The sequence below is a fragment of the Sorex fumeus genome, unplaced genomic scaffold (genome assembly GCF_029834395.1).
Source record: "Sorex fumeus unplaced genomic scaffold, SorFum_2.1 ptg000063l, whole genome shotgun sequence".
Classification (NCBI taxonomy): domain Eukaryota; kingdom Metazoa; phylum Chordata; class Mammalia; order Eulipotyphla; family Soricidae; genus Sorex; species Sorex fumeus.
Genome location: NW_026606120.1, coordinates 73,900,891 through 73,969,871, shown reverse-complemented (window position 1 = coordinate 73,969,871; position 68,981 = coordinate 73,900,891). Strand labels below are relative to the sequence as shown.

Below are 68,981 nucleotides of genomic sequence, written 5' to 3'. Positions count from 1 at the left end.
GGTGGAGAGTGTGAGAGAGACTGCTGCAGCCTGAACACAATTGCAGAAACCATGTTTATTTTTAGGCAGCTGTAAGGTATGCTAGCACAGTACTACCCCGCCACAGCTTTCCTGACATCTGAAGGAATATGTTTTAACTCTTTAGGGGCTCTTCATTCCCGCTGCAGGAAAAAGCCTAGAAGAGTCACGCTCCTCAGAAGTGAAGGAACAGAAGCCTTCTCCACTACCTTAAAGACACCGACACAGGGATTTGCTGGGCAGGAGGGTCGACTCATTACACTTTCACAAACTTAACTTTCCCTGCCGCCTTAAAATATCTTCCAGCCCCACGCCACCGCGCTTCCACGAGGGTCAGTGGGTCATGTTTTACAACCCAGATACCAATCAAGAACTGCCCGACATCAAAGGCAGTCAGGCTCCCGGGGTGTTTTCAGACACCTGAACTAGGGCTGCGCGGTGAAATCACCGCTACCTGGCGACAATGGAAGGATCTGACTGAGCCCGCCGGTCGAGATGCTCCCGCCGGGCCGCAGCAACAGCTGCTCCGTGCAGGACGCCTTCCTACCGGCACCCCGAACCTCTCCCACCGGGCCACCACCCGCGTGGGGCCGCCTTTCCCGGCCCACCCCGCACCCGGGCAGTCTTTTCCCCAGGCCAAACGTCTTTCCCACCATTCCGGGGCTGTCATTTTAAATTAACTCTTTCGCGCCCGAAACCACCCCCCCCACCACTCCACCCCACGCCCGTGCTCGGCTGCCCTTTAACCCTTCTCTCCGTCCCAACGTGTCCGGGGACCTGGCTGGCCCAGTCCTCACCGCCCTGGGCGACACTCAGGGCGGGTGGGCCACCACCTTACCCCTAACCCCGGGAGCCCTTAACCTCCCCGAGCCCCCCTTTCCCGCGAGCATGCGCACACGGCGCTCCGGGGCCCCGAACGCCCATTAACCCCTGGCGTACCGTGTCCCGCTCTGACTTCAGCTCCTCGATCTCCTTCTCCTTGGCCTGCAGTTGCTGCTGCTGCTGCTCGATGAGGTCCAGTTGCAGCAGGAGGATCTGCTTGAGGCAGGCGGCCTGGCTGGAGGCCCCCGAGCCGCCGCCGCCCCCGAGCGGGCTCTTCCTCATACTCTTCCATCGGCCCTCGCTGCCGGCCAGGCTGCCGGCGGTGGCGGTGGGCGCGAGGGGGGGCGGCCCGGGCAGAGGTAGTGGGGGGGGGTCCCGTCGGGTCCGAGGCGGTGGCCGCCGGGGGAGCCGCCCCACCCTTGTCCCCCACCCAGGGCGTCGGCTCTTTGGCCGCCGCCACGAGCGAGCCCGTCTGAATGGGCAGCACCGCCTGATACTTGGGCCGGGGGCTGCAGCCGGCGCCGGCGGCCGCGGGCTCTCCCCCCACGCCGGCCTGCTTGGTGGCGGGGGGCGGGCAGGGCAAGGGCACCGAGCCCCCCCAGCTTTCTTCCTGCTGCCCGGGGGCCGCCCCGGCCGGCAGCAACAAGCCCCGGCCTTTGGCGCCGCAGCCGGCCGGGGCGGGCGCGGGGCTCCCGCCCTGGGACGAGGCCAGCGGGGGCCCCGGCTCCTTGAGCTTACGGTGCCGGGGGAGGAAGTGGGCTTCGGCCGCCCCGGGCTCGTCCTCGGGCCCGCCCAGCGCCGCCGCCCGCTCGTAGTCCAGTCGCTGCTCAGGGTTGCCGCCGGCAGGGGCCGCGGCCGCCTTGAACACTGCGGATCTCATGGTCATAGTGGTCCGGAGCGGCGCCGGGCACCGCGACGGAGGAGGGGGCGGGGAGGGGGCGCGGAGCGGGGGGGTCGAGGACGGCGGGGGGGAGGGGAGTTTGGCGGGCTCGGCTCAGCAGCGCGGCCGGCGGCCTCGGCTAGAGCGGCTCCGCCGGGGCCCGGGCGCCATCCCGCCGGCGTGCGCTGTCGGGGAGGCCGCGGCGGAGGCCCGTCGCCGGCCCATGGGGGCCTCGCCGCCGCCTCTGCTGCAGCCGCCGCCGCCTTCGCCTCACAGGCAGGAGCTCGCACCCAGCCGCCCCCGAGCTCATCCCCGGAGCTCGCCTCGGCCCCCCCCCCACCGGCCCGGCCGGGCCCGCCTCGTCTCCCCACCCCACAGCCCCCCCTTCCCCGCCCCGGCCCCCCGCCCCGGAGCTCGCCTCAGCCGCCCCGAGCCTCCATTTCCCCCCACCCCTCCGGCTCCGGAGGGGGTGGGAGGGCTGGATCCGCCCCCAAGCCCTCCTCCTCCGGGAAGCGGGTGGCGGGGGTCGGCCGCCTCCCCCCACCCCTTCCCGAGGGTCTCCGCGGCTCGGGGGACCCCCTCCCCCACAGTCACCCCCGGCGCCTCAGCGTTCCCCTTTAAAAAAACGGAGCCGCACGGAGCCGCCGCCGCCGCCGCCGCCGCCCGCAGAGCGCATGCGCGGGACGGACGGCGGGCGGGCAGGCGGGCGGGCGCGCACCGGGAGCCGCGCGCGGGGAGGCGGGCCGCGCTATTGTGAAAGGGGCCGCCGCCCCCTCGAGGGGCGGGGAGGTGGCGGCGGGGGGCCCGCACGGACGAGCCCTCGGACGAGCGGGGTGAAGGTGGGCTTGCCGGGGGAGGGGCGAGCCCGGGAGGGAAGAAAGGGCGAGGGCGGCGGCCGGGAGCGGGAGAATGCCGAGGCTCGGCGGGAGCCGCGGGCCGCGTGCCGCAGGGCCCCCGGCAGGGTGCGAGCGCGCCGCGGGGCCGGGCGGCCCTGGGCCCGGGGGCCTTGGCAACGAGGCCCCGGAGTCCCCCGCGGCCCCCCGCCCCCGGGGCCCGGCGGGGGGTGAGGGGGCGTTCCAGGGGGGTCGGATTGTCGAGTGCGTGTCCTTCCCCCCCCCCCGCGCTCGCCCGTCCCCTCCTGCACCCCGACACTGGCATGACAGAGAATGAGGTTCTTTGTCCCTCAGGGATCCGGAGCGGACGCGGCGGGCCCGCGGGGGCCCCGAGGAAGGGCGGGCCCTGCTGCCGCCGCCGCCGCCTGCCGGAGCCGCGTCCCCACGAGGGCGCTTCCCGCGGCGCCGGAGGGATCCCTGCCTGTCCCGGGAGCAGAACGGCGGGAGAGGATCCCTCCGGCTCCCGGTTCCGGGTGTCTGCGCGCGCGCGCGTGTTTGCGTGTGTGCGCGTGTGTGTATATATGTGTGTGGCGCGCGCGTGTGGGTGTGTGGGTGTGGGTTTTCATCTGCGGGCAACTTGAGTCAACCAATCCACGGAATTCCTCGTGGAAAAAGTTTGGAATCGTTTTGATTGTTTTCCTTTTCTTTCGAGGTGGTTTGGTTTTGTTTTTTTTCTCTCTCCTTTTGCTTTTCCACCCATCCGGAGATAGAGATGACTAAGATTCTTTGGCCTAGTGTGAAAACCTCTCATTAAAATTGTGTCTCTGCTTGTGGAGTCAAAGCATGAAGCACTGGAAATTTTAAACAAATGGGTGTGAGTATGTTGGGGAGCCAAAAGAGAGCCCCAGCCCCTCCCATCTGCAAGGAAAGTATCGGGGTTACCAGAGAAAGGAGATGTGGGTGGGAGGCAGAGAGAATGTGGTGATCTCTTTCAGTGTCATGACTTTCAGTATCATCTCGAGGCCCAGAACTCCCAAGTTTCTTTCTTCTTCCTGGACTCAGTCCCTAGTTCTGAGTTCATGTTGCCAACTTCTTAGGACACACACTGCACTTGCACGTTTAGTAGGTATTTCTAACTCACTAAAAAAAAAAGTCTGAATTTTCTCCACCCAAATCCTATCTTTCTCACCCCATAGCCAATCTGTTTTCAATGCCATGGTTTTCAAAATACCTAACCAGAATAACACACCTTTTTTTGTTTATTTTTGGACCACACCCGGCTCTGCTCAGGGCTTGCTCCTGGCTCTGCACTCAGGGATCACTCCTGGCAGGCTCAGGGGACCATATGGAGTGCCAAGGGTTCAACCCTACTAGGCCACATGCAAAGCAAACACCCTACCCTCTGTGCTGTCTCTGGCCCCCAGAATAACACTTTTGCAGCACTTCCACTTGCCACTACTTCTACTTTGGTCTACGCCAAATGGGAGTTGTATGGCTTCTGTGGGCCCCCAAGACACTCCTAGGGTGCCACAGTAAAGAACTAAGGGTCCAATCTATGGGGGAGGGGCAGTATACAGAAAGAAAAAAAAGACCAGGGGCTGGATCCATCCTTCAGTGAGTAGCGTGTCTTGCCTTTCCATGTAGCCAACCCAGGTTGCATCCCATGCACCCCGTATGGTTCCTGAGCACTGCCAGGAGTGATCCCTGAGTACAGTGCCAGGAGAAAGTCCTGAGCACTGCCAGGTGTGTCCCCCCCCCAAAAAAAAAACAAGGGGGGGCCAGAGCAGTAATATAGCAGGTGAGGCGTTTGCAAGCTGCTGACTTGGGTTTGATCCCTGACATCCCATATGGTCTCCCGAGTACCTCCAGGAGTAACCTCTGAGCATCACAGGATGTGACCCAAAAAAGCCAAAAAAAAAACCCAAAAAGAGTGGAGAAGCACCACTCTAAGTGATAATTTCTCTGGTTTTTTTTGGGGGGTGTGTGGGGGTTGGTTGGGAGGAGGGGTGAGGGAGCATATGCTGCAGTGGCAAAGGAGCCCCTCTCAACCCTGCTCAGGGGAGCCATACAGTGCTGGGGATCCAGTCCCAGGTTCCCACATGTAAAGCATGTGCTCGGGCCTTCTGAGCTATCTCAGTGGTGGCCTCTCAGTTTTTTTTTTTTATTGCAGTAACTTGTTAATTAGTCTCTCCCTTTAGACCTTTGCCTTCATTTAAGTGTTCTCCATACAGTCGCCTTAGTGATCCTGATAAGACTAAAAGTGAGATCACCTTCATAAAAAAACTAACGTGCCTTCCCGTGTATTTGGAATCAAAATAAAATCACTGGGTCAGAGAGAACAGGGTGTAAGGTGCTTGGCTTGCCTTGCTTGCCACTGACCCAGGTTCCAGTCCCCAGCAATACGTATGATTTCCTGGTTGCCTGGCTCTGCCCTCTGTGGCCCCCAAACATACATACACACACACACACACACACACACACACACACACACAGAGTCACTATTTTGGTTTAACAGGATCTGTGTCCCCTACCTCTATCAATCCCTCTCTCCGCAACGCCATCTGACGCTTTTTGCTGTCCTTCAAACACCTCCTCATATCCTCTCATTTGCTGTTCCTGCACCTGGACCACTCTTCATTCAGGTATCATATGGCTGCTTCCTTCAGTTCCTTCAGCTCTTCATTAAAAGTCTTTTTATAAGACTTTCTTGGTCTACTCCAAGTAGAACAATCCCCTCCAAACTCATCCCCTTCACTGCCTCATTTTTCTTCACTGTACTTACGAGCACCTAATATCACCATCTGCATTTTGACCTTATCATTCCTTCAGGTAGAAGAGTAGCATCAGGTTTTGTTCATTGCTAAATTCTCAACAGGGGACCATACCTAGTACAAAGGACTTTTCATTTATTTATTTATTTTGCATTTTTTGGTCACACCCTGCGATGTACAGGGGTTACTCCCGGCTTGTGCACTCAGGAATTACTCCTGGTGGTGTTGGGGGACCATATGGGATCCTGGGAATTGAACCTGGGTCAGCTGCGTGCAAGGCAAATGCCCTACCCGCTGTGCTATCGCTCCAACCCCCAGGACTTTATTGAGTAAATTACTTAGCATATTAAGTGAAAGTATTCACACTTGACCTTTATTTTTAATTTTCTTTCATTTTCCCAATTTATTAATTTTGTTGAGCTCTTTTTGGGGGTGGGGTCATATCCAGCAATGCCTGGAAGCTACTTATTTTAAAATTTTATTTATTTATTTATTTTTTTGGGTCACACCTGGCGATTCCCAGGGGTTACTCCTAGCTCTGCACTCAGGAATCACTCCTGGCGGTGCTCAAGGGACCATATGGGATGCTGGGAATTGAACCAGGGTCGGCCGCATGCAGGGCAAACGCCCTACCCGCTGTGCTGTTGTCCAGCCCCTGGAAGTTACTTCTGACTGCAGTTAAAATTACTCCTGGCAGTGATTGGGGACCATATGGGATGTGAGGGATTAAACCTAGGTGAGCTGCGTGTAAGGCAAATGCCCTACCCACTGTACTATCGCTCTGGCCCATCAACCTTTATTTTTTATGCCCCCACCCTTGACTTTTAGCTTGGTTGATATACAATTATATATAATATAATGTAATAAAATTACAGTAGCAGTAATGCAAAAAGTTGTGTAATTGGGACTAGAAACATGGAACAGGATTAAGGCACTTTGTAGCACACAGCTGACCTGGATTTGATCCATAGTACCACATAAGGTCTTCTGAGTATTGCCAGGAGTAAGTGATTTCTGAACTCAGCCCAAAAACAAACAAAAAAAAAAATTGAGATTATGGTGCCAGAGTCCTAGTATTGCTTTGCACATAGCCAACCTGGGTTCAATCCACGGCACCCCATACGGTCCCCTGAGCACTTCCAGGAGAAATTCCTGAGTGCAAAGAAGTAAGCCCTGAGCATTGCTGGTGTGCCCCCACCCTCCCCCCCAAAAAAATTGAGGTCACAGGGCCAGAGAGACTGCTCAACAGTGCACGCTTTCCATGTGAAAGGCACACGTTCCATCCCCAGCACCTGAGCACTGGTCCCTTGAGCATTACCAAGAGAGACCTCAGACAGAGCCAAAGGATAACCTTGATCACTGACTGACAAATGTCGCCAAAAAAACAAGCAAAACTTACTGCGGCCATAGGAAGATGTTTCAGAGGTGAGAACATTGCAAAGGCAGGGGACAAAAGGATATATTGGAGTAACTGGGAGAAAGTGGCTAGAGTTTAGCTTGGGTAACGTAAATGTAAGGCAGGTAAAGTGGGCTGGGACAAGAAGGTCTAAAGGTGCCATTATGGAATATATAATTCATCAGCCATAGTGAACTCTTAAAGGATTTTTAGCAATATATGGATTAATCTATTGCATTTTGGTTTGGGGGCTGTACCTCATGGTACTTAAGTGCTACTCCATGCTCAGCTCAGAGGACCATCCAGTTCCACTCCCTCGATATACCAAGCATGCTTTACAGCTCATTGAGCTATCTCTCAAGCCTGAGCTTCACTATTTGTCTCTTTGTACTGAGGGCAGGAGGCCAGATTGAAGGTTATTAGTTGAGGTGTAAGATAAGCAGTTAATTTCAGGTTCTAGGGCCAAAGAGAGAGTTCAACAGGTTGAGCAGTGCCTGCTTTGGGGAGGATATTTGAACCCCAATACCACGTGGTCCCCCTCAGCCCTGAGCACTGAGCCAGGAGGAGCCCTGAATACCAGTGGATGCCACTTACAAACAATTTCAGAACCTAGTAGTATTGGGGTGAGCTGGAGTGATAGCACAGTGGGTACAGCGTTTGCCTTGCACGCCGCCGACCCAGGTTCAATTCCTCCGCCCCTCTCGGAGAGCCCGGCAAGCTCTGAGAGTATCGCTCCCGCATGGCAAAGCCTGGCAAGCTACCCGTGATGTATTCGATATGCCAAAAACAGTAACAGCAAGTCTCACAATGGAGATGTTACTAGGCCCGCTCAAGCAAATAGATGAACTATGGGAGAACAGTGCTACTGTGCTACAGTAGTATGGGGTTAGAGGACATACAGAGGGAAAACTCATGGTTAAGGGCAAAGGCTCTGGCCCAGGGGTGTGGCTCAGTGGGAGGCCATATGTGCCTTGAACATGTGAAGTCCTGGATTCAGTGACACCATAAATAAGCAGAAAGGGGACTAGAGCGATAGTATGGCAGGAAAGGCACTTGCTTGCATGCGGCCCACCTGGATTCACTCCTCAGCACCCCACAGGGTTACCTAAACCCCACCAGGAGTGTGACCTCCAAGTGCAGAACCAGGAGTAGGCACTGAGCACATCTGGGTATGGCCCAAAACAGACAAAAAGCAAAAAAGAAAGGATTTGGAGTGAGACTACAAAAAGTAACTGTAGTTCCATCACTACAAAAAAAAAAAAAGTTTTCGGTTTTGTGAGTTTTTTTTACTTTTTGGGTCACACCTGGCTAGACTCAGGGGTTACTCCTGGCTCTTCACTAAGGAATCACTCCTGGTGGTGATCTCGGGATCATATGGGATGCCAAGGATTGAACCTGGGCTGGCCGCATGCAAGGTAAACGCCCTACCCGCTCTGGCCCCCAAAAAGCAATTGTACTTCCACCACTATTCTCAATTCTTTCTGTTTCAACATCTGCAAAATGACCTTACCTTGGGCCAGAGAGATAGCTCAATAGGCTAGGGTGTATACTATACATGTAAGAAGCCTGGTCTGAGGGGTCAGAGAAATAGTACAGAGAACAGGGTGTTTGCCTTACATCCACATTTGATCCACAGCAGCCCATATGGTCCCCTGCATATTGCTAGGAGTGATCCCTGAGCACACAGCCAGGGTGTGTCCCAAAAACAAATCCAGTTTGATTATTGGCACAGCATGGTCCCCAGGCCAGGAATACCTCCTGAACATCTCTGAGTAGGGCCCAAAATACACAAAGCAAAATATACAAAAAATATAGTGCCAGAACACAGTACAGCAGGTAGGGCGTTTGCTTTGCACACAGCCAAACTGGGTTCAATCCCCAACATCCTATATTGCCCACAGACCACAGCCAAGAGTAACTCCTGAGTGCAGAGTCAGGAGTAACCCCTGACCATCACTGGTTCCCTCACTAGAGCGAAGGAATTAGAAATTCTTTTTTTTTTTTCTTTTAGGAATTAGAAATTCTAAAACCCAAGTCAGTAGTCAGTATTCTATGGCTTAAGGTGATTTTAATTTTAACGTACCTCTAGTTTAAAATAACTAGTTTGAGTTCTATACCAGGCAGTAGCTGATCTATCCTTAAAGGGCCAAGTAGCAAATATTTTAGGCTTTCATAGCCGCACAGTCTCTTTGCTGTTTCACAGTGCTGTTCTGGTGCAAAAGAAAATGTTGAGGCGCCAAAGAGACAGTACAGCCAGCCAGCAAGGCACATACCTTGCTTTCAGCCTACTCCTCTTTATTCTCAGCACAATATACTTTTTCCCTTATCCCTAGCACCACGGCTATGGGTCACACCTAAGCACAGAGCCAGAAATAACCCCTGAGCACCACAAGAGTGTGGCCTAATAAAAAAAGACAATGCGTAGGGGTAAAGAGAGCTCAAAGGCCTAGAGCACATGCTTTGCATTACTGGAGGCTCAGGGTTCATCCCCAGCATCACATGATCCGAAGATGGGAGTAACCACTGACTACCATCTGCTGGGGCCCCGAACAAAACCCCAAACCAGGCTGGCGTAATAGTACATAGTACCCCCCAAAAAATAAAAAATCAAACTCCTGAACACAACCAGGAGTAAGATCCCTGAGCATTGCCGGTGTGCCCCTCACCCCACACCAAAAAACCCAAACCAGAAAATATTATGCAAATGAAGGTGGGGCTGCGGATGAACTATTATATGGGGATAAAGGGGGAATCTTCGGGTGAGAGACTCAATGGCTAAGAGCAAAGTCTGGTGTGAAGTTTGCAAGCAACAATCACAGTTCTGCCATTTTAGAAAACTATTCAGGGACACTGAAATTTGAATTTCATATAATTTCACGTGTCATGAAAAACTATTTTAGGTTTTCCAACTATTTAAAGACTCAGCTTATACTTAGCTCATGGCACATATGAAAAGGCATTGGGCTGGACTTGGCACTTGGCTGTAGATTGTAAAGATCAATCAACCAAACCAGAACCAACCTACCAAAAAAAAATTTAATTTAAAAAAGGGGACACCACATTGTACCCCTTTAAAGCAATGCAGATTCATTTTGAGATTGCGTACTTCCTATTTTGTGTGTTAAAATGTAGTTTTGTAGGCTGGAGAGACAGACTAGACTTGCCTTAAACAATTGACCTGGGTTCGCTCTCCAGCACCCTGTAGGGTCCCCTGAGCCCCACCAGGAGTGATTCCTGAGAACAGAGCCAGAAGTTATCTCTAATCACTGCTGACTGTGGTTTCAAGACCCCCAAAAATGCCTTTGTGAAATACCAGTGATAATAAGTTAGTGGTAATAGTTTCTTCTTGTATTTTTATTTTGGGGGAAGAGGTGAATACAGCCACACCCACAATGCTCAGGGCTACTCCTGGTTCTGTGCTTGGGTATTACTCCTGGTAGTGCTCAAAGGACAAGAGAAAAACCAGGGTCAGTCACACACAAGGCAAGTGTCTTAACCCCTGAACTATCTCTCCAGTCCTTTCTTCTCTTCCTTCTTTTGTTTTTGGGCTACGCCAGGCAGTTCTCAGGACTCACTCCTGGAGGTGCTCAGGTGCTCATGTGGGGTGTCAGGGAAGGAATTGGGGTCTTCTATGTACAAGGCAAGTGCCCTACCCACTGTACTATTTCTCCAGCCCTTGTATTTTTAGAGATCACGGTGAAGGGGACACTAGTATTTCACTGGTGGATATAATGTACCACGTTATTTTCCTGAAATACTATTATAGGGATTAGAGCAGCAGGTAGGGCAATTGTCTTGCATGTGTTAAATCTGGTCTGGATCCCTGACACACTCCCCAGGAGTGATCCCTGAGTGCAGAGACAGGAGTAAGCCCTGAGCACTGCTAGGTGTGGCAAAAACAAAAAAATTATAAACCAGGGCAATAAATTTTTTAATTAAAAAATAACTTCTACGCCTTAAATAGGTAGAAAGGTTAAATCAAAGTTCCCCTTTCCCTTTGTTACTATTGTGGTAACTGGTGTTCACACACATTTCGTCGTTTGGTCACGGTGCTTCCTAGAGGGTCGCCTTCTGGAGGCTCACACACATTCTGGTTGTAGTGCTCGCCAGGGGTCGCTGTGGTGCTCACACATTTGTCAGTCTGAGGGTGCACATGAGGTCACAATGCTTGTGCATCCTTTTCAGTTGTAGGTCTCAGGAAAGTGAACCTTTCTTTCAAGAGCTGGGGGGACCAACCTCTGCAGTTTTGGGGGCTAATCCCAGCTCGATGCTCAGGGATTGCTCCTGGTGGAACTTTGGGGACCTGCATTGATGGGAGCAAACCTGGGACTCCTACATGCAAAGCATGCACACTAGTATGCATTTGAGCTCTGTCCCTACTTGCCTATTTGCAGTTTGTGTGTGTGTGTGTGTGTGTGTGTGTGTGTGTGTTTGTGGGGGGGGAGGCGCAGAAAAGGGGAACACCCAGTGATTCTCAGGAGTTACTCCTGACTCTGCACTTAGAAATTACTCCTGGTGGTGCTTTGCGGGACCATGTGGGATGTTGGACATCAGACGCAGGTCAGGCTCCTGCAGCACAGACGCCTCCCAGTTGTGCTATGGCTCCAGCTCCCACTCGCATACTTTAGATGTAGCTTGCACATACCTAGCTACGTGCCAAAGACCACACACTTTTGCATTGCTGGGGATCCCAGACAGCAGAACCTGACACCCTGCTTGGTGCACGTGGAGTTCTAGAGAACAAACTCATGATCTCATTTGTGTGCAAAGCTGAGTGTTTTATTTATTTGTTCGTTTATTTCTTGGCTCTTTGGGTCACACCTGGCGATGCTCAGGGTTTATTTCGGGCTCTATACTCAGGAATACACTCCTGGCGGTGCTTGGGGGAACCATATGAGATGTTGGGGATCGAATTCGAGTCAGTCATGTGCAAGGCAAATGTCTTACCCACTGTATTATTGCTCTAGACCCCTGGTACTTCTAATCATCAGTCCATCCCTGGTCCCCGTGCTAATTTTTTTAGATGTCCTTACTTTGCAAAATAAAAAAACTAGCAGTCTGGAGCTGAAGAGATAGTGTAGCACGTAGGGGCTTGCCTGGCACATTGCTGACCCAGGTTTAATTCCCCCAAATCCCAAAAATGGTCCCCTGAGCACTGCCAGGAGTAACCCCTAAACACCACTAGTGGCCCAGAAAACAAAACCCAAAAAAAGTAGCAATCTTCTTTCAATCAGTCCCTGTAATCCTACAGCTATAGAGTCCAAAATTAGGGCTGAAGATCTACAGCAGCTGAGGCAGATGCTTTTCACACAACCAACCCAAGTTTCAACCTGGCACTCCATATGGTCTCCCAAGCCCTGTCAGGAGTGATCCCTGAGCATGACAAAAAAAAAAGAAAAGTCAAACAAATAAATCTAAGTTAATGTTCCAGCAGCATGGGCTGGGCTATGGTTCAGAGCAGAGTACATGCCCTGCATGTTTGAGCCTCTTGGTTCAGCACCAGCACTGCACCCCTGTAGAAAAAAAAATAATAAAGATGGGACAAGAGAGGTATTGCAAGGGTTAAAACTTTTGTCTTAGGCCAGAGAGATAGTGCATCAGGTAAGGCGCTTGCCTTGCATGTGACTAACTGGGGTTCAATCCCTGGCATCCTTTATGGTCCCCCAAGCAGTGCCAGCAGTGTTCCCTGAGTGCAGAGCCAGGAATAAATCCTGAGCATTGCTGGGGACTTGGCTTTCACGCAAAAAATAAAACAAAAAAGACTTGCATGTGACCATCCCAGATTCCTAGTCCACTGCTCAGGTATAACCCAAACCTCTTCTTCTCATGTTCCACCTCCAAAACTATGAATACTATAGTCCAATGTGGTACTCTGGTGGGCACTGCAACTAAAATGTGTTACAAGAGCTGGGGAGATAGTTCAAAGGGCTGGACTGCATGTGCTTTAAAAGGAAAAACTCCCAGCATCATATGGTTTCCTAGTGCTGGGTTAGCCCCAGCACCATCTATGCAGTCTCCAACCAAAATGTGCCCTAGAACCATAGCTACAACAGTACAAGCTCTGCCAAGATCACTGTGTAAGCATAGTGTATGTGTGTGAGTGTGTGTTACTGGGGGAACCATATGGGATGCTGGGGGTCCAACCCACGGAGATCAAGTACAAGGCAAGTGCCCTGCCTCTTTATATAATTTATGACCTGAGGAAGTGGCTCAGTGATGAGTACTACCTGCCTTGCTGGTGTGAGGGGACCCTATCAGCACTGCAGTTGGGGTCTGTAGTTTACTCCACCATCCTCTAAAAAAGGAAGCCCGGGCGCTGTAAACTGGTGTATAGCAACACTTGCTTTGCAGGAGGTAGACCTGGGTTGGATCCCTGACAGCAGGGCCAGGAGTTAGCCCTGAGCACCGCCACTGAATGTGTCCTCATAAATAAGATACCCTCCCCACCCACCCACCATTAAAAAAAAAAAAAAAAGGAAATCCAAGGCTGAGAAGTCACTCAAAAGGTAATGGGGAATAGCCTAAAAACAGATAAAGAGCTCTGAGGAATCCTACAAAAGTAGGACCTTGATAAGTCCCTAAACAATTCTCTGGATTTTACTAATCCAGGGTTACAGGCCATTCCTCTTGCTATGAGCATGACCCCCACGCTTGCTGCGGGGCTCCGTTTCTAGGACCTTGGTTCTCTGGAGTGGATGCCCATGCTGTGCCATGGGCATGCAGCATGCCTTTTAAACGGCCCGAAGCCCAAAGGAAAATGGAAATAATCATCTTCAGGACCCCCCTTCTGGCTTCAAAGGCTCCATGCTGTTCGGTCTTCCTGCAAACCTTGGGGCAGAACTAGTTAGTAAAAAGAGACTTGTTTGGGCCCCTCCCCAGGGAGAGAGGAATCCTCTGGGCCGCTTCCCGAGGCTCTTGGAAAAGTAAATAAAGACCGGGATTGCATGGCTGGCGATGGCCCAGCCCTACCCGGCACTTACGTGGTACCAAGGGGTGAGGGCGGCACCTTCCCCTAGGAGCTGGGGAACCAGCACGGAGCCACGGAGGCTTCCGGCGGCCAAGCCTCACCCGGCCCCGGGGCTCCTCCTGGCAGAAACCCCCCAAGAACCTCACGCCCAGCAGCAGGGGCCTCTCCGAGGGCAGCACACACCCTCTCCGCCGCAGCTCTTTTAAAAATAAATAAATAAAAGCACAACTCAAACTTGGGTCGCCCTCTCCCTGGCCTGCCCCGCCAAAACTTTCAGCGAGGCCCGCCCACTCCACGTGGACCTCCCTTCCCCGTCCCAGCAGCCCCTGCGAAGCCCCCACCCCCACCACGTGATCGATTGTTGTGCTTCCTTCCTGGGGCTCCCTCTCTGCTGGCACCAACCAGCGACTGATCAAAAGCTCCCCCTTCAGGGTGGATGTGGGGCAGCAGCGTGGAACAGACCGGAAAGTTGATGGAAGAGCACCAGAGGGGCGTGTGTGTGTGTGTGTGTGTGTGTGTGTGTGTGTGTGTGTGTGTGTGTGTCCGCCTCTGCTAAAAATGACTTCATCTGCAAGAGCTCCCTGGACACTCTTAAGGATCCCATTCAAGACAAGGAGTATCATCAAGGAAAAACCACTGTAGGGGTGGCACTGGGTCAAGTTGTAATCCCCGGCGACAGATTGGTTTCCTCTGCTCCAACCCTATTTCCTTTACAATTCTTTATGGTGTTGGCAAAGATCTGAGACCCAATGGCAGAGCAGACAAGAGCCAAGAATCCCGCTAATTACGGACTGGGTAATGGGACCGCAACCTCCCGTAGAACCAGTGTTGTGCTGGCCGACTCCCCGGTCACCTCCCCTTCCCCCCAACAACATGGAAATAATTTCCCCCACCCCCGGAAGGGCTCAGATTCCAATTAATTAATTTCCAAAATGGAGTCTCCTCGTCTCACCCTCGGGAACGTTTGTCCTGGGTGGAGAAGGGCCCCAGCCGGTTACGTTGGAAGAAGGGGAAGTGGAATGCAGCAAAAATGAGTCTGATGGTAAGGCTCAGTGCACTGAACAAAGGGATGAGCCAGGAAAAGCTAGGAAACGGGTTGCAATGAAGCCAGAGGAAGAACGGTTATCCCAGGAGAAAATTCTCTCCTGGGCTTCTGACCCCTCCTGAGCTGCGGGGTGGGATTGAGGGACCGGGTAGGAACTGCAGTAATGGGAGGTACACGCGGCTGGGCACTGGCTGAGTGCAAGAGGACGTCAGGCAGCGCTCAAAGAAGGACGGGTAAATTTAACATCAGAATATCACGGGGCCATTCGTCCCTCCAAAATCACAGAGGTCACAAGCAGTAAATAGCCCAACGGTATAGTTACCCGTCTTGGACCCCAAGGCAGGGACCTGGGTGTAGCATGAAGCAAGTGTCACCTGGGCGTGTACGTGAAAGGGAAGGCGTCCTCGGCCACCTATTTTCAAGGAAAACGGCCCCAGAGCCCTGGAGCTACAGCGTCAAGGGCTAGGAACACTTGCTCTCCTATAACTCAGCATCTGTCAGCGCTCCTATTACCAGGTGCTATTTCCAGAGTCCTGGCCCTGGGGATGAACGGGAGGGGCCCTGGGAGAGGGAGACCCGATAGGTTCCTCCCCCAGCCCAGCTGCAGTTTCGTAATTCAGCCACTAGGGGGCTCCCGAGCTCAACCACAGCCCCAGCAAAAGGGGGTGGGGGTGGAGGGAATGTAGTGGGGGAGAGGAAGGGAGAGAACCTCTGAGGGACAGTCTGGGATGACCCTGAAGAGAGAAGTGACCTAGGGGTCATCTGCCATCTGCTCTGAAGCTACAGATCCTTTGCATGGCCGTGGGGAAGGCACGCAGCTCACCCTTGCTCTTTTCAAAGGGACTTGTGGCACTGGGAACTGGCCCCCTCACCTCTCAGCCTCTCCCTCTCCCCTCTCTGCGGTCATTTCCTCCCCGGTTCGTTTCCTTCCCCTCCCCCACGGTGGTGGTGGGAACGCCGCCCTCCCGCGCTGGTCGGGAGTCTGGAGGAATGCTCTCACCCTGGCTAGGGGCCAGGCTCTGCGCTTCCTGGGCTTTGGGGTGGGGCTTGGCTGAAGGGAAGCCCTTTGGACCCGAGTCACCCTGACTCCAAGGTCTGCTAGCTAGCCTGCTTGCTCGCTCTGCTAAGCACAGCGCTCATCTGTCATTCTCTGTCACCACCGGCTAATTTCCTCCTCCCTTAATAGGATTTCCTTACCAGGGCAAAACATCCACAGTGAGGCAGTGAGCATCCTCAGCACTGTGGTTTGCAGCCGGAGAGAAAGTGCCGCCTTCCCTGTTCCATTCGGCCTGGAGCTGGAAGGAGGGGGTGCTGGCATCAGGGGTTCATATATGGTCTGCAGTTCTACTCTGCTCCAGGGAGCCCTTAGATCAAGAAACGATAGGGGGCCAGAGAGGCAGTACAGAGAGCAGGGTGCTCGCCTTTCCCACAGTGAATCCGAATTCAATCCCCAGCACCCTATATGGTCCCCAGAGCATTCCGCCAAGAGCGATCCTTGAGTTCAGAGCCAGGAGTAAGCTCTGAGCACTGCCAAGTGTGGCCACAGAATAAAACACAACAGATGATGTGAGTGTCTAAATGGCCAAACCTGAGGGTGGCTTTCTGCTTATCTGACCACCTCTGCTCAGCCTTCGAGTTCCTAGAAGAAATCAGTTGAACTCTGAACTCACTGACCTATATCAAGATCAAGGAAATTTTTCCAGATAGTTGCACCTGGCTGGAGTGTGTTCAGTGAGAGTGGGACAAAACCCAGTCTCAGGGCTGGAGAGATAGCCCAGTGGGTAAGGCACTTGCCTTGCATGCAGTCAAACAGGTTCCATCTGCAGCATCACACAGGGTCCTACAAGCAAAGCCAGGAATAAGTCCAGAGTACCACCGGCTGTTGCCCAGAAGGGGGAAAAAGGAGGGGGGGAATAAATACTAGGGTTGTAGATGCTTTGGATGCATCCGATCCCAGCATCCTGTATGATCGATCGGTCTCCTGAGTCTAAGAGTGACCCCTGCGCACAAAGTCAGGAGTAAATTCTGAGCACTGCCAGGTGTGGTCCCCAAACAAAGCTAGTTCCAAAGCTCATGGAGTAACCAGGTGTATCAGACTCCTCAGGCACCTATCCAAAGGGACCAGTACTCAGAAATGTGTTTACATTGAGGGTTTGGAGAACCTTATCATCTTCCCAGCAACCAAAGGCGCACTCAGTCCTATGGGATGCCTGGGTGTCACTTCTGTAGACCCCTGCCAGACTCCCAAGGTCCTACTGGACCTCTCTTGAAACTTATGGCGCTGGGACACTGTTGTTCAGTGGTAGAGCACTTGCCTTGCAGGTGCAAGATCCTGGGTTGGATCCCCAGCACTGTGAAAGGACAGAGGGAAAAGAAACCCCAGTCGCCAACATCCAGGCCCTCTGGGAGAGTTGATGTAGGTCACAGCAGCTGAGCCTTTCAGGGGCTGCCTGCTCTTTGAGCCCAAGGCCTTCCCCACAGAGAGAAACAAGGAGAAAGGCCCCATGACTGCCAGAATAAAGTATATTCCTCCAAACAGGAAGCTGGGTGAGGAGGCTGGGGGTGGGGAGCTAGCTCAAAGGCAGAGCATCTGCTGGCAAGCCTGAGGCTGCCAGTTCAATCCCCAGCACAGTTCCACGTGCCTCAATTCCAGCCCCCTTGGCTTTGTTGTTTGGAGTCCCTGGTGCCACAACTGAGCAAGCAGTCTGTGTCCCACTGCAAGCAAGTGTGCAAACACCTCCACCAGCGCTGTGTCATAGCAACAGCAACAGATGGGATGAACAGGGAAAATAAAAATTGGGGAGCTGGAGCTAGAGGGATAATACAGCAGGTAGGCCTCCTTTCTCGAATGTGGCTGACCTGAGCTCGATAACCAGACTCTCGTATGGTCCCCCTGAGCACTGCTAGGAGGCTAGGAGGGATTCCTGAGTGCAGAACCAGAAGCAATCCCTGAGTATCACTGGGTGTGTCTCCCAAACAAACAAAAAATGGAGGAACATCTCATGACCCACTCTGAGGTCACTCCCAGAAATTCTTGGCAAAGAGGGCCAGATCATCCAATGTGAGGGCTCAAGAACATGACCAGAGGGGATGGAGTAATAGCCCAGCGGGTAGGGCATTTGCCTTGCATACGCCGGACCCAGGTTCGATTCCCAGCATCCCATATGGTCCCCCGAGCACCGCCAGGAATAATTCCTAAGTGCAGAGCCAGGAGTAACCCCTGTGCATCGCCAGGTGTGACCCAAAAAGCAAAAGACAAAGAACGTGACCAGGGATTCCCCAGGTCCCCAGCAGTGCTTTCTGTAGTACTGAGGAACAAATTGGGGTTAGGTACATGCAAGGTATGTTCCATAACTCCTGTGCTTTTTTTTTTCCCCTTGGGTCACACCTAGCGATGGGCAGGGGTTACTCCTGGCTTTGCACTCAGGAATTACTCCTGGCGGTGCTCGAGGGACTATATGGGATGCTGGGAATCGAACCCAGGTCAGCCACATGCAAGGCAAATGCCCTACCCGCTGGGCTATCACTCCAGCCCCTCTGGTCATGTTCTTGAACCCTCACATTGGATGATCTCCAGCCCCACTCCTGTGCTTTTTCTCTTGCGTCCCCCAAGGTTTTTGCTTTGTTTTGTTTTTGGAGGGACAAACATGGGATGGGACTGGGGCTGGAGCCAGAAGTAATCCCTGTGCATCGCCAGGTGTGACCCAAAAAGCCAAAAACAAAAAAAAAAAAACAAAACCAAAAAACATGGTGGGACTCAGGGATTATTCCTGTCTCTGTGCTCAGGGATCCCTCCCGGCAGAGACCATATAGGGTACTAGGGATGGGACCTGGACCAACCCACAGGCAAGGGAAGTACCTATATCTCTGGGCACTCCCCCTAATTTTTTTTTGGGGGGGACACACCTGACGGAGCTCAGGACTTACTCCTGGCTCTGTGCTCAGAAATCATTCCCAGTGGGCTTGAGGATTCATATGGGATGCCAGGGATCAAACCCGGGTAGGCCATGTGCAAGGAAAATGCCCTACTTGCTGTACTGTCACTCTGGGTCCAACTCCCCCAATTTTTAAGGGGGGAAAAAAGTGCCAGACCCCAGGGATGTGACTCAGTGCTAGAGACCATGCCTTGCCTCTGTGAGACCCTGGGTAAAATGCTAAGGGGTAGGGAGATAGTACAGAGGTTGAGGTGCTTGCTTAGCATGAAACTGAAGGTAACCCTGTTTAGAACCTGAGCTCCAGGAGCAACTAACCAATCTCAGAGCTAGGAGTAATTCCCTACACTAGTGCATGCGGCCCAAAACTTCCCCAAAAGAATAAAAATTAAAATGTAAAAAGGAAGAAGAGCCGGAGTGTTCGTACAGGAGCCTTCCATGTGACCCTGTTGGCCGTGACTCTGGTTAAAATCCACAGCACCACATATGGTCCCCCAGAGCACTGTACCAGGAGCAGTCCCTGAGAACAACTGAGTGTGACACCCCCAAAATAAGAGACAGAAGGGGAAAGCTAGGAGTCAACTGGTCACCCTTGAGACTCTTCTGAGAGGCTGAGAAGCTGTGTGTGATGGAAGGGGTAAGTCCCGAGAAAGGGGCCCAGGCTAGGCTTTCCCCCATGCCCCTCCCCACCCCCCAGTGTGCCTGTCCCTCACTTTCCAGTCCTGTTGCTTTTCACGCTCAGTTTTCATTCTCTGGAGCCTTTGTGATTTGCCTTAGAGACCCTGGGCTTCCTCTGGCCAGAGTTTCTGGGTCTCAGGAAACTGGAGTAGGCCAGGATAGTCCCCGCCCTCCCCCATTGAAAGTCTTTTCCGCTTGTTATCTGTTAAATTCATTTTGCACAGGGTACTTCCAGCTCCCCCAAGGCCTTTTCCCCTTGGCTCTCCCTACCCCAAGGAGCCAGTGTTTGTGTTCAGGGCTGGTGGGGTGCTGATTCCTTTAGGTCTGCTGGGGGAGGGAGGGCCTATGGCTGTCGCTAGTCTGGGGTCCCTATGACCAACGTTCACCGAAACGGGACCAATTTCTGTCTCACAACAATTGAAATCACACTAATAGGAGCATCAGGCTCAGAAGAAAATTAAGTGAGGAGGAGAAAAGAGAAGCGACCACCGGCCTCTTCTTCCCCTCCCCCTTTCAGAGCTCAGTCATTTGCCAACGTTTCCAGACCTTGCTCATGGTGGGCAAGCAACAAATACTTCCGTAGTTTAATTGTGTTTGGGTTTGGGGATCACATCCCCTAGTGCTCAGGGACTATTCCTGGCTCTGTGCTCAGCAGTGACCTCTGGCATTGCCCCAGGGACCATATGTGGTTCTGGAACAGAACCAAGTGCTTTACTATTTCTGTGGCCCTCAATAAATGCGTTTTACCCTGAGTCAGATTGAATCTGGCCTCAGTCCCTGGCTAACTTTACAGATGGAGAAGCCCGGAGCTGGGCAGATGGACATCCCCCACTCGCAGGGCAAGTTTCTCTTCAGGAAGCTGGGTAAAGCTCAGCGAGCATGCTGGGGTCCTCCACCCCAACTCGGTTTATTTCACTGGGAGGCCATGGATGATATACCCTTCGTGCTAGGGAGGCTCCAGGTAGCAGAGATGGAACCTAGCGTCCCCTGCATGCCATAAGTTGCACCAACGCTTTGAGCTATGTCCTGGCCCCGGGGTTCTGCTTCACAACGCCAGGAGTACGGCCTGGGAACGTGCATTTCCACCAAGTTTCCAGGGTGCAGATCTGGCCAAGAACCTTCGGTGCGTGTAAAGAACTCCAGCCTCCATCACCCCCTGCCCGCCTCCCACCTCTACCCCTCCCAGGATCACCCTGGGGACCCAGTGGGTTCCAATTTGACATCATCTAGGAGGAAAGCACAGGTGACAATTGTGGGCACGTGGGCCCTGCCAAGGCTAACCCGGCCAAAGGTGTAAAAAAGAAAGAAAGGAAAGGGCAGGCACCGCGGTCTCAGGCCGATTCTCTGCTTTATCTCTTTTCAAAAAGCCCGTGGACTCCAGGACCTCATTGAAAGCCACTTCCCCAAACATGTTTTGCAGTCGCCGCCGCCGAGCGCTTGGAATTTCCTGGCGAGGCGGCGCTAGCGCGGGGCGGGGCGCGGGGAGCGGGGCGCGGGGCGCGGGGCGGCGCCTTCCCTGGCTCGGCCCCGGCCACGTGCCCCACCCCCTCGCCTGCACATGTCGCCGCTGCTGCCGCAGCCCGGCTGTTTATGAGCGAGTTGTTGTGGTGGAAATGGAGCAGGCTGCACATGCCCGGGCCATGTGACCCCAGCAGCCCGCGTGAGCCGGCTCCCGCACCAGCCCGGAGGCTGGCGCCCGGCCCCCCGCGCCCCTCCCGGGCTCCCGGCCCCTGCTGCTGGTGGCTCTGAGCCGCCCACCCTGGGCTACCAACTCCCTGCAGAGGCACTGTTCTCGGGCCTGTGCTCCCAGGGCACCCCGTGGCATCTCCGCCTCCCAGAGCCTGGAGGGCAGGAGGCCCAAGTGTTTCTGCGCGCATGCCACCCGCAGCCTGAGCTGCCCGCGTCCGGCTGCCTGGTCCCCACACAGGTGCAGCCAGTGCCCGTTCCAGGGCTGAACAGGAACCCGTAGGCTCTGTGGTCGCTGGACTTGGTGCAATACTCCTACAGCAGTGACCTCTAGGGGCTAGGGGCAGGAAAGGACAACTCTCCAATTGAGAATGGTGGTGGTGGATGGGGGGGCTGGAACGACCTCCCAGTAGCCCCCAGCGGGGACAAAAGCAGGTGCCAAAGACCAACCATCTCACCCCACCCCTCAGGAAAGTGTCCGCTCCCACCTTCCCACAGCCCTCTAGCCTCAGATCCCACTTCAGCGTCTGCCCCCCTGCCCGGGGCCCCCTTTCGAAACTCGGGTGCCTCTAGCTGGGCCACAAGACTGCTGGCGTCAGGCGGACAGTAGGTTAGCAGGAACAAGCCCATGAAAGCTGCACGACCCACATTTTCTGTAGCCACCAAACCGCACGGAACCCGCATTGCAGAGCTGGTGCTTTCTTTCTTTTTCTTTCTTTTTTTTTCTTTTTTTGTTCAATCTCGGCTGGGCCGCTACACACGTCTGCATTTTTGCAACCAGCACAGATTTTTTTTCCAGGGTGCAAACTGCGCATTCTAATGAGCCAAAGCTCCTTCCTGCGGCATTGAAAATTTCTGGCAAATTGCTCTCTCCTCTCCCCCCACCCCCCCCTCTTACCCGCAATTTAGAAGAAAAGGAGAGCTCCCAAATTTGTAAAGTTGCAGACAGCATCCTCTCTCTCCTTCCCTGCCTCCCCTCCAGCCCAGCTCCCCCCTCTCCCCCCCCCCCAAGATACTGCAGTCTTTCCAGCCCAACAGCTGCAAACCCGGGGAGGAGGATGGGAGGAGGGAAGTGAGTTTTGCTGCTTCTTTCCAGGCAGGCTGAGCTGGCAAGATGGGGGTTGTTTTTTCATCCCTGCCCATCGCACCCCCTTTCCCTTCCCATCCCTGTGTTTATGTAAGCCTCCCAGAGGCTCCCTGGCTTCTCCTCAGGTCTAGGCACCCCTAAGCTCCATCCCACTCCCGAGGACTGACCTGAGTCAGTCCCCTTCCCCCTGGCAGCTGCCTGGACCCAGCAGAAGCTCCCAGAATGGGGTGACACTGGACAAAACTCAGATTTGAGAGCTTAGGGGACAGGGTGGAGATAGGACGGGAGGCAGGCACACGGCACCCTGCTGCTGCCCGCACTCCCTGGCATCTGGGTCCTTCAGAGGCTTCATGGACCTCCAAGAGCAGGTGGACCCTGGATACTTCCAGCCCAAGATGTTCTGGTGGCAGCAGGGCCAAGATGGAGGAAGATGGCGCCAGCAGACACATACTGGATGCCACTGCCCCATCCCAAGACTAGCAGAAGGAGCCCTGTGCCGGGAAAAGGGCCATCTCCATGATAAGGACAGCCCCGGCCACTTCCTGGGATGTGGGTCCAGCACCTGGGCGAGTGTTCTTCAGGTTCCCAGAACATCTGTTGCAGTCTTGGTTCAGGCTCGGTTTTTTGTTTCCTTGCTTGTTTGGGGGCCACACCTCGCGGTACCCAGGGCATACTCCTGGCTCTGCACTCAGGAATCACTCTGGCATTGCTTAGGAGACCATACGGGATGTCCAGGCCCTGGGGGCCAGCCACATGCAAGGCAAGCACCTTACCCACTATCCTATCTCTCCAACCCCTGGTGGGGACTTCTGAAGTGCTATTGATTTATGTTACGTTTTCGTTTTGTTTTGGGGCTATCCCCAGTGCCATTCCTGGCTTATTTATGGTTCTGAAGTCAGGAATTACTCCTGGCAGGACCCGGGGCACCCTAAGGGGTGCAGGAGTAGAGGTAGACCACATGCATGGCGAGTGCCTCACCTGCTGTACTTAAGGGCTGTTTTTTTTTTAATTATTTTTTGTAATCCTTTTTTAAAAATTGGGTTTTTGGACTACATCTGGCAAAGCTTCTGAGCTACTCCCAACTCAGTGCTCTGGGGACCAGGTAGTCCCAGGTTGGGATCAAACCCAGACCTCACGCATGCAGAGCATGCACTCTAGTCCACTGAGCAATCTCTTCAGCTGCAAAGATCTGTTTCGTTTTCTGTCCTTTCCAATGACTACACCTTTGGAACAGCACATGGCTTGTGCCAGGAAATGGAAACATGGATGTTTCTTTAAGGGTCATGCCAGGGTGCTGGGGAGTGCGGTTCCCGTCGGATGTTTAGCAGGCCATGTGGTACAGAGATCCAAATTCAGGGAGCATATGGGAGATCTGTACTGTATCACTCGAGCTGACTCCTGGCCTGTCTCTGTCCTTGGTCTCTTCCACACCCTTCCTGAACCCTGAAAAGAAGCACCAAGATGCCATAAAGGGTCTTGGCCCGCCCTCTCCCCCCTGCAGAGCATAAGTCAGGGGCTTGGAGAGAGGGGTACATTCTGGTGCTGGCTGTTTTTTTGGGACACATTCAGTGATGCTCAGGGCTCACTCCTGGCTGGGCTCCGGAGATCACATGATGTGCTGGCAATAGAACCTGGGTCATGGCTTGTTCTAGCCCCTGCTTTAGCCATTTCTATAGCACCTTATGTGGAAGTTTCCTTTATTTAATTTGGGCTAGGGATGCAGCTCAAGACTGAAGGGCACACTTTGCATGTGGGAGGCCCAGGTTTGAGCCTCTGTACCACATGGCATGGTCCCTTGAATACCATTGGGAATAACTCCCTTTCAGCACTGACTCAGTAGTAGTCCCCAAGCAGCACCACCAAATGTGGCCCCAAAATTGTATAATATATGTATACGTACATATAATTTTGTTTTGCTTTGTTTTTGGGTCACACCCAGTGGTGCTCAGGACTTATGCCTGGCTCTGTGCTCAAGGATCACTCCTGACAGTCCTTGGGAGGCCGTATGTGGTGTCGGGGATCGAACCCGGGTCAGCGGCCTGCAAAGCAATACCCTACCTGCTGTGCTATCCCTCTGTTTGTCTTTTGGGTGGCCACACCTATGGTGTTCAGAGCCTACTCCCAGCTCAGTGCTGGAACAATGTGGAACCAGGAGTCACACCTGGGCCTTTTACATTCAAAGTATGTGCTCAGTCCATTGAGCCACCTCTCCTGCCCAGTTGAAAACCATTTCCCTTTCCCTTCCCTTTGCTGCTGTTTCTGTGACAACCGACAGGAATCACACATTGTGCTCCAACCAAATTTTCATGTTCATCCCCCTCCCCCCTCCCACATTGGGCTATACTGGCCCCCTTCTCCCTTTACAACCAGAGGAGAAGAATGTAAGAGGGTAAATTTAAGAAGAAATGTCGGGATGGAACCGAAGCGATAGCACAGCGGGTAGGGGGCACTGGCCTTGCATGCGGACCACCTGGGTTCAATCCCTGCATCCCATATGGTCCCTGAGCACTGCTGCGTATGACCCAGAACACAAAAACAAAAGAAATGTTGGAGTGAAAAAAAGTGTCTGGGAAGTTGAGGCACATGGAAGGAAAAGGAGGAGCCCCAGGTCTCTGCAGACACCCATGCTCCACCAGAGCCACCACAGAGCCACACCCCCAGCCCCAGGCTTCCCTCCTGGTACCAAGGTATACCTCAGCACCAGGCACCACCATGGCTCAATGTGCCAGGGAGGAGGGCGGAGTGGGCATTTCCCCGAGTATCATCCTCTCCTCAAAAGCCTGCTTGGGGGCTGGAGCGATAGCACAGCAGATAGGGAGTTTGCCTTGCATGTTGCCGACCTGGGTTCTATTCCCAACATCCCATATGGTCCCCCGAGCTCCGCCAGGAGTAATATTCTTGTGTAACCCCTGTGCACCACCAGGTGTGACAAAGTCCTGCTAGGAGGTCTTCATCCTCAAGCCTGGTGTTGAATTTCTAATGTTGCCATTTTCATGTGTCATTTTTTGGGGGAGGGCAGTTTTAGAGGATTGACCACAGTCTGGGGTACCCAGGGCTAATGCTGGCTCTGTGCTCAGGAGTAACATCTGTCCCTTCTTGGGGGACCACATGCGGTACCTGGGATTGGTACCATCAACCAGGATGGATTGGCTTGGAGAACCGTATGTGGTTGTTATGGGGATTTGAACCAGAGTTAGCCACACGTAAGGCAGTACCTAAGCCCCTATAGTATCTCTTTGGCACTCCCACTCTCCCCCAACAACCATGTACCATTTAAAATATATAAAGTTGGGGGCTACACCTGGGAGTGCTGGGGTGGAGCATCCTGGCAGTGTGTGGGGAACAAAAGAAACGAGGGACCAAACCCAGGGTTCCTGCTTGTGTGGGATGTGCTCAAGTCGTTTGAGCCACCTCCCCAGCCCTTATTGTGGCTGTTTTTATGATTTTTGTTTGCAGTGCCAGGATTGAACCCAGGGCTACGCATAAGAAATATGTGCTTGGAGCTGGAGCGGTAGCACAGTGGAGAGGGCATTTGCCTTGCACGCAGCCAACCTGGGTTCAATTCCCAGCATCCTATATGGTCCCCCAAGCACTACCAGGAGTAATTCCTGAGTGCAGAGCCAGCAGTAACTCCTGTGACCCAAAAAGCTTTTAAAAAAAAAAGAAAAAAAGAAATATGTGCTTTACCACTGAGCCACAAACCAGCCTCTTTGTGCTCTGACTGTGGTAATTCTGAGTTATGTACATTCTGTTACCTTTAGCCCCTCCAGTAACTTCCACCAACTTCACCATTCTTAGCTGTGGCATCTTTTCGATCTTAAATTCAGTTCTATGCAAATACAACTTCCTGACAACTTGCCTAGTTGTTGTGGCATCCCGAGTAAGTCCGTTTCTGGTTCATCACTTCAAAAATAAGAATGAGGGGGCAGAGAGAGCTCGCCAGGTTGAAGCCACGAATGTTTTGCATGGAAGAGGGCTAGGTAAGATTCCTGGCACCACATGGTCCCTCAAGCATGGCCAGGAGCTGGGAATGGTTCCTGAGCACCCCTGGATCTAATTAAAAGATGAAATGCAACAAAAAGGATGAGACCTATAGTGGAGGGTTGTTGTGGGCTGTAAAAAGAGATGTGTATGAGAGTCTTAGCTTGATGCCTGGCATACGGCTGGCATTTCATGCACATTCTTTCCTGTCTTTGGGAAAAGGAATAGTGAGGGAAAGATAAAAGCTGAAATGAGGGGCTGGAGAGATATTGCAGAACGCAGTGTGCTTGCCTTGAATGCAGCCAACCCGAGTTCCATTCCTGGCACTGCATCTTGTTCTGTGGGCCCCACCAAGAGTGACCCATGAGCACAGACTCAGAAGCAAGCCCTGAGCGCAGGTGGGTGTGGGCACCCTCCTTCCTCCAAAGGGGAAAACAGAAGAATCTGAGACAAACACTTTCATGGAACCCAACCAATTTTGGGTCATGCCCTTTGTCTTTTTCCATTTCCCCGAACCCCTCAAAGAACAAATCCACTCTGACTTTGTGGGATATTCTTGAAATTCTACCCAGATCTGAGGCTTGGGCTGGTACTGGAAAGCTAGCTGATGTGTGTGCGCGCGCGCGCGCGTGTGTGGCCAGGTAGCTTTTGTACCACACCCGGTGGTAACTCATTCAGTCTGGTTTGCTCAGGAGCTTCTCTGGGTGGTGTTTGGTGGATCATAAGGTGCAGAGGATGGATCCTGGGCTTTCTGCATGCTAAGCATGTGCTCAACCCATTAAGCATCTCTCCTGCCCTGAGGTGACCTTTCAAAGATGGGAACAGGAAGCAGGCAGGGCAGGGCACATCTGGAACAGTCTGATTCTGGGGCATCCCAAAGGTTTCTGTTCTGGGTTTGCATCACCTGGGCAGCAGGTTGGTTTGGTGAGAAAGGAGGGGGATGGGAAAGTACCCGGTGTGGCCTGACCTGGTTTCCAGCAAGGATCCACCCTGTCAGTCAGGGAAGTAGTCGCCCAGATTGAGGCCACCCCCTGCCCCACATTGGCACAGGGTGTGGCCCTGTGGCGCAGAACCACTTACTGGCTAAGAGAATGCATCCTGGTCCTGCATGAACCACATCTACCGCTCCTGGTGACACACGCATGTGTGGACTTGAGCCCACACTCATCCACTTCCAAGCACACTCTCCAGAGCTCAGAGCCTTCCATCCTTTTCCTTCCTCTCTCTCTGCTGCCCTCCTAGTCCAGGGAAGTTCAGATTTAGGTGCTGGAGACAGAGTACAGCACGCAGGGCATTTGCTTTGCTTTGCACTCGCCCAACCCAAGTTCAACCCCCAGTACCCTTATGGTCCCCTGAGCCTTCCGAGGAGTGATCCCCGAGGAAGCCCTGAGCACTGCTGGGTGTGGCTCAAAAAAAAAAAACTCTAAAAAATAGAAAAAAATTCAGGAGAATTAGACATATTTGGAAATACATGAATAAACAGCTTCCCGCCCTACCCTGAATGGTGAGGTCAGTCCTTCAGAACCCCAAACTCAGGAATCTGAGTGGAATTGTGTAGAACATGGAGCGAGGGCTGTGCCAGGCCTTGGACAGGCAAGCATCCAACTACACAGTTCAGTAAGAGCAGTCACGGGTCTGGGGGTAGCTTAGCGGCAAGTGCCCGTGTTTCTCCTTTGTAGGCAGGAGGCCTGGTTCAATTCCGGGCACAGCATGGTCCCCTGAGCACTGCCAGGAGCACTGAGCTGGATGGAACCACTGAACACCACCCAAAAGAAAATGCCCCCCATTTAATAGAAAAAAAAATCCAGGAGCCAAAGAGATAGTACAGCAGGTAGGACACTTGCCTTGCATGCAGCTGACCTGAGTTCAATCCCTGGCACTACCTATGGTCCCCTTATCACTGCAAGGAGTGTTCCCTGAGTGCAGAGCCAGGAGTAAGCCCCTAAGCACTGCTGGCTGTAGCCTCAAAACAAATGAGAGTCCAGTTACTTTTTGGTCAAAGGAGGAGTGTGTGTGTGTGTGTGTGTGTGTGTGTGTGTGTGTGTGTGTGTGTACATGTCTGTCTGTGCATGTGTGCATGTGCAGTAAAATGGAATGTCCCTCTGGTGGGAAGTCAAAGAGAGGCCAGAGCAAGACTCAGTCCCAGGTCTCTGAAGGGCAGACACACCAGCCTCCCTGCCTCCCTCCTCTTGGTGACTCTGGGTCCTTGAAGCTCTGTCCTCCCAGCAGCTGCTGGCCGCCAGGAGAACAGACGGAAAAACTTCTGGAGCCCAGGGAAAGTCCTGCCACTTTATTCTCTCTGGTTGGAAAGGAAAAGCCCAGCTATTTCTTGAACCCAGAGAAAAGGAGAGGCCAAAGAGGAAGTGCAGGGGAGGCGGGGGCAGCGGGGCGTCCGGGGCCTCCTCCCTCCAGCCCCCACCATACCTCACACAGACTGCAAAACAACCCAGCTTCTTGCCAAGGGAACTCAGGCCGGCTGGATTCCAGCTCTGGGCCCAGCTCCCCCCTCCTGCTCGCTGGAGGGAGTCTTGACCCTGCCTTTTCCCTACAGGATCAGGAGGCCAGGAGAAGCAAGCCTGTCCCTGCTCAGAGCATGGCCTGGGAGACAGTCCAGGGCCACCACAGAGAGTGTGTCTGGGGTTCCTGGCCTGGCAGGTGCCCACGCGCTGCTAGAGAGGGCAGAGCGGCACCGTGGAGGCTCACCTCCCAGCTTTCCTTCCAGAGCCCCCCGGGGGTGGAGGCCGGGGAGGAGGCTGAGCTTTCCTGAAAAGCCTCTGGCCCCTGGTACCAGCCCCGCCCAGCCCTCCCACACTCGGCAGCAGCTCCCAGCCTGGCCAAAGGGTGGGGCAGGCTGGGGCAGGCCGAGCACCCACTGCCCACTGCCCACTCCTCCACCCTCCTTGGTGCAGGGAAATAAAATCAAATCCCAGGCTCTAGGGAGTTTATCCTCCCTCCCTCCCCCCTCCCTAACTCCCTCCCCTGTCGTCCCCCCCCCCCACTTCTGTCTCCTCTCTCCTTTTAAAAACACCTTGACCCCTCCCTTTCTCTCTCCTAGGAGTCCCTCTTCTGCTGGGGCTCAGGGTCAGTGGTCAAGCCATCTCTCCGGGCGGCAGCACTCGCCCGCTGACTTTCCTTGGGGCCCATATGTCTCCTTTTCTCAATCTCTTGGTGCTGATCACAAGTCCAGGCATTCCTTAAGGCTGTCCAGGGAGCTGCCTGTGAACAAAAGGAGAAGGGTTTCCGGTTTTAAAAACCAAACCAAAGCAGCCTTTCCTAAAAGCCCCGGGATACAGCAGGAAAACAAGGAAGCAAAGCTGGCGGTGGCTCTGGCTCCCTGGCAGCTTTGAGGAGAGGTGCCAGCAGATACCCAGTTTGAAGATAAACAGCTTTTATTTGGGGGGGGGGAGTAGGGTTGGGGCCACAGCTGGCAGTATTGGAGGCCCCCGCAGGCAGTGCTTGGTGGGCCCGGCGGTACTAGGGATTGAGCCTGGAGCTCCTGCATGCACCCCAGTCTTTCGAGCTATCTTATTCAGTCTTAGGTAAGCGATTTTTAAGAAAGGCTGAAAAAGGGACTGGAGGGCCAAAGCAATCAATCGTACAGTGGGTAGGGCATTTGCCTTGCATGTGACCATCCCGGGTTTGATCCCTGGCATCCCATATCCGAGCACTGTCAGGAATGCAGAGCCAGGAATAACCCCTGAACATTGCTGGGTGTGACCCAAAAAGCCAAAACCTAAACAAAACAAAAACAAAGGGACTGGAGAGGTGCTTGCCTTGTACACACTGACCCTGGTTCCAAGCCTGGCAGCTCTTATGGTTTCCCAAACACTTCAGGAGCAATCCCTGAGCATGGAGCCAGGAATAAGTATTGGCCCCATCCCATAAAAAAAAAAAAAAATTAAAAGACTCTCCGCACACCTGAAGGTACTGGCAGAGGGACAAAGCCACGCGGGTTCCGGGGCCGAGACCTCCAAGCCTACTCGAATTGGAGTCGAGCATCTTCCACCCAGATCCTCCAAATTCCAGTAGGCGGGGGTCACACCCACCACCTGGCCCCCTGGCGCCGTGTAATCCCATCAGCGGCCAAGACTCAGAGACTATAAAATCCAGATCCCGGACGAGAGCAGTGCAGTCTCTGCCCCCGCGCTTCGGTGTTCCTTCCCGGAGTCCCTTGGAGGGGAGCGGGTTGAGCTTTCCTCCCCACCCCGGCCAGGGCTACGGCAGCCGGAGACCTCCAGGACCAGCCACCACCATGCTGAGACCACTCTCCGCACACCTGAAGGTACTGGCAGAGGGACAAAGCCACGCGGGTTCCGGGGCCGAGACCTCCAAGCCTACTCGAATTGGAGTCGAGCATCTTCCACCCAGATCCTCCAAATTCCAGTAGGCGGGGGTCACACCCACCACCTGGCCCCCTGGCGCCGTGTAATCCCATCAACGGCCAAGACTCAGAGACTATAAAATCCAGATCCCGGAACCGCGCGGCCGCGAATGCGACATCTTATTATCTCATTCCTACTTTGGACAAACTTGCAGGCTGTCGAATGTAGCCTGCCCACAGGGCAGAGTCTGGCAAACTCCCCGTGGCCTACCAAATATGCCAAATACCAGTAACAATGATGGGTCTCATTCTCCTAAAGAGCCCTGAATATAATCTCAGGGCTAGGATGAAAGAGACGTTACTGGGGCCTGCTCGAGGCAATCGACGATTAACAGGATGATGAAAAAAATGAAGGGCTGGGACTGGGAAGGTAGCTCAACAGACTGAGCACAGACTTGGCAAACAGGAGACCTGGGTTTAATCCCGGTACCATGAAGTACTCCAGCACTGTTGGGTATCACCCAAGAACAAACAAAAGGCCCAAGGGGGCCAGAGAGATGCCTCAAAAGACTGAGTACGTGCTTTGCATGAAAGAGGTTCAGGTTCAGTTTCTGTCACCATATGGCCCATCAACCTCTGCTGGAAGCCGGTCATATTCCCTGAGGACTGCTGGGTGCAGGGAAAGAAAGAAAGAAACAAAAGAAGAGAAAAGGGAAGGGAAGAGAAAGGTTAAATAAAAGTCAGGGAGCTGCTCAAAGGATCAGGCAGCATGCTCTGAGTGTAGAAGCTCCAGGTTCCACGAGGCATCAGAACTCACCCAGCACGGTGTGTGACCCCCAAAATAAACATAAAAAGATAGTGTTTGAGCTGGAAAGACTGTACGGGGGTTAAGGTGCCTATCTTGCAGTTGGCTGACCCCAGTTCAATTCCCGGCATCCCACATAGTCCCCTGAGCACTGTCAGAGTGACCTCTGAGCACCATCAGGTAAAGCCCCCAAATCAAACCAAAACTAAATGACAAACAACTTTAAAAAGAGGTTCAGGGGGCTGGAGCAACAGTACAGCGGGTAGGACGTTTGCCTTGCACACGGCCAACCCAGGTTCGATTCCCACCATCCCATATAGTCCCCCGAGAACTGCCAAGAGTAATTCCTGAGTGCATGAGCCAGAAGTAATCCCTGTGCAACGCCGGGTATGACCCAAAAAGCAGAAAAAAAAAAAAAAAAGACGTTCAGGGGCTGGAGAGATGGAGAGATAGTACAGCAGGTAAGTGCTAGCCTTGTACACAGCCGTACACAGCCAACTCGGGTTCAATCCCGCAGCACCCCGTACAGTCCCTGGAGCACTGCCATGAGTGATTCCTGAGTGCAGAGCCAGGAGTAACTCCTGAGCATCACCAAGTAGGCCTCCTCATCCCTTCCAAAAAAATGTTTCAAACTAAATAGATATGAAAAACATCTCTCAAAGTTCAACCAGGAGGGGCTGGAGCTATAGTACAGCGGGTAGGGCAGCTACATTGCATACAGCGGACCTGGGTTTGTTCCGGGCAACCCATATGGTCACTGACAAGTAATTCCTGAGTGCAAAGCCAGGAGTACATCCTGAGCAACATCAGATGTGGACCCCAAACAACAACAACAACAACAACAACAACAACAACAAAGCTCAAACAGGAAACATGTTCATTCAAGACCTTATTCTCATTAAAAGACTGCTCTGGGCTCTGTGCTGCCTCACTCATCAGCCCAACTCTGGATATGTAGGAGGGGAAGGTGAAACTCATAGTCTATGACCAGGAGCCGGGTATCTCTTCTAAGCCTCATTGTCCTCACCAGAGGGTAATCTGTTTCCTTCTGTGGAATCCACACAGTACCCTAAAGCACAGGGGCTCACCTCTGGTCCCATTACCTAGGACTTCAAAACACTTTCACCATAGAGCTCTCCTCCCCTTGCCCTTTTTTATTTCCCAGATAAGGGGCCGTGACTCACCCGAAAGTCAGGTGAGAGAGGGTGGGGTGGTGACATATAAGCAAACAAGGAGTCCCTGGCTGGAGAGAGAGCACAGCGGGTAGGTTTGCCTTGAACGCAGTTGACCCGGGGTTCAGTTCCCAGCATCTCATATGGTTCCCCAAGCACCGCCAGCAGTAACTCCTGCGTGCAGAGCCAGGAGTAACCCTGTGCATTGCTGGGTGTGACCCAAAAAGCAAAATAAATAAATACAGCTCCCATTAAAAAACAAAACATAACAGGGAGTCCCTAGAGACATCCTCACCCTGGAAGGACCCTTCCCCTTGTGCCCACCCAGGGCGATTCCTTTTCCAAGGGCTACTCTCCCTAAAGGGAATGAGAGAAAAGCCGTCACACGTTTCCCTTGGGGCACAAGAGAGTTCAGCTTCAGAAGACATTCAGGACTATCTGGGCACCAGGATTTCTTTCCCACTTGGAGTCTCTTTCCCCGCAAGTCAGCGGTAACCCGGAGGCGAGAGCAGGGTGCAATCACGTGAAGCGCTCGCCTCGGCAAGGTTTGCAGAAGCCAGCTTGCCGGTCCCTCCTCGTGCATTCACATGCCTCTGCCTTGCAAGCTTTCCAAACACGCCACCCAGGCCCTGCAACACTCTCCCCCCACCTTAGCTCCTCCCCAAGCCGGCAGGAGCTTCGCGAGGCAGAAAGGGGGAACAGACGCCGCCCGCCGGCTTTGCCAGCGACTACAAATCCCGACAGCCTCGGCGCGACGCAGGCGCACGGAGCTCAACGTGCCTGCTGCTGGAAAAGTGTGTCACTGGGGCACGAGGCGCTCCCCGGGATCACATGGTACCTGCTCCAGTGCCGCGTGCGGCCCGGGAACCCTGGGTTGCTGGCGCCTGCGCAGAGCCTTCTGTCCCAGGGAAAAAGGCTGGGGCAAAAGGCGGCTGAGATTGGCAGAGTGAAATATTGCTGCCGAGGGAACGTAGCAGGGCACACGTCTCGCTGCTTTGCGCCTGGGCGCCCCGTTTCTCCCCATCACCTACTTACTTCCTGACTGCAGCCTCTCTCCCACTGGGACTTTTGCACCGGGAGATCCAGATTCTCTGCCCTGCAGTGCTGCGGAGCCGACTGGCAGTGGCACCCCGGGCACTGCAGAGACGCGACCCTCCTCGATGCCTTCTAGCCCGAACTACTGCAGCTGATCCCCCGTTCCCCTTCCCCCACACTCTCTCTGCTCTTCCCGTGCAAAGCAGACCTCCGCGGCCTCGGCGTCCCACCCTTCTGCAGGCTTGCAGCCCGGCTACCCCAAGACCTTGGTGCAAGGTGCCTCGGATCCGGGTCGTAAACCGCGGGGTGCTCCCCGCCCTCAGCCAGTGTCCCGGGGAAGACAGCCGCAATTGCAACCTCCAATCTGTGTCAAGGTCCAGTTTGAATGACCACTCTCAGCCGGTGAGGACATGACGACCCTGGATTCCAACAACAACACAGGTACGGAGGTTCCTTTGCGGTCACCTGTCACTGTTTCCTTGCCTCCGTCTCTGCACCTTAAAACGGGAGGAACTTCGTAAGGGACTAGGGACTCCTTCAGCTCCGGAGATTTGCTAGCGGGCTCAGGGGTCAGGGGCTGGGTCATTCACTTGGAAATACACTCCGAGGAGTGTCCCCCTTCCCCCCAGAGTTCCGAAGGTCTCTTGAACCTGAAGGACGGACTTAGATCTGGGGGCAGGGGAAATGAGAGCGGGTGCAGGTGGTGGAGGAACAGTTGAGAGGGGACTGGAAGCTTTGGAGCAGTACCTTGAAACGCCCCCGTCTGTCCACCCCTGCAGCGATGTCATGCATGGACATCGCGGAAGGAGGACTCCCTCCTGCCCCTCCTCCTCTTCCCTCAAGCTCCAGGAAAGCTTGGAAGCGGTGGGGGACCCGGACTCCGGGCAGGAGGGGTTGGAGGACCGGGTGGGATCTCCCTGGGGAATCCTCCGTGATCATGGAGAGAGGTACCGGAGGAGCCCAGGGAGTGGTGCCCAGCCCCACGGAAGAGACCCACAGCGCCGGGGCAGCCCGGCTCGGCTCACATGGACACGGAACCGGGTCCACGTGCTGCGTTTGTTTTCATTCAGCAGAAGCCGTGGCCGCCACCCCATTGGTTGTTGCCTCCCGGCCCCGTTACATAATGAGCTCCGCCCCCGGTCGCCCCGGCAACGCGTGTCCCCGTCTCTCCTCCCCTCGGTGGTCCCGGCCCCACCAGCGATCAGGGTCCGGCCAACGCGGCCGGCGCCCGGGAGGGGCGGGGCGGGGGCGGGGCTGCTGCTCCCGGTTGATTGACGGGCGGCCGGGGGCGGGGCCTCGAGAGCGGGGCTCCTCGTTGGGGAGCCACGTGCGCGTGGCACACGTGGAGCGGGGACGTGAGGCCGGCTGAGGGCCCGGCTCCCGCCCCGCCCCGCCGAGATCTGGGTGAAGCTGGGCTGACTCACCGCCCCCGCCTGCCTCCTTTTCCTGTGGGCCTGCCGGGTGCCCCTCCTCCCCCATCGGGGGCGCCCAGTAGGATGGGGCCTGCTCTGACCTCTTGTGGCCCCCTGTTTACACCCCTGGGGACATCACCGGCAGCCAGCCGCCCTTCTCACTCCCTTTGTTCTTGGTGCCTGAAGGCCCAGCTTCTTGCCCGCCCCAGGCATTCCTGCCAGCATTACCTAGCCCCCATCTTCACGGGCTAGCCCCTGGGGGATCTCCCCCAAAGGGCTGTGTCGGTGCAGTGCGGAGTTATCCCTGAAAGGGCCCTGAAAGGGTATTAAGTCTCCTTCATTTTATTTTTTTTCTACAGAAAGGAAAATAGAGCCCAGGAGGGAGTTGGATCTCTATGAGGTTTTAAAGTGCAGTCGCTGGCCAGAGATTAGATCTAGAACTAGAGGCTGGTGTTGAAGGGGCCCCTCATTTCCAGCTTAGAGGCCTCTTAGCAGTGAAAGTCTTTTCTCCCCTTCTGGGCCCGGGTGAACTAGGTCAAGTTCACTTACCAGCCCATCCGTCTCCCATCCCCCACCCCAGCCTTGAAGTCGTAGGAGCGGGTCTGTTGTGCAATGATTTCCAGGGAGCTCGGTTCACCCTGACCAACCTTGGGCTATTTTGAGGCTGCCCTGCTCAGCTTAGTATGTGTCAGTGGGTGAGCGAGACATGTGCCTCTGTGGACACGGCCGCCTGGCCCCTATTGGCTTCCGCATGTCCAGGGACCATCCCTTCTCCTGTCCAGTTTATGGCAAGCCAGTTGGCAAAGGTGTGGCAGACAGGTCACCTTTTCCTCCTGCTCATGCCATAGGAATGCAGCCACCTGGTTGACTACAGTGTGCCCAGAAGGTCAAAGTCCCTGAGTGGCCAGAGAGCCAAGGTCATTGCGACCAGGGCGAGACTGGCAAAGGGGAATTCCAGAGCCCTGGGCCAAACAATTTGTCCTTCAGGTTCCCCTCCTGTAGCTTACATGGCAGGGTCCTTCCTGAACTCAGTGGTCAAGTCCCCTGACTTGATTCTGCTTTGACGACCCCGTCAGACTTGGCACCCCCAGAGAACACAGCTTCTGGTCTGGAGACATGTGACGACCCTCCTCTCCGAGAAGCGCCCACTTCTTGGCCATAGGGGACAGGCCTGCCCTTCACACCAGCAGCTGCTCCTTTATTTGGGGGACATTTGGGCGTGATGAAGGGGGTCTCAGCTGCTCATCCCCTCAACGGGCCTCCTGCGGCTCTCGGGGAGAGAATCCAGGGCGGGTGGTCATACATCAGACACCCACAGGGTCATGATTCTAGGAAGTACTTACTCTAAGGAGGAAGCTGAGTGGCTGCAAAAGGTCCCTGAGTGTGGGTTAGCGGCGCCTGCAGCTGCATGACAAGCTCTGTCTACTGTGTAGAGCTGCTCTTAGGGTTTTCCCGGGGACTCCCAAGGCCAGGGGTTTCACGTGGTCCAGCTGTGATTGGGGAAGGGAAGTGCAGAGAGACTGTGCCCTGGGACCCCCCCCCCAGGGAATGGCAGCCGACTCCCCTTCCCTGTTCTCCTGCCAGGTGGCGTCATCACCTACATCGGCTCCAGCGGTTCCTCCCCGAGCGGCACCAGCCCAGAGTCCTTGTACAGCGACAGTTCCAATGGCAGCTTCCAGTCCCTGACCCCAGGCTGCCCAGCTTACTTCCCACCGTCCCCGACTGGCTCCCTCACCCAGGACCCCGCACGCACTTTCGGGAGCATGCCACCCAGCCTGTCGGAGGAGGGCCCCCCTTCTTCGTCCTCCTCTTTCTACAATGGAAATCCCCCAGGAGGCCTGCAAGTGGCCCTGGAAGACAGCAGTCGAGTGTCCCCCAGCAAGAACACAGGCAACATCACCAGTGAGTCCAGTTCCAGCTGACCTCAGGGACGGGAGGCAGCCAGGCCTGGGCGGGGGGCCGAGAGCCACAGTCAGTCCTGGAATTTTTTTTTTTTTCTTTTTGAGTCAAACCCAGTGATGTTCAGAGGTTACTCCTGGCTCTGCACTCAGGAATTACTCCCGGCAGTGCTTGCTGCTCTGGGGACCATATGGGATTCTGGGGATCGAAGCCGGGTTGGCCACGTGCAAGGGAAACGCCCTACCCACTGTACTATCGCTCCAGCCCAGGACTTTTTTTTATTTTGGGGGTAGGTTAACACCCAGAGTTGCTCAGGTTATTCCTGGCTCTGCACTCAGGAATTCCTCCTGGCGGTGCTCAGGGGACCATATGGGATGCTGGGGATCGAACCCAGGTCAGCTGTGTGCAAAGCAAGCGTCTCCCTTGCTATATATCTCTGCAGTCAGATAAACCTGGACTTCTTGAGTTGCACCAGCCCATCTGGTCATTGGCTTCTGCTCTCTCCCTTGGACCCTGGAGTCCATATCCTTAGTGTTCCCCCACCCCCAGGGTGTCCAGCCCAGAAAACCTCCCCATCTCGGGGGGCCACGCCGACAAACTCTCCTGCTGCCCCTTCCCACAGAGCTGAACGGCATGGTGCTGCTGTGCAAAGTGTGCGGGGACGTGGCCTCCGGCTTCCACTACGGCGTGCACGCCTGTGAGGGCTGCAAGGTGAGGCGGTGGGGAGGACAGAACCCAGAGCCCGGCCCAGTCCCGAAGCTGCGGGGTGCAGGGGGTGGGGGTGGGGAGGTGTTAGCTCTCAGCTCCAGTCCGGGGGAGCCGATTGAGCCCAGAGGTCGCCTCTGCCCTCCAGGGCTTCTTCCGCAGGAGCATCCAGCAGAACATCCAGTACAAGAGGTGTCTGAAGAACGAGAACTGCTCCATCGTCCGCATCAACCGCAACCGCTGCCAGCAGTGCCGCTTCAAGAAGTGTCTGTCCGTGGGCATGTCTCGGGATGGTGAGGCAGGGGGTGCCCGGGTTCCTTCCTCCCCACCCCACCCCCATCTAGTTTGCATAGCTGACACCGGATATCACCCTCCTGGGTAAACACTGGCTTCTTCCCCCTTAGTCCCCCAGGTCACCCCCTGCACTCTCCCTCCTCGGGAAACCCCCTTGGTGGCTGGTTTTAGGCCCCCGTTGGAACCCTGGCCTTCAGGGTCTGGCCCTTTCAGTAAGAAGGAAGGAAGGGGCGTGTGTGCGTGTGTGCGTGTGCGTGTGCGTGTGTGTGTGTGTGTGTGTGTGTGTGTGTGTTGGGCTTCCTGACCTGGCTCTCGTTCTGTCACAGCTGTGCGTTTCGGGCGCATCCCCAAGCGGGAGAAGCAGCGGATGTTGGCGGAGATGCAGAGTGCCATGAACCTGGCCAACAACCAGCGGAGTGGCCAGTGCCCACCGGCCGGCTCACCCACCCCGCCCCCGCCCCCAGGCCCCCTGGGCACCACGCCTCCCCCCCTGGTGGGCTTCTCCCAGTTCCCTCAGCAGCTGACGCCCCCCCGATCCCCAAGTCCGGAGCCCACCGTGGAGGATGTGATCTCTCAGGTGGCCCGGGCCCACCGGGAGATCTTCACCTATGCCCACGACAAGCTGGGTACCTCCCCGGGCACCTTCAATGCCAACCATGCCTCCAACAGTCCTCCGGCCAGCACCCCACATCGATGGGAGAGTCCGGGTGGCCCGCCGGCCACCAATGACAACGCTCTGGCCGCCCAGCGCCACAACGAGGCCCTGAATGGTTTGCGCCCAGCCCCCTCCTCCTACCCTCCCACCTGGCCCCCTGGCCCTGCCCACCACAGCTGCCACCAGCCCAATGGCAATGGGCACCGTCTCTGCCCCACCCACGTGTACTCAGCCCCAGAAACCGAAGCACCGGCCAACAGTCTGCGGCAGGGCCACTCTAAGAACATTCTGCTGGTGAGGGCACTGTGGGTGAGGTGGGCAGGGGGCCGGGAAGACTGGATTTAGCTCGGGGCAGCTGGGTGTGCAGCCCAGGCAGGATGCTCCGCCTCCCCAGCGCCTGGCATGGCTCTGCCTAGAATCCGTGGTTGCCATCTGGCACCCGGATGAGCCATCCCGGGGCCACAGGACCTCTGGCCCCCTTTAGAAAGCAGCGTCCGGAGCCCCTCGGACTCCACCCTTCCACTCCTCCCTCCCTCACATCCCTTCCTCCACCAGGCGTGCCCCATGAACATGTACCCGCACGGGCGCAGCGGGCGGACCGTGCAGGAGATCTGGGAGGATTTCTCCATGAGCTTCACTCCCGCCGTGCGCGAGGTGGTCGAGTTCGCCAAGCACATCCCCGGCTTCCGTGACCTTTCTCAGCACGACCAGGTCACCCTGCTTAAGGCCGGCACCTTTGAAGTGAGTCTCCCCTCTGAGCCCCTGCTCCCTGCCTTGGAGAGGACGTGCTGGGGGAAGGTGTGGCATCCGGGGTGGGCAGCAGCGGGCTCTGGAAGCCCCCCACAGTCTGTCCAGGGGTGGCGGGATGGGACACCTGTCCCAACCACTGGGCTCTAACCATGCACCAGGACCTGAGAATAGCACCTTTGGCGACAGTCCACCCCCCACCCCCCGCCTTCGCTTGTCAATCCAGGCAGGAGCAAATGGGTTTGAGGGGAGGGCCGTGAGCATCATCAGAGCCTGTCAGCTGGATTTCTACATTCAGAAGTGGGTGGCGTGGGGGGGTAGGACACTCCTCTCCCTCCACCTGCCCCTCACCCCACCTCCATCCTGTGCCAGTTGTCTCCGGAAAACACGAGGGGTGACGAGGCCCGTGCCCCTTCCCCCCAAGCCCAGGTAACGGAACCCCCTCTCCCGCCAGGTCCTCATGGTGCGCTTCGCGTCGCTGTTCAACGTGAAGGACCAGACCGTCATGTTTCTGAGCCGCACCACCTACAGCCTGCAGGAGCTTGGTGCCATGGGCATGGGCGACCTGCTCAACGCTATGTTCGACTTCAGCGAGAAGCTCAACTCCCTGGCGCTCACCGAGGAGGAGCTGGGCCTCTTCACGGCCGTGGTGCTGGTCTCGGCAGGTAGGTCCCGCTCCTGCCGGAGCCGGACCCGGGGGAGGAGGCGGACGCAGTTGGATTCAACACACCTTTTATGGAGGACCTACTCTATGCCAGGCCCTGCACTGGGCACTGGGGATACAGACATGATTCAGACAGTCTAGCTGGGGAGACAGACTCATACTCCACTAAATATAAAACAGTGAGATAAGTGTCACAGTAGAAGCATGAACCAAAGGCTTTGGAAGCAGAGACAACTATTTCTGCCTGGGGGAGCTGGGGAAGGAGGAGGTGGCTAGGGAGTGGGGGGAGGAGGGGGGGAGTGGGGTGGGGTGGGGTGGCGGGGGCGGGTAGAGGAAGAGACTGGTCAAAGGGGGTGGGGAAAGGTGACCCAGGCAGCGGGAACTACAGAGCGGAAAGCAAGGGGGCCGTGATGGCCGGTGGCAGGCAGGAAAGTGGCCTTGTGGGATCAGGGAGGTGTTCAGCCCGGCTGAGCCCCGCTCCCAACCTTCAGGCATCTCCTGCTAGGGGTGGGGGTGGTGTGGGGGTGTGGGCAGAGATCTCAGAGAGGAGTGGGGTGGTGCTCCCCCTCCCCGGCCTCCCCCGGGGGCCTTCCCTCCTCGGCTTCAGGGAGAGGCCGCGCAGCCTGCAGCCTCGGCGTCGGTGGCCTCCTCCTCGTAGACCATGAGCGGTTCCTCGTAGACCTGGGGCTGCTCCGCGTAGACCTGGGGCTGCTCCGCGTAGACCCGAGGCGGCTCCGCATGGACCCGGGGCTGCTCCGCAAAGACCTGGGGCGGCTCCGCGTAGACCTGGGGCGGCTCTGCGTAGACCTGGGGGTAGAACTGGAGCGGCTCCTCGCGGACCTGGGGCTCCTGCGCCTCCTCCTCCGCTGCCACCTCCTCCTCCTCTTCCTCCGCCGCCTCCTCCTCCTCCTCCTCCTCCTCCTCGCTGGAGGAGCTGGTGGTGTCTGCCTCATTGCTGTCGTCTTCCCCACAGACCGCTCGGGCACGGAGAACTCCGCATCGGTGGAGCAGCTCCAGGAGACGCTGCTGCGGGCTCTTCGGGCCTTGGTGCTGAAGAACCGGCCCTTGGAGACTTCCCGCTTCACCAAGCTGCTGCTCAAGCTGCCGGACCTGCGGACCCTGAACAACATGCATTCCGAGAAGCTGCTGTCCTTCCGGGTGGACGCCCAGTGACCCGCCCGGCCGGCCTTCCGCCGCTGCCCCCTTGTACAGAATCGAACTCTGCACTTCTCTCTCCTTTGCGAGACGAAAAGGAAAAGCAAACCAGAATCTTATTTATATTGTTATAAAATATTCCAAGATGAGCCTCTGGCCCCCTGAGCCTTCTTGTAAATAACCTGCCTCCCTCCGCCCTCCGCACACCTCCCACCCCCCTATTTAAACCACTATCCCCCCCCATCCCACCCCATTCTCTGGCTCCCTCCCCCCACCCCGAGCTGTTCTATTCCTGTCTCAAATCCAATAGTTCGCAGCTGACTCCTGTACTGTGTGCTCTTTGGGGGGCGGGGGGCGCTGCCGGGGGCCGGGGCGGGTGTGTCTGGTAATGTTGCCAAGGCCGGGGGTGGGGGCACCTCTCCATCTGGTCAGTGTGTGGGACGGGGGCTTGCAGCAGATGGGAGGATACAGGGAAACAGCACACAAGTCTAAGGGGGGTGCCCAAGGGGGTTATTTTCATCATATATTTATTACATAAATATATAGTAAAATAGACGAGCAACAATTACCATAAAAATATCTTTCTTTAAAATCCTGACCCAAAACACAACGGGGTGAAAAATCGCACATAACAGACATACTGATTGTCAACGTGGGGCAGGAGTACAAGCCCCCCCAGTCACCCCGACCAGTCCCACCCCACCCCGGGGAAGGGACCTACTTCCTTCCCTGTTTCTGGCCGCAACCCCCCCTCCCCGCCCCCCAGCACCAGCTTCTCATACATTCAGTAGGGCCTCCAGGGAAGAGTCCCCCTCCCCCACGGGGGGGGCGGGAATGACGGTCCCCCCCATGGCCGTGTCTGTCAGCGCCCTGCCCTCTCCCAGCCCTGCAGGCCCGCCCCCAGGGGAAGGGTTCGGGGCTCCCCCCCGCCTCCCCAGGTCTGAGCAGGGAGGTGGCTGGATGAGGTATGTGTGTTATGAGTGATGGGAGGGGAATACTGAGATGGAGAGGCCGATGGTGGGGGCGGGCTAGTGGTCATGGCTCTGGCACCCCCTTGTCCTGGCCTGGCCCCCTCATCCGATTCCCAGCAGTGTCTCCCCCCACCAATACTGCACCATCTGCCCCACCCTGCCTGCCCTAGTGCCCGGGCCAATACTGGGGGAGGCGTGCTGAGCACCTGCGTCAAGGCCGTCCCCCTCATTAGCACCAATGACCCCCAGGAAGGGGGCCCTGTCCCCCACTTCCACAGCAGGGACTGGGACAGCTGCCTTGAGAGCAGGCGCACGGCACCCCTGAGTGCCCGGCTCCCCCCCGCCACGCGCACTCACGCACACATTCACGCAGAGGAAAGCACCCCCCCCCCACAGCACCGCGAGGGAGGGGGCGGCATGGGGGTCACAGCTCCTAGGATGGGGCGGGGGGCTCCCCAGGGCCTGGGAGAGGCCATGGCTGAGAAAGGTGATGGGGGAGGGAAAGGGGATGGAAGGACGTAGGTGGGGGCAGATGGGTCAGGAACCCACTGGGCCTCTGGGGGTGGCAGAAGGGACAAAAGGGATCACGCCTGGGACCCGAGTAATACAGGAATCAGAACCCCAGGAGAGAGAGGAGAGAGACAGACAAAGACAGCATGGCGGCCCAGGGTCCACGGGGGCGGGGCAGGTGCACGCACAGGTGACAGTGGCTGCTCACGGCCTCCTCCCCACCCTGGACGGAGGGGACGGGCGAAGCCGGAGGCGGCACAGCATGGCCTGCCAGCACACAGGTGTGCGTCTGTGCGTGCATGTGTGTGTGTGTGTGTGTGTGTGCGTGTGTGTGTGTGTGTGTGTGTGTGGAGGGGGCTGTGGCAGGCCTAGGGTCAGGATGGAGTGGCAGGTTCCCCACTGCTTAAGACATTTTTGCCCCAATAGTGCAAAGCGCAGGAAGCCCTGGCACCCCTCCCCCCCAACCCTGCCCCACTGCCCATGGCTTCCAGGGGGCATCTACGTCCACCCTTCCATCCCTGCCGTCACACAGCCCTGAGCCCAGGGCCCTCTGGTCTGCTCTGTCCTGCCCGCCCTTTCCCCTCCCCACCCTCTCCACCCCTCCTCTAGCCCCTGAGGAGGGGGGCCGGGGGCCCTTGGGGGGAGGAGTAAGCGGGGTGAGGGGGGCGGCTCCCCCAGTGCAGACCAACAGAGCGCTCCCCACCAGGGCGGGGGGGAGGGGCTCAAGCCAAAGTCCCTGAATTAGAGAAAAGAGGGTTAGTCCCCAGAGGCGGAGGGGCAGCTGGCCTAAAGAGCTTCCGAGGGAAAGGAGGAGCACCGACCAGCCCCTCTCCCGGGGCCCCAACTAAGTGCCATTTATCTAAGCGCCCCCCAGTCCAGTGGCTGCCTGCCCCACCTGCATTGGGTGGGGGGGTGGAGGGCAAGGAGGGCGGGGTGTGTGGGGGGGAGAGAACCCAGAAGCCAGATGGGAGACAGGGTCTGCGTGGGGCGGGGGATGGGGGTGGGGGGGGCAGCGCGCCCCCTCCCGGTGCAGCATCTGGACCGGAGCTAATACTGCAGGCCATGAGGAGGCAGAGCGGGGGGCCACGGTTTCCCGTGCGGGGGTCCAGGTGGAGAAGTAGGGGGCGGACGGGGAGGCCCCTGGGGCTGGGCACTTGAAAGGGTTGCTGTGTGGGCAGCAGGGCAGGCTGGTGAGGGGCCAGCTGGCGTCCAGCGTGAGAGGTAGATGGAACTCAGCGGGCACGAGTGGCAGAGAGCAGAGGGAGTCCTGGGGCGAGTGTGCCAAAGGGGCACGGAGGGCAGGGGCAAGGCAAGGGGGTGGCCAGGACCCTGTGTGTGAACTCACAGCTCTGATCGGCAGCCCTACCCTCGAGGGAGGCCCTGGTTTGGGGGCAGGGGGACAGTTCTCTCTGACTTGGGGGAGGAGGGGCAGCTCTCAAAGTGCTTGGGGGTGGTTGGGGGGGGTCCTCCCCTCTGGCCAGCCTCAGTTAATAACTTAATATCATCTATCAAGCGCACGCTTTCTCGCTCTCTCTCTCTCTCTCTCGCTCTCTCTCTTTTTTTTTTCTTTTTCTCTCTGTCTAGGTTTTTTTTTGTTTTTTGTTTTTTTTTCCTTCTTCCTCTTCTTCATTTCTCTTCTCCCCGTGCCTGGTTTCCAAAGTGCAGTTAGAATGACTATCGTGTTTAACCTCCAGTGGAGGAGCCAGGCCAAGCCTTCCTTGGCACCCAGGCAGGAGGGAAGCAGAGCAGCCCTCAGCCTGGAGGGGCACCTCGGCCACGGGACGGGGGGCGGTGGGGGAGGGCTCTCTCGGGGACGCAGGGGTGAGTGGAGGGCATCGTCCCCCACGCCACGGTTCCTCGGACCCCCTACGGTCCGGATGGCTCGGGCCCTGTGCGTTCTCCCTCCCCTCCCCTACCTTCTCGGAGGCCGGGACCCTGGACACTGCAGGACACGGCTCCCCCCGCCTCCCACACTGTCCTTTTCATAGGAAGTTCATTGGTTTGCCCTGTCCCGGGGCTGCAGGCTCTGAGAGGGACGGGGGGCAGTGCGGGTGTGTGTGGGAGCTGCATCTATCCGAGGGCGAGAGGAAGGAGAGAAGAGGTGTGGGGTGGGGGGGTCTCCCTCAGCCCCCAGCTCTGCTCCTTCTCTCCAGGCTCCTCCCCACCAGCTCCGCACACCCTCTGGCCGTCTGAGGCTTTAGACTTCCTGATCCTCAAAGACCTCGAGGAAGAGTGGGGGGAAGAGTTCGGTGGGGCACTCGACTTTCATGTGGAGGAAGCGGCTGGCGTGGCAGGCCCCGATCATGCGGAGGTCAGTCACCTTCATCAGCAGCTTGGGCCAGAAGTGCGGAATGTTGTGTTTGCGGTGGTTGACGTAGTGCTCGAACGCCAGCAGGTATGCCTCCTGACTCTTCTCAATCTTGTCCACGCACAGCAGGCCCGAGCGGTCTGCGGGGGTGGGGTGGGGGGGGAACAGGGGAGGCGTGGGTGAGCGGGCAGGCGGGCGGGCGGGCACTGGCAGGCAGAGAAGAGAGGGCAGAGAGCGCAGCAGTGCGCGGGCGTGGGCTGCTGGGGTCGGCGAGGTGGACCCGAGAAGAGGAAGTCTGGGGTGGCAGAGGTAGGCGCCGGGGCAGAGAGGGGGTGAGGGGGGCCGCAGCAGGCGAGAGAGTGGGGGACGAGAGCGGGAACAGGAGGGATGGGGCATCAAATGTGGAGGGGACCAAGTCAGGGGGGCGATGACAAGGGAATGGGGGTGACAGCAGATGGGGCAAGGGTGGGGGGAAATGAGGCGAAGATCAAGACCGGGGGCGGTGGCTTGAGAGACAGGAGGGCGGGCAGGGCACCTGCCACACACGCGGCTGACTCTGGGTTCGATCCCTGGCACTGCACATATATGGGCCCCTGAGCCCCACGAGGAGTGGTCCCTGAGTGCAGAGCCAGAAGTAAGCCCTGAGCACGGCCGAATTCGGCCCCAAATACCCTCCTCCCTAAAAAAGGGGCAAGAGGAATTTAAGATGAGAGGCTTAGAGAGAAGACACCAGGGGTATGACACTTGCCTTCATATGCCCCCGCCCCGAGCTGTACCAAAACCTGAAGTACAGCCAGAAGCAGCCCCTGAGCACTGAGTCAGGAGCAAGCCCTGAGCAGAAAGACCAGAGGGGCTGAGACAGCAAGACCGGGGCCTGGAGACTGGAACACAGGGGCGAAGGGTGGCGGAGGTGTAGGGGACAGGGGAGTAGGGGACAGGAGGACGGGGGGGAGGGGCAGCGGGCAGAAAGAGCCTGTAGGAGAGGGACAGTCCAGAGCCCAGCCCACGCTGGGGCACCGGAAGCTTCTGGGCCCTGCAGCACCCCTCCCCCCTGCCCCCCCAGCCAGGTACCTGTTGACATTAGCAGCACAGCCTGCAGCAGAGCCACTTCCGTGTCATCCAGGTTAAAGGCAGAGAGTGACTTGCCCAGTTCGAAGATGGCGTCGGAGACCACGCCCAGGCCGCCATTCTTGAGCTGCTCCCGCTTGACGGCCATCTCCCCGCTGAGCGTCAGGGTGTCGCTCTCGGGGTCGTAGCGGACGGCCGCCCGCAGCGACATGATCTCCATGCAGCACCCCTTCAGGAGGATGATCTGGTCTTCGCAAGGCAGCTGCGGAGTGCAGGCGCACGGGCTCATCACCCCCACCGTCTCCGAGGGGGTCCCTCTGGGGGTCCTGCCAGCCCCTGCGCTGGCCCACTCGCTCGCAGGCTGCTGACACCCCATACTCAGGCTCAGGAGTTGGGTCCCTCGCGACCACCATGGCCACAGTGCTCCAGTTCTAACTGGCTGCCCTGAGTCTGCATCAGTGTCCCCCAGGGAGGGGGTCCTTTAAGGCATGGCCACCCCGGCAGAGAAAGGGGGGCAGGCAGGGTCCGTGCAGGGCTGGGGAGCTGGGGTGTCACTCAGTCCCGGGCCTGTGTGTGAGCAGAGCTGTGTGCTGGGTAGGCGGACTTCTGAGAATTCCTCTTTGTTCGGAGACCCCCACCCATGTGAGTAGCTGCTGGTATGGGGGGGGGGTGAATGTGGGGAGTATCCCCCTTTTCCCTCCGGTGGGGCACCATGTTGCACCCCCCCAACCCCGCCCCTTGCGCTGCTCACCTCGGAGAACATGGGCAGTTTTTTGGCAAAGTCCACCACGCGGGTGATGGCCGGGGTGATGATCTTGGTGAACTCGCTGAAGGCCTCGAGGTCCACCTTGTCTCCGTCCGGCATGGAGACGATGGGTGACTGGCCAATGTCATCGGGCTGGAGGGAGAGACTGGGGTCAGCTGGGGTCACAGACCCCTTCCAGCTCCTTGCTGAGGCTCCCTGCCCACCAGGGGGAGCTCCAAGGCAGCGCGGGGATGGGGGCCACTCGGCTGGCTGGGTCCCGGCCTAAGGCTTCTCTTTCACCTTGGGGCAGAGAACGGAGTAGGGCCAGAGCAGTCAGCTGGCTAATAATAACAATAATCATAGCCATAGTAGAACTAATGGAATAATAATAGAAGCTGCAGGGCTGGAGAGAGTACAGCAGGTATGGTATGGCTGAACCCAGGTTCAAGCCTAGAACCCTATGTGGTCCCTGGAGCACTTCCAGGAAAGATCCCTGGGCACAGAGCCAGGAGTAATCTCTGAGCCCTGTTGGGTATGGGCCCCAAATCAAAAACAAAAAGGGGTCAGAGAGATAGTACACTGGGTAGTGTGTCTGCCTTGCACGCTGCTGACCTGGGTTTGATACCGGGCATCCCAAGTGGTCTCCCAAGCACCGCAGGGAGTAATTCTTGAATGCAGAGCCAGGAGTAACCCCTGAGTATTGCCAGGTGTGACCCAAAAGAATTAAAAATAAATTAAAAAAAAGTGAGGCGCTGGAGTGATAGCACAGTGGGTAGGGCGTTTGCCTTGCATACGGCCAACCCGGGTTCGATTCCCAGCATCCCATATGGTCCCCCAAGCACAGCCAGGAGTAATTCCTGAGTGCAGAGCCAGGAGTAACCCCTGTGCATCACCGGAGTGACCCAAAAAGCAAAAAAAAAAAAAAAAAAAATTAAAAAGTGAGAACGAGGGCCAGAGCGATAGTACAGTGGGCAGCGTATTTGCCTTGCACATGGCCAGCTTGAGCTCAATCCTTGTCAATCCTTGGCATTCCATATGGTCCCCCAAGTATTGCCAGGGGTAATTCCTGAGTGCAGAGCCAGGAAGTAACCCCTCACCATCGCTGGGTATGACCCCCAAAAAGTGAGGATCAGGTTGAACCTATGATGATTTCTTTCTTTTCTTTTTCTTTTTGGGTCACACTTGGCATGCCCTACCCGGACCCAGATGCCAGCTTCCTGCCTGCCTCGCACACTCAGCTGGACTCTCGTCTCCCTGCAAGCTCGCCGGTCCCTGGGCGGGACACAAGCACCCGGTAAGTGCTCCTGATGCTGTTCAGTGATCGATCGCACGCTTCACCCTTGCTCCCATCCCATCCAGGAAAAAGGTGTGGTCGCCCCTGCCCAGAGAGAATTCAAGGAGGAGGGTGAGCCTGTCATCAGACGGAAGGGGCAGGACCAGACCACAGATAGCAACAGGTGCCTGACCCAGAACTGCCAAGGGGTGGGCTCCAGCCAGCCCCCCCTCCCTGGCCATGCCTGGTGAGAGGCTACCCTCTCTCCTTACCAGGAACTTGCGCCTCTGCTTCCAGTGGCTGCCCTGGGCGTTTGTGCTGCGGTGGGCCTCGGTGGCCACGTGGATCAGGTCCCACTCCTCGGGCGTGGGCTCGGGGCGCTGCTGCAGGGAGCGGAACATCTCCTCCTTGCGGCGCCGCTCCCGGTTCTGCTCGATCAGCCGCCGCTTGGCCACCCGCTTCGAGTCGTCTAGAACCACTGGGCAGAGAGGCGGAAGGCGCTGTGCAGGCGCCCCATGGCTTCTCAGGAACTCCTCCTCCCGGGGATGCGGAGACAGAGACCCTGGGGGCCTGGGGACAGCCCAGAGAACCGCAGGGCGGGGGGGGGGTTGGGTCCCCCCAGCCTGACTCCCCTCTGGGCTGGTTCTCAGCAACAGCATGCTCTGGGCTGAAGAGGGACGGAGTCCTTCTTAGAAGACTCTGAGCAGAGACAGGGGTATATTTTGGGGAGGGGAAGGGGGGCTCCAGGCCTCTATTTCCCCAAGAACCCCTCTCTAAGGGCCCCAGCTCTGGCCTGTCCCTCTGTCTGGGGATGCCCAGGGCCCGGCCCTTACAGTCCATGGCCATGCCCACAGCGATGCACTTCTTGAAGCGGCAGAGCTGGCACTGGTTACGGGTGATCTTGTCGATGACACAGCAACTATCATACTTGCATGAGTAGGTAGGATGGAGGTTCTTCTGGATTGTGCGGCGGAAGAAACCCTGGGGAGTGGGGGACATGAGGCAGCCCCTGACGCCACCGCGTCTGCAGGGCGAGGGAAGCCCAGGGTGAAGGGTCCTGGACAGACAGGTGGACAGACAGGTGTCCTCAGGCCCCCCCAGGCAGCTGAGGGGTAGGGTGGTGGTGAGGGGGGCAGTGGGGGTAAGGATGAAGATGGCATGGGGGAGTGTGGGACTAGGATGTCTGAGGTACAAGGAGGCCTGGAGAGATAGAAGTATCGAGACTACCCCACCCCAAACCACTCCATTAGGCTGCCCGTGGCCTGGGAGGTGGATTTATAAAAGGGAAAGTGGTGTCCCAACACAAAGAAAATGGGCTGGGGCAGGGCTGGAGCAATAGTACAGTAGGTAGGGTGTTTGCCTTGCACGCGGCCGACCCGGGTTGGATTCCCAGCATCCCATATGATCCCCTGAGCACTGCCAGGAGTAATTCCTAAGTGCAGGGCCAGGAGTAACCCCTGTGCATCGCCAGGTATGACCCAAAAAGCAAACAACAACAACAACAACAAAAAGGGTTGTGAAGACAGCTCAAAAGACTGAAGCATTAAAAAAAAAATTAATTGGGTCAGAGCAATAGGACAGTGGGTAGGACATTTGCCTTGCATGCAGCTAACCCAGGTTCAATCCCCAGCATCCCATATGGTCCCCGAGTACCACCAAGAGTAATTCCTGAGTGCAGAACCAGGAGTAACCCCTGAGCATCACAAGTGTGAAAGACAAAAAAAAAAAAAAAAGCTGGAGTTTGTGGCCAGAGTTATAATACAGTGGGTAGGGCACACTTGCCTTGCACATGGTTGGTCCAGTTTCAATCCCTGGCTCCCTAAATGGTTCCCCAGGCACCACGAGGAATGACCCCTGAGTGCAGAAGCCAGGAGTAACTCCTGAGCACCACTGGGGGTGTCCCCCCAATAAAAGGGCAGGCACATGCATTGCACATGGAAGACCGGGGTTCAAACTATGGCAGCCCTGCACGGTCTCTGAGCATTCACTGGGTGTGTCCCCCAACCAACCAAAAGTTAAGAAAAGGCACTGGGAATGAACTCTAGTAGCTTCGAAGGAAAATTTTCCACTGTATGTATAGCACCTTGCCTCTGCTTCAGGGAAAAGTCTCGAGAGTAAAGCTGTGTCTTGGGGCCGGGGATGTGGCCCAGTGGCAGGGCACTAGGGTACCGCGGGTCCCAGCCCAGAATGCCCATCTCCGGAGGCCTTGCTGTGCGCGGGCACTGGGGAGTCTTCTCCCTCAGCACCCTCCCGTCTCACGCGGGGCCCCAGGAGGAGGCAGCCTCCATGTGGCAGACCCCTGGGAATCTGGAGCTCGGGCAGATGGGGCAGACGGCCCCGAGTCATCTGCCTACACAGAGAGCAGAGCCAGAACGTATACAAGGGATGGGGCAGCAGGCTGGAGCTCTCAGAACTGGGGTGCTACCATGCTGGGGGCTACTCAAACAGGTGCCAGGGCCAGAGAGAGAGCAGGGTTTGAGGTGCCGCAGACCAGGCCCTACGCACGGTTCCTCAGTGCTTCTAGGACTACAGAGCCAGGGGGAACCATGGCAAGGCCGGGTGTGGCCCCAGCTCCAGCCACCCCAAACACAGACTCCTGGACCTTACTCTACGTATTTTGTTTTTGGGGGCCACACTTGAGGTTGCTCGGGGTCTACTCCTGGCTCAGTGTTCAGGGATCACTCCTGGAGGGCTTGGGGGACCATATGGGGTGCTGAGGACCAAGCCTAAGTCTGGCTGTGTGCAACTCAATTGTTTTCCCCTACAGTGCTAGCTCTCCAATCCCCTCACTCAGTACATTTTTTTTGCAGTTCCAGACTCGAACCCAGGGCCTCACAGGCATGCAAGGCAAATGCTAGGGACGCAAGGCAAGTGCTCAACTCTGAGCCCCCTGCCAGCCCCAGAACCCCATGATAGACCTAGTCATCAGACTCCATAGGGAAGGGCCTCAGGGAAGTGTCTTTTTTTTTCTTTTTTGGGCCATATCTGGTGATGCACAGGGGCTACTCCTGGCTCTGCACTCAGGAATTACTCCTGGCGGTACTTGGGGGACCATATGGGATGCTGGGAATTGAACCCGGGTCAGCCATGTGCAAGGCAAATGCCCTACCCGCTGTGCTATCTCTCCAGCCCCCAGGTGTCTCTTTTTTATCTTTTTATCTTTTTTTTTTTTTGAGTTTTCGGTCACACCCAGTGATGCACAGAAGTTATTCCTGGCTCTGCACAATCAGGAGTTACTCCTGGTAGTGCTCGGGGGACCATATGGAATGCTGGGTGTGAACTGAATCCGGGTCAGCTGTGTGCAAGGCAAACGCCCTATCCGCTGTGCTATCGCTCCAGAAGGCGTCTCTTTTTGAGGTGCCCATGCTTATATCACTTCCAGGAAGAGTGTTTTGGGTTTTAACTTGCCAACCCTAGTGGCCTTGATTGGGCTGATGGGGGGAGAGGCGCGGGTCCCTGAAGTCTTGTTGGAGTTTTTAATATCAGGGTCACTGTGGCCCACTCGGGAGTGCTCGGGGGAACATGCAGTGCCAGGGATGCGACTCAGGACCCCATAAGGGCCAGGCGGGTGCCCTAGCACCCCAGTTCTCTACCATCCTGAATGTATTTTAATTTAATCATGTATTCATTCACTTATTTACTTCTAGAGGAGGTTTCTGGTTTGGGGTCACGCCCAGTGGTACTCTGGGCTTTCGCCTGGCTCTGTGCCCTAGAATCACCCCTCGCTGTGACTGGGGGACAACATGGGGTACTGGGTTGGCAATGTGCAAGGCAAGCACTTACCCCCTGTACTATTTCTCTGGCCCCTTTATTTATTTTTAGGGCTGGAGCAATAGCACAGCGGGTAGGGCGTTCGCCTTACATGCGGCCAACATGGCCGACCCGAGTTCAATTCCTCCGCCCCTCTCGGAGAGCCCGGCAAGCTACCGAGAGTATTCGATATGCCAGACACAGTAACAACAAAGTCTCCAATGGAGACGTTACTGGGCCCGCTCGAGCAAATCGACGATCAACGGGAGGGCCTTTACCTTACCTTATCAGTGGAGCTAGGAATCGAACCTAGGGCCTCATACATGCAAAGCAAATGCCCTACCAATGAACTACATCTCCATACAACTCCAGCCTGGCATTTTTCTTTTTGGGAGGGGCGCCCAGGGGGAGTGTTGGGTCACAGCCAGTAGTGCTCAGGACTTACTCCTAGCTCTGTGCTTAGGCATCACCTCTCGTGGGGCTTGGGGGTGATCCAACTCAGGCCAGCCACATACAAGGCAAGAGCCCTACCTGCTGCTGTACTATTGCTCCAGCTCTCAGTCTGACATATTTCATAATAATTTCTGTTTCTTGGGAAGTCTGACACTTTCATGCAGTGATAATGCTTTGGAACCCAGGCAGAAAGGAATGACCCGAGTGAAATCTCTGAGCCCTCTGCTAGGAAGACTCGGCCACCAGCCCCTCTGCACCCTACCCTCTCCCCCTCCCCAAACTCATTCTCATCCTTTTCATGGGGCCTTTGGAAGCACCTGGGGGCAGAGGCTCTGCCTCAAGGCTTGGCTGAGTGGGAGTTTAGGGGGCCGGGGACTGTGGCTTTGACTGCTGAGGAGGACATTCACGCACCATGGCCAGGATACCCCATTCGTCTTTTCCCCTGACGGGCAGCCAGCGCCTGGGCGACTCCCCTCCTGTTTAATCCACAAGTGAAAGGCGTGGAAGACGGCAGGCAGCAGCCTTCTCCCGTGCCTGGCACGCTTCGCCCCGCTTTATCATGTGAATGAGCTCAATGAATGTTCCCAGCAGTGCCATGAGTGGCTACTGTGACACTCCTTGTGGAAGAGATGGGGAAACTGAGGTTCAGGAGGGTCGGGCCTGTGGCCTGGGAGTGGCAGGAGTGAGGAGGGAAGGGAGGAAGGGACAGGTGAATGATGAGAGGAGAATGTGACCCATGGGCAGGATGGGGTGGGGCCCCGGGCGCTGGAGGAGTGAGACGGGGTGGGGGGGGTCGGGGGGTGCACAGGGGGCAGGCAGGGGCCGGAAGTGGCTGGTCCATACCTTGCAGCCCTCACAGGTGATGCAGCGGTAGTGATAACCGGTCGCCTTGTCCCCACATACGACACACTGCTCGTCTTTGTCCAGGTAACTAGGGATATACCCTGGGGAGGAAGGGAGCAGGACGCAGGCATGGCTGGGGCCTCCCGCTGGCCTCCTGCTCTAGTCCCACCCCCAGCTTTGCCTTCCTGGTTCCCAGGGTGTGTGTTGGGGGGTGAGGGGAAGAGCCCTGGAGATGGCACAGAGCCCCCCTCGTGCAGCCCCTTCCCGAGGAACACCGAGGACCCCCATTCTTCAGACTTTTCTCGTCCTGCAGCCAGTAGTCAGGGGAGGCGGGAGAAGCAGAAACCAACGCCAGCAGCTCACCTCACAGAACAGCCCTTCGGGGGCTAGAAGAGGGGTCCACATGCCCGCAGGACCCCTCTCACCTGCAGATAAGTTCAGCCCAAGCCGGCCGGGACGTTCTGCCGGGGGCACACGTGCTGGCCCCGGGAGCAGCCTGGCCTGCTGGGGGGGGAGAGGGCCCTTCCAGGCTCACCTGACATGCTGGTTTTCAGGGAACATTGGCCGTTTTTTCTTTTCCGTTTTCCATCTGGTGACCTGGCACTGGAAAGGGGTAGAGCAGGCAGGATCACCACGGTGTGATCCCTGGGCATCCCCCTCCCCCAATGGGTGAACGTCACCCCCGACAGCTGACTCCCTCTGTCCCGTGTCCCCACTCTACCTTCCACTCCAGGTCAGCTGACAAAACCCCAAGGATCCAGCTATCAGGGAACTGGAGGGGACAGAGATAAGGGCTGGGCCGGGGCCCCAGCCTGCACGCATGCACACGCACACGCACACACAGCCCATAGCCTGTCAACACCTCACACGCCCAGATAGCCACCAAGTCACTAAGTCAGGACACACAGGCAGGGTCTTCAGGCTGTGCCGAAAACCAAACCAGACTCAAGGGACACCAGTGACACCAGCAATCGGGAAGAAGCCTGCCCTTTCAGCGCCCACTGTGGCCAGGGCCACGGGCAGACGGAGCCCACTGTGCAGCCTACACAACCGTGCAGAGCGTTCCTGGAGGTGGGATACGACCTCTGGAGACCACGTGGTACCCGAGCCTCGGAACAAGCACCGTAACAACCTACGGGACTCCGCAGCAACTGCGGGCCCTCAGGGAGAAGAGCCAGAGCATACAGTGCCCACGCTCATAAGGAAGGAGGGGACTGCCAACTCCGCTCAGCACGGCAGCCCTGAGGCCCCGCGTGTGCCGTGCAGGCCTCAGCCCCTCCCTGTGGCCCAGCACGCGTGTCTCTCCAGCCTCTCCACATACGTGTTACATAACCTGGGCACACACGGGTTACATAAGCCTCCTACATGCATGCCCGGATTGTAGCAGCCGCCCGCCTGCCGGCCCGTGGCATGTTACGGCCCCTCCTCCTGGCACGGGAGGCAGCTCTCAGCACACTGACACAGTGACCTTGGCCAGGGTCACAGTCACAGACAGCTCTGTGCTCCACGCCCCCTGGGGATTACCCGGATTTCTACAAAAGTTGGAGGGTCAGACCTCCCTCTTACTCCAGGCCAGGAGAGCACCGGGCCTGTTCTGCACAGAGGCAGGCTTAGGCGGCGCGCTCCTAGGCTGCAGTACTAGAAACAGCCACCAGGTGGCGCGAGGGCCTGGGGGAGGGGGGCGCGGGGGGAGGGGCTGCAGATCTGGGGGTGCTCTGGACCCCACATATATACACCACGCCCCATCTTCCAGTTAGAAGCCGACCTTCCCAGCTCCACAAAAGTCTGAGCAGGAAGCTGGAGAGGTGCGCGTGAGAGGTCCACTGTGAAAGGTCAGATGTTTTGCAGTGCCCTTACCCCCTGCGGTAAGGCCTTGGGGAGGGGTTCCCCCAGGTACCCTATCCCACCTGCCGAGCCCCATCACTTTCCTCCACCGCTCAGGGACCCAGTCTCGAACCCCAGGGCTTTGCCTGGCCAGGCCTCAGGCCTCCTGGCTCAGGATCCGGTCTCCTAGGCAACGGCCACACTGCTCCCCAGAGCCCCCCTCCCCCATTCTCCCCGGCCATAGGCACAGGCTGTACCCAGCTCCCAAGGCACCATGCCAACTGGGACAGAGCTCGGAGTGACTTGGAGCCGAGGGGCGAGACAGAGACCCTCTGGGCTTGCCCAGGGCGTCCCGACAGCTCCTAGGTGAGCGGGCGGAGTGCTGCGCCCGGGCTGCCTCTTCCACGTGGGAGCCAGACCTTCCGCATTGGCACTCACCTCCACTTCCTGGGAGGGGACCTGGACAGTGCCCGCCCCTGCCCGTGAACAAGGAAGAGCCTGTGGGGCTCCCCGTAGGTTCCAAACAGCAGCCTGGGCTATGAGTGCGGATCACGGGGTCTGTGCCCCACACACCATGCACATGCAACCCCCCCCCCCACTCCAGCCAGACACCAGCGGGCACACGTGAGCCCCCAACAGCGGGAGGGCTCTTGGAGGCACTGAGGCTCCCCAGCATAGGCAGGCGGGGGCTGAGTGCTCATAATTTCTCAGCCCTTTTCCTGGGAGACCACCTCATGATCCAGGGAACCACCTCACGATCCAGGGGCCTCATTCCCTCAACTCCTGGGCAAAGGTCGGAGCAACTCTGAGGTGCTTATGGACCAGTCAGCGCCCCCCGCCCAGCAGTGCAGCCTCCTTACCTGTTCTCCTCTGGGTCTGACCCACACTCCACCTTGCTTGGCTTCTGTTCCATTCACTTCAATTCCATCCACGATGCCCTCCAGCACGCCAAGAGATGGGTGGGCACACAGGGCCCCCCCGGCACACCCAGACTGCCCAACCCCTACCACCCAGGCCCTAGGGCACAGCACCCATGGCCCCCGCCTCAGCACTGGGCCTGTCACACCGTACCCTGTGCCCCAAGGGGGGGTTGGGCGGTGAGAGGGGCCAGGGAGGGAGTGGTAGGGCTGGGAGGCGGGTTGGGTGAGGGGTGGTCCTGGGCTGGGCAGAAGCTGTAGAGTCTGGTCCTGTCCAGAGGGTCCTGTGGAGAGAGGGGAGAGAGGCGGGGGTCAGAAGGCCTTGTGGGCGGGGTAGGGGTCCGCTGGCAACCTTTGTGGCTCCTGGGTCCATGCCCAGATGGTGGCAGGCATGCAAGTGGGCACGGGGAGGGGAACGGGAGAAGCCCTGAGCCCATGAGGGGAGCGCGGCGGCCACGGCAGACGGTGAAAGGATGGAGGGAAAGAATGAGGTCATCCATGCGGCTCCTCTCAAGCCTCCCTTTCAATCAAGTGCCTGGCCTGGAGCGAAGCTCTGGCACACTGGCCATGTGGCCAAGTTTCCCAAACACCCGTCAGCAACAGGGGGCAAGACTGGTGTCAGCTGAGGCAGAGGGGGGACCCAGGGAGGCAGTGTCCAGCATCTGGGGATCACGCACGCATGCCCTTCTGAGAGCCTGCGGGGTGGGGGGAACACCAAGAGCTGTGGGGGTGCTGGCCGTGTTACCAGCCCCAGCCCAGCCCTGCCAGGACACCGGTGCTTCCCAACCAAGTTCCAGCCCGTATTTCCCAGTCTGAGCACTGGTCTCCCTCCTGGGTTCCACCAAGCTGCTACCGTGCCAAAGGAACAGACTCGGGAAACACCACATATTAACCGCATGGCGACGTGTCCCCCACAGTAAGACCCGAAGTCAAGGAGGAGGAAACGAAGGCTCCGAAAGTTTGGTCAGCTCTGAAAGTTTGGTCAGCGCCTTGAATTCTTTTGCAGTGGCTAGAAAGCAGGTGCCTTGGGCTTGCAACCCCTGCGGGCTGGGCTGGAGAGACAGCTCAAGGCTCTGAGCACACAATGCTGCGCACAGAAGCTCCCGCTTCAACCCCCAGTCCCGTGGGGTCCCCCGAGCACCCACCAGGCGTGACCCCCAGCAGAGCCCCTGAGTGTTGCTGGATATGGCTTCCCCCCAAGGCCAAAGCCATAGTGCGCCAGGCAGGGCGGCACTTACCTTGCACGCGGCCAACCCCCAGGTTCAATCCCCAACATCCCATAGGGTCCCGGAGCACTGCCAGGAGTAATTCCTGAGTGCAGAGCCAGAAGTGACCCGTGAGCATCACCGGTGTGGCCCAACTACCCCAGCCCTCCTACCAAAAACAAAACCAAACCCAACCAAAACCAAAAAACGCTTATAGACAGGTTTGAAAGTTAGTCTGGTTCTACCCTCGAGTCCAGGGCAACCACCGAGCTGAACCCACTTTTCCCTCCGTGCAGCACCTCTGACCTCAGGGGCAGACAGGAGTCTGCTGTGCGTGCACGCTCAGACAGGTACGGGCACGGACAGGGGGCAAAGGGTGCTGCTTCCCACCCCACCTCCACCACCCACCACGTGGCGGCTGTCGGGAGACTGGGCCCAGGGGCCCCCCACCCCACCCCCAGGAACTGATAGGAACTAGGATGGGAAGGGAAAGATAAGTCAGGCCACTTGGGCAGGGCAGGGTGGGGGACAGGCCTCTGCAGCAGGAGAGCCCCTGGGCGGGCGGGCGGTGGGAGCTGCCGGACTAGGGGGGAGGGGGGCCTCTTCTGCCTCTGGTCCCCTCCCCCTATAGCAGGATAGGCCTGAGGGGCTGGACAGGAGGCTGGGGAGAGGGAATGGGGAGTCTTCAGCCCAAGCAGTCGTCGAGAAAGTAGGTCAAGTTTTTCTTGGCTTGTGGAGAAATTCCTGTTATAAATTTATAATGGCGGAGCCTGCACGGAGGGGCAGAGATGGGGGGGGGATGCCCAAGGCCTGGGTGCCGGGGGGGCGCTCTCGGCCAGGGAGGGGCCAGGGCGGCCAAGCAGGACAGTCCTCTGCCCCGTGAGGCTTCCTCCCCGCCGTCTGTCACCGGGTGGCTGGTGCGTGCTGGTTCTGTCTCTCTCTCTCTCTCTCTCTGTCGCCAGGTCTGGATGGTTCCCTGTCCCCCCCAGCGCTGTGAGTCGGGGCTTGGCGCACCCCCGCTGCGGTGCTGCCCCCGCCCGTCTCCTGCCCACCTGGCCGGCTGCCACCACTTGTTTACAGAAGCTGGAAAAATCCACTCGCCAGCCGAGGCCCGCGCGCCCCCGGGGAGGGGAGGAGGCGGGCACGGCAGTGGGCACCCGAGTGCGGGCCAGCCCTAGGGGCAGGCACCGAGGGCCAGGGGGTGTGGGAATGGGTGTCAGCAGCTGGGGGCCAGGCTGGGGAAGCCCCACCAGCAGGGGCCAGCCGTGGTGACTCAGGCAGGGGCCCCCCTCCCCCACGTCCCCCTGCACTGCCAGTTGCTACAGGGCATACCTGGGGCACTGCCAACCTCAGCCACCAAGTTTATTTTCCCTTCCCCCGCCCCAGCCCAACCTTAGCTCCAAATGTGTCTGGGCACTGCCAAGGGCCTGCACGTGCCTGAGGGGGGCGGGGGGGGGTTGGCTCCACCTCTGCGCTCGGCGGGGCGGCCCGGGGCCTGTCTGAGACCTGGCTGGTGGGCAGAGGAGCAAGGAGTGAAGTGCTGACTGTCGAGGGCTTCCAGCATTACTGGGCACCTGCCGAGAGGCTGGAACCCCGGGAGAAGCCCAGTCCTCCCTGCTGGGCCTCTGCCACCGTCCATGGTCACTAGCGGGAGCCCATCAGTGCCAGCCCAGTCCTGGGCAGGGACACCCAGCCTGAAGGCGGTCTCTCCCCAAAGATGGGCGGGGGAACGTGGAAACATGGGGACCAGCCACCGCTCCGCCCCCAGCCCAGGCCCACCTGTTGCCCAGGCGGGCCACCCACCCCTTTGTGGGGTAAGAGCTGCGGGTGGCAATATGGGCATGGTGCCCACGGAGGGGGAAGCATTTCATTAAGCTTACGCGCTCTAGCAAGTGGGGGGGAGGGGATAGAGACGGGGCCTGCTGCGGCATCCACAGGCACCGTGCCAGGTTCCCACGCCAGCCGGCCCACTCCAGTCTGCATAAGCCCAGGGACACCCCGAAGCCCCCACCCTGGGCAGACAGAAGGGACCCGGCTCCAGAATTCTGCACACACTCCCGTTCTAGGTGTCCCCGCATGCTTTGGCCCACCTGTCTGGGGGCTCCCAAACTTGGTCCTTAATGTTCTGAGGACAGCCCACCCAGGCCTTCCCTGCTAGCCAGGGAGGGGAGAACCTGAGGGGGGGGGCGGCTACTGAGGAAGGAGAGCTGGAGGGAAGGAAAGAAGAGCAGGACCAGAACAAAGAGATGGGCAGGGGTGGGTTAGAGAGATGACAATGACATAGAGGGAAGGAAGAAAGGCATGTGGAGGGGGTGGGGCAGGGAAGGGGTGAGGTGGAGAGAAGGGGAGGGGAGACAAAGAGAGAAAGGTAACAAAGGAAGATGGGTGGGGGGTGCCTCATGCCCCGCCTCAGTCCCACCCCATGGAGGCTGGGGGTGGGGGGAGCAGAGCTGGTTTCCACGGTGACAGCTGGTTCTTGGTGGCCTGGCATGTGGGCTATTAATAGTGCTGTGGGTAGGTTCTCACCTCCCTCTCCCCTTCCCCTCTGCCTGCCGCACCTCCCCAATTATCAGGATGTCCAGGGGCCAAGAGAGGGGGTGCAAAGGTCCAGGTGGCCATTGGAACCCAAGCCATATGCAGGCGTGCACACACACACATACACACACATGGTTGTGCACACACACATATAAATGGGTGTGAACACATACGGGCATGCACACAGATATACACACATGTGCACATACATACAGGCGTACAAAGACCCACAGAATACACACATATGGGCACACAGACACAGGCACATGTGCACTTATATATATATGAACATGCATACAAACACGTGAAGTACACATACATACATACATGCATGCATGCAGACATGTGAGCATGTGGACATACACATATACATGGAAACACATGCACATGGTGACACACACACATGTACTCACATTGCTCACACTCACACATACTCATGGGCACACACACACACGGGTCTGCACACACACGCAGACACAGACACACGCTTGCATGGACACACGTGCACACAGATGCATACAGGCTTGCACGCACATTCAGGCATGCACACAGAATGCCCACAGGGGCACACACACAGACAGGCATGCACACACACCAGCACGCCATGAGCCATGAGCGTTGTGTGCGGGCACCTCTGCCTCCTGTGCCAACAGGAGACCCCACGGGCAGTCACCGACACCAACGCGCCCCTCGGGGCTGGGACCTCTCTTTCCTCACACGCTGGGCCTCCTGCAGGCATGGGAGCAGGACGGGCCCCACCCAGCTCTGGCTCGTGATGCCCAGAGCCAGGAAGAAGGGAGTGAAGGCGGGAAGGAAGGTCTGGCAGGTACACTGTGGTAAGGAGTGGCCGGCAGGCACCAGCTTGGCAAGCAGGAAGGAGGGAGGCAGGAGGTGCTCCGGGGAAGGGGCGCTTTCTATGGGTAACCCCCCCCCCCAAGAAGTGTGCACTCATGGCGGGTGTGGGTAGAGAATGGGAGATGGGGGTGGGTGGGAGGAGGACATCAGGGGGAGACGGTCCTTAAACAAAGGAGTCTCTCCCCCCAAAGAATATAACAGGAAACCCCCCTGCAGGTCAGAGGCTGAAAGACATAAACAGCAGCCTTGGCTTGGGCCTCGTGCCCAGTCAGTGTGCACTTCAAAGGCCCTGCCCCCCCACCTCACCCACCTGCTGCTCCCCTCTGCCTCCTCCCACCCGGGCTCCTGGGCAGGCCACAAGGGTGGGTGCCCTGTGCTACCTCCATCCCGCTTCCTCCCCGAAAATGTCTGGGTGCACGGCCTGGCCCCTTCCCTGCTCGAGCCCAGAACTTCGTGCCCCTGGGGAAGGGTGGTGGGGAGAGCCACGCCGCCCGCCGCCAAGAAGGCCGAGTCAGGAGCACCCCTGAGCTGGGCGTGCCACGTGCTCCCCACCCTCCCCCAGCAGCCAGAGGGAAACCGGAGCTGGGCGCTGGGAGCTGGGGCAGCTGAATGCTGGAGGCGCGGATGCCACAGGGCCCCGGGGAGCCGGCTACGGCGGCGGCATCCTGGGCGCAGGGGAGGGGGTCCCCTCTCGCCTCCACTCCCCTCCGAGGAGGACCGGTTGTGGCCGTAGAGCCGAGCTGTGTGCAGGCCCCAGGAAGCATGGCGGAGGGAAGAATGAAAGGCAGGGCTGTTCTCCCCGGCACCCCAGGGAGGCAGGAGCCAGCTAGCCTGCACCCAGGCAGAACTGGCAGGAGCGGAGAGGGGGAGAGAGGGAGGGAGAAAAAGGGGTGGAGGACGGAGGGAGGAAGGGAATGGAGAGGGGGGAGAGAGATGGAGAAGGGGGAGCAGAGCGAGCCTGAGCCATGAGAGAGCTAGCTAGCGTGAGAAAGAGAGAGAGAGGGAGAGAAAGAGAGAAATAGAGAGGGGGGAGAGAGAGGAGAGGGAGAGAGAGAGTAGAGAGAGGGAGAGAGAGCGCATGAGCACGGGAGGGTGGGAGAGAGCAAGGGAGAGCAGGAGAGAGAGCGAGAGAGAGCTGGAGCGAGTGAGGGAGAGCGGGGGAGAGAGGGGAGAGAGGGAGAGAGCTGGAAAGCCGCCGGCCTGCCTGCGCCTGCGCGTCCAGGCGAATGCAGCTGAGTCTCTGCACACACACGGACACGTGCAGAAACGCGCGCGCGCTCACACACACGCACACACACACACTCTCTCTCTCTGTCTCTCTTTCCGTCTCTCCCTCTCTCTCTCTCTCTCTCTCTCTCACCCGCATGCGCAGAGTCATGGGCTCGCCCATTCCAGCAGATCTTCAGAGCCCTCCCCAGCCCACACATGCACCAAACACGCACACATGGTGTGCGCACAACACACCCACTCACTGATGTGTACGAAAACGCCCGGAGCTGCGGGTCCCGGTGCCCCTCCCCTGCCCACGAGCTTGGGTGAAAGAGAAAATGAAACGCAGGCCTGGGAGCCAAGAGCTGCCCATCTCTCCTGGGCAGGGGGAGAAGAGGAGGTGGGCACTCTCTGGGGGGTGTGATTGTGCCCACAGCCTAGCCCCAGCCAACCCCTTCCCGGGGGGCCTACTGCAAGGAGAGTGGGGGGGGCACAGGCTTCATTTCTAGCCCCCCTCCGCATGTGCTCCATCTTGCAGCCTGTCCACCCAGACTGCATCTCTTTATTTGGGGGAGGGGGGATTGGGACACACCTGCTGGTTCTGGGGGAGGGGGCTTCCTGCTGGGAGGATTGAACCCCAGGCTCCAGGAGCATCCTCCTAAGCCCACCCAGAGAACCCACTGCCTCCTCCCTCGGGACTACCACACACAATGGCCACACACAGAGGGTGGGCCTTCTTTGGGTGGAGGGGAGGTAGGGGGGAGGTCTGAAAACCATCTGCACCCTTCACCCCTGCCACCACACACCAGCCCCATATGCTTCAGTGAGAGGCCCCCCCTCCCCCAGCATGACAGGCCCCGAGAGGAGGGGGGGAACATGCCAAACTCCTGCCAGAATGCCGCATGGATGAACACAGGTGCCACCTCCGTGTGCTTACTCACCCTCCCTCCCTCACACGCAGTCTCCAGCCCTCAGCAGAGAGCCTGCACCTTCCCCTCCTGCAGTGCCTGGGAGGGGGGTCCCCCAGCCGTCCAGGAGACCCAGCACCTCTGTACTCTGCAGCCTCGAGAACGGAAGATCAGGGACTCACCCTCTCTAGAGGCTCACAGGGTACCCCCTCATCGTACTCTGTGTGTGTGTGTGTGTGTGTGTGTGTGTGTGTGTGTGCGCGTGCTGAGTAAAAGGGATCTGGGGGCTAGAGGAGCCTAAAGATCAGATTCACGCACCAGAGCAATAGCACAGCAGGCAGGGTGTTTGCCTTGTATGCGGCTGACCCGGATTCAATCACTGGCATTTCATATATTCCCCCCCCACCCCCAGCACCGCCAGGAGTTAATTCCTGAGTGCAGGGCCAGGAGGAAGGAACCCCTGAGCATTGCTGGGTGTGACCCAAAAAGCAAAAAAAAAAAAAAAAGATCGGACTCACAACAGAAGAAAGAAACCTCGGACAGGGCTCAGATCTTGAGTGACTGCAAGGTCCACACCACTGGCCCTTTCTCTGGACCACCATCTTTCCACAGATGCCACACAGGCCACTGAGGCCTGCAGCCTGTCAAGGGGGGGGAGGGGAGGGGGCAGCTGGGACGCTGGGTCCCCAGGAGAGAAGAGGGGGCTGAATTCTACATGAAGGAAGGGTGGAGGCATGGGAGTCTAATCTCCTGGTGGTACACTGCACCCCTTGTGCTGACTGGCCCCCCAGGGATGCAGTGAGGCCTCAACACTCATGCTGGGTTGGGGCGAGGTGTTCCAGGTTCCTTTGGTGTAAAGGCTGGGGGTGGAGCTCAGAGCTGGAGGGCAGCTCCATGTCCGGGCCCCTCCAGAGAAGTGGGTGAGGGGCCAAGGGGAGACGGGCTGAGGGGCTCGAGGTTGCAAAAGTCCTTGAGGAAAGGGTTGGAGTGGAAGTACTGCAGGGAGGATACTTGCCTTGCATGTGGCCAACCTGGATTTGATCCCCAGGGTCCCCACAGGGATTCCCCCCAACCCCGCCAGGACCACCAGAGGTTATGCCTGAGCACGGAGCCAAGAGTAAGCCCAGAGCACCACTGGGTGTGGTCTAAAAAAAAAAACAAATAAAAATCCTTCTGAGGGGGCTGGAGCCACAGTACGCGGAGGGGAGGACACTTGCTTTGCACATGGTCCACACTGGTTTGATCCTCATCCCCGGCCACCCATAGAGTCCTTTGAGCACCACCAGGAGTAATTCCTGAGTGCAGAGCCAGGAACCCCCCTGGGCATTGTTGGGTGTGGCCCCAAAACAAGCAAACAAACAAACCCAGAACGCAGCAGGGTGACATAAAGAGTGAGGAGACCAGAGCGAGGGGCTCACTGAACCCCACCCAGTGCCATTCCCGGGTGACCTAGCAGATGCATTCTCCATCAAACTCACCCCCACCAAAATCCAGGGGGCCCAGACCCACGGGTCTCCTAAGGCAACGGCCACACACAGACAGACACAGACATGCACAGAGAAACACATATAGACACACACGCACACAAAAACACACACACAGAGAAACACAGACACATACACAGAAACACACACATACACACAACAGAAACACAGGCATGCACACAGACACACACAGAAACACACATACACACTGCACTCATGCACTGAGAACTTCCTTTACAGCATTTTATAGTCTAACTTCTTTAATCCTAGAAAAGCTGAATGAGGGCCAGACATAGCTCTAAGGGCTCTGTCCACATATGTGTTCATGGGTTCGATCCCTGGCACCATATGGTCGGTCCCCTGAGCACTGCAGGGAGCAGCACCTGAATACCATCAGGTGTGGTCCCCAAAGCAAACCCAACTCAGATCTGCATCTGTGAGATGAGGCAGATATCATCGTTCCCGATCCGTAGACAGGGTCGGGGTGGGGGGGCGTGGCTAAACAGGTGAAATCACCTTCAGGTTGCTCGGCAGAGGGCTCGAGAGAAGCCCCCTCTCTCATACCTGAGGGTCTCACACAGCTTGGTGTGCCCTGTGGCCAAGCCTCAGTTTCTCCTCCAGTAACAGCCCATGGATTCTCCCAGGGTAAACTCACTCAAGGCTGGTGCTGCTCCCCTCCCAAGAGGTAATGCTTAGAGGGGTGCAAGCCCAGAAATGGCAGGACCACCCTGGGCTTTGGGTTTCCTACCAGTGGCCCCCCGAACCAGTCTGCCACACATCCACACATCCCACGCTGGAGCCTGCACTCCCTGGAGGGGGACCTCATTCAGCCCGCCCCCCCCCCCGCACATATTCTGGGCAGCTGTACCCTCAGCATGCCTGGTGAGGTTGGGCAAAGAGGGGCACAGCTGTTGGGCATCTCTGAGGTGGGTCTCAGCTGCCAGGGGTGTGGAGGGAGGCCATGGCGAGTCCTCCTGCTGATGACTTAGCTCAGTCAGGTCATGCCAACCCCTGTGATAGCCCATGGAGGGGGCACTGATTTCCCAGCAAGTGAGAGTGCTGGGGAGCCCCACCTCAAAGGGTTGGGGTGGGAGCTAGCTATTTGCAGGCTGGACCCCGAGGGGGCGGTGCCTGCCAGCCTGAGAGGTCAGGACGGGCAGCAGCTCCCCTCCCAACCTGCCTGCTGCCACTGCCACCGGGAGGCGGAAATGCAGGATGTCCTGAGCGCCCCCCCATCCCCCGCCCCCCACCCCAACCTCTTGCTGACCCCAGAGTCAGGGGCAGGCGGGCCAAGGGGCGGAGTTGGAGTAGGAACAACTGGAAAAGTCTGAAGAACATCCCTGCCAGTTCCCAGCTTGGAGAAAGGAGGCTGGAAGAGAAACAGACAAGAGCAGGGGTGGCCGGGGGCAGCGCGGGGTGAGAGAGAGTTCCAGACTGGCAGGGGACGGGAGAGGCCGAGGCAGACACAGCAAGACAGCAACACAGAGACAGAGTCGGAGAGAAATTCCAAGTCAAAAATACACATCACTCATCCAGACACTCACCAGCATACGGCTCCTAGGAGGGCTTCCAAGTTTAGACAGGAGGGCAGAGGTGGTGGTGGAGGGGGGGGGGCCGGGCTCACAGTGGGGGGAGAGGGGGGTGAGGAAGGGGCCCCGGGGCCTCAGGACAGACGCAAACTAATGCCCCACGGCAGAAGCGGCTCCTCCCTGCCTGCTTCTGGGGTGGGGAGCAGGAGACCTGGGTTCCCCAGGGGCAGCTCTTCCCTGACCCTCCTCCTCTCTGCAGTCAGGACAGCCCCAGCTGCTGGAAGCTGTTGGAGGCTGCCACAGGCCCCTTCCTCGGCCCTCTGGAACCCCCCTGCCCCTATTCTCTCTGCTCTAGTTTCTCAGTCCCTCCAAACAATTTAAAAAAAAAAAAAGAAGAAGAAGAAGAAGGTTCTAGCCCAGAGGAAAAAGCTAGAAGGAGGCTGGCGGCAGGGGGTGGGGAGGATGTTGGATGTCGGTACAACCAGGGGTGCCCTCCCCCGCCCCTCCCCGGAGTGTCTGGACCCCAGCTGGCAGCAGGGACCTGGAGGATGTGGACAGAGCAGGGCAGCCGCCGCGGCGGCCACCTGAGCCGGGCTGGGCGTGCGCACACGCATGCACCTGTGTCTGCAGCGCACCGCCCCCTTTGCAGCCACATGTTATTACAGAACGTTCCCCGTGTGGCAGGGCTGGGCGGCAGGGAGGGCTTCTCCTGGGTCCAGCAGCTCCCCCAGCCAGGGGGGATGGGAGAATGCCGGGACACAGGGGGCCGTGGAGGGGCAGGCACACGGAATCGCCACGCCTGAAGTTGAGGTTCCCGGGCGGGCGCAGGGGTGCTGCGGGGTGTGCAGAGCCCAGAGCTCCTCGGGAGAGGCCAGGGGAAGACATGTTGCTACCACCGCGGGCAGACATATGTCGATGAGCAGCCGCGCCCCCCCTCCCCCGCACGGGGACTGCGTGGTGGGGACTGTCACGGCTGGCGCCGATGCCCGGGACTCATGGGAGCATGTGTGTGCCCGCGAGTGACAGGGTCTTTTGTAATGTGCGTGCGTGCGCGTGCCACTGCTCTGCCTGCACACAGGCGTGCAAGGAACTCTGCCTGTGTGGGTGACCGGGCACCTCCTGCCCCCCGCCCTGTGTCACAGCCTCTACACCTGGGTCCTGTGCACGCCTGGGCTCCGTGGGTGTGTCCTGCCCCTCGGGTGCCCCATGCAGCCGCAGCCTTGTCCCCATGTGGGTGTGTCCGGCAGCTCCTGCCCTTGAGTCTGCCAGTGTGTCCTGCGTGTGCATGTGGCAGCGTGGGCATATCTGAACGTCGTCACATTTGCAACCCCCCCCCCATCCTCCACAACGGCCCTTTCATCCTTCCCCCCATCTTTGAGAAACATCCAGAACGGAGGGGGAGGGTCTCACCCCACTGGTTTCCTTCCCCCACTACCCCCTCCAGCCCTGCGCGGGGCGGCTGTCTCCGTGGCCCCTACCCCGCACCCTCGCCCCAGCGTTTCACGCTGGACAGGGGAGGGCCCCAGAGACACGTTGCAAGGGGGGGAGGGAAACGAGGAGCAGGGCTCCACAACGCGGGTCCATTTTTCCTCCTCCCTCCCCCAGCCACCCCAGCCTGCAGCTCCCGGAATCATCTAGGGATCCCCCCGCAACGCACTTCACCCCCGTGCCCACTCCCCACCCCCACACCCCGCCAACCGCGTTTTTGCAATTAGCAGTGTTGCAACCCGGAGAGCCATGCTCAGTCGGGGAGGCGGGCGAAGTGTTGGGGGGGGACTTCCTTCGCCCCGGGCCCGTGCAAGCCCACCTCCCACCCCGCTCCTGCTGCCCCCCGCAGCTGCAGGCCGCTTTGCAGAGGCCACTCGGCCTTGGCCTCGAAGGCTAGGGGTGGGGGCTGGGGGGGCCAGGCCTCCCGCGCACCGTAAACAAACCGCGGCGCGGCGGGCGGGGGAAGCTCGGGCGGCCGGCGGCGGGGCCCGGCGGCCCGGGAAGGCGCCGCGCACGGGCCGGACCGAGGCCGGGCGGGCCCTCGAGGGGGAGGCCCGGACGCCATCTCCGGCGGCCCGGCCCGGGGCCCACCGACCTCGCGGCCACAGCTCCCCCCGCGCCGGGGCGTCCGCTGCAAGCTCCGGGGGGCTGTGACAGGGGCGCCGGGGCGCCGGGGCGCGCCGCGGCCGGCGGCCGAGCCCCCAGCCCGCGCCGCCGCCCCGCGCCCCCGACGCCCCCGGCCCCGCCTGGGCGCGGGCCAGCGCGAGCCCCGCGGCTTTGCATAATCAATCGCGGTGCATTTGCATATTAATGCCCCCTCGCGCCCTCCCCCTTACCTCGGCGTGGCGCGCGGGGCCGGGCAGGGCAGCTAGGCGGGGGTCTCAGCGCCCCGTGCCGGCGCCGTCCATCGGGGGCCGCTGGGGCCCGGGCCGCCCGCCGCCTGCGCCCGGGTGTGAGTGCGAGTGAGCGCGGGGGGGCGGGGGGCGAGTGTGGCGGCCCCGCGGCTCCTCCGGCAGAGGCGGCGGCCGCGCTGGCTCCTCCCTCCCCCGCCCCGCGCCGGTGGGGCTGGAGCGCGGCGCGCCCGGCCGGCTCGCGGCTGCTCCCTGCAGGCCGGCCCGCCGCCGCCGGCCCGCGCCCCCGCCGCGCCCCCCGCCCGCCGCCGCGGGGAGGGGCGCGGGTGACATCTCGGGGGACGACGCCGGTGCGAAGCTCAGCCCTGGCTTGCGGGAGGAACGGGAGGTTGGGGGGTGGGGGGGGCTTCTTTTTTTTTGGTTTTTCTTTTTTGTTGGGGGGGGTGCGGTTTGCACCAGGGGGATGCAGCAGGGGTGGATCGTCGACGAGCCGCCCGCACCTTCTCGAGCGGGGAGGAAGTCCAGATCCGAAGCCCGAGGAGGCGGAGAGTGTTTCTGGGTTCGGGTCCCGTCTCTGCGCGCCACTCCGGGTGACCTTGGGCGAATCACGGTGCCGCACGCAGGGGCAGAGCGTCCTGCACCGTAAAATCGCAGGGCTGGGCAGGTGAAGCCCGAGTTCCCGTCAGCTTCTCCCAGCCTGTGTTTTCTGTACTCCCCATCGCTTCCCTTCCCTCGCATTTCAAATGTCACCTCCTCCAATGCCGGCTCTATTCATCAGCACCAGCCATTTCCTCCACTGGCGCGTCCTGGGGAGGGGGCGAGGCTGCACGCACCTGCTCAGCTCGGCACAAGGGGTATTTCGGCCCACGTCCCAATAGTCCCGGGGCGGGGGGGGGGGCGTCGAGGGAGGGGAGCGGGCTGCATAAACCTGAATCCGCTTCCCGAACGAAAGGTTCCCCCCAGAACACCCCCCACCCCCTGCACACACAGGCACCCGCATTCATGGACATAAAACCGTCCCAGTGACGCCGGAGCCCCTTTCATCTCGGGATCTCCCAGCGCCCGGCTGAGCTCTAATTACCCCAGCACCCCCCCTGGCCCCGCCGGTTCCCCCGCTGTCATTAGCCCAGTTTTACCAGCGGGGGCCACTGCCTTCCCACGGCTCCCAGGGCGGGGCCTCTCCAGAGCTGTCTCTTGGGCAGGGGAGAGTGTGCAAATGTGTCCCAGTGTGTGTCTGCGTGTCTGTGTGTATATATGTCCGAGTGTCTGTGTGTCTGAGTGTGTGTCTGAGTGTC

General features: G+C 57.9%; 3 protein-coding genes across 4 annotated transcripts in view; 1 reads left to right on the top strand and 2 right to left on the bottom strand.

Moving 5' to 3' along the window:
• MSL1 (MSL complex subunit 1) overlaps positions 1-2,391 on the bottom strand; it is a 15,197-nt gene extending 12,806 nt beyond the window's left edge. Inside the window, 2 exon segments of the mRNA XM_056127903.1 lie at positions 958-1,212; positions 1,214-2,391. Of these exon segments, the coding sequence (XP_055983878.1) occupies positions 958-1,212; positions 1,214-1,726 (768 nt within the window). The 5' untranslated portion in view covers positions 1,727-2,391.
• Positions 2,392-32,977: 30,586 nt separating this feature from the next.
• NR1D1 (nuclear receptor subfamily 1 group D member 1) lies at positions 32,978-40,027 on the top strand. The gene is given in 8 exon segments (XM_056128095.1): positions 32,978-33,870; positions 36,426-36,743; positions 37,363-37,451; positions 37,594-37,738; positions 38,066-38,688; positions 38,950-39,135; positions 39,596-39,838; positions 39,840-40,027. Coding segments are annotated over 8 exon segments (1,728 nt in total). The 5' UTR covers positions 32,978-33,839; the 3' UTR covers positions 39,933-40,027.
• Positions 39,857-67,904, bottom strand: THRA (thyroid hormone receptor alpha). 2 transcript variants are annotated; one of them, XM_056128093.1, is made up of 10 exons: positions 67,672-67,904; positions 55,566-55,906; positions 53,417-53,484; positions 52,882-52,982; positions 48,669-48,816; positions 48,108-48,313; positions 46,569-46,715; positions 45,821-46,079; positions 44,762-44,889; positions 39,857-41,041 (listed from the first exon to the last, which is right to left on the bottom strand). In XM_056128093.1, the coding sequence occupies exons 2-10, from the start codon at positions 55,616-55,618 to the stop codon at positions 40,409-40,411; spliced, it is 1,743 nt and encodes a 580-aa protein (XP_055984068.1). In that variant the 5' UTR covers positions 55,619-55,906; positions 67,672-67,904; the 3' UTR covers positions 39,857-40,408. The 2 variants fall into 2 exon arrangements, with proteins under 2 accessions (XP_055984068.1, XP_055984069.1); XM_056128094.1 differs by having other exon boundaries at positions 39,857-40,924; positions 67,672-67,901.
• Between the last annotated feature and the right edge of the window lie 1,077 nt (positions 67,905-68,981).

Excerpts from the sequence above, each read along its gene's own strand:
- THRA (XM_056128093.1), bottom strand. The coding sequence starts at position 55,618 with ATGGAACAGAAGCCAAGCAAGGTGGAGTGTGGGTCAGACCCAGAGGAG. Across the intron at positions 53,485-55,565 it reads TCAGACCCAGAGGAGAACAG|TGCCAGGTCACCAGATGGAA; the intron begins GTAAGGAGGCTG and ends ACCCCTTTCCAG. Across the intron at positions 48,817-52,881 it reads TCACCTGTGAGGGCTGCAAG|GGTTTCTTCCGCCGCACAAT; the intron begins GTATGGACCAGC and ends CCCACTCCCCAG.